The sequence below is a fragment of the Pelobates fuscus genome, chromosome 5 (genome assembly GCF_036172605.1).
Source record: "Pelobates fuscus isolate aPelFus1 chromosome 5, aPelFus1.pri, whole genome shotgun sequence".
Lineage (NCBI taxonomy): Eukaryota > Metazoa > Chordata > Amphibia > Anura > Pelobatidae > Pelobates > Pelobates fuscus.
Window position 1 is genome coordinate 375481542 of NC_086321.1, and position 72089 is coordinate 375553630.

Sequence of the window (72089 nt, forward strand, 5' to 3'; positions counted from 1 at the left end):
CCCCAGTCTAACGGGCTCTGTGAATGGTTTAACAGACTCTTAAACAGATGCTCCGCACGTTCATAGATACCCAGAAGAACTGGGAGCGGTTCTTACCTCACCTGCTTTTTGCATACCGGGAGGTACCTCAAGAATCTACTGGGTTCTCCCCTTTCGAATTACTATTCGGGAGGAGAGTGTGGGGCCCTCTAGACCTGATTAGTGAACACTGGGAGGGAACAGTAACCAGTAACGGTACCCCTATCGTTCCATATGTGCTGGAGTTTAGGAAACGCTTGGAGGCGCTAACCCAGACAGTACGCTCCAATCTCCAGGCGGCCCAACAACGTCAGCGCCGATGGCATCAGGGACCGCAGTTTTCAAATCGGACAGAAGGTACTGATCCTGAAACCTGTCCAGAACGACAAACTGCAGACCTTCTGGCAGGGCCCATAGAAGGTGGTGGAACAGATATGTGACACCACCTATGTGATCGGCCCGTGCACTGGAGCAGGCGGAAAACGCATGCTCCATGTGAATATGTTAAAACCGTATCACGAACGCGCAGAGGAGATAAATGCTATCTGTTCCTCTGCCGCAGAAGACCACGACAATTTGCCCCTTCCTGACCTACTAGAGAGAGGGGACCAGAATGAAGGTCTGGGAGAGGAACAACTGGGCAAGCGACTTATCCCCCAAGAGCGGGACCAGATATTAGAGTTAATCCAGGAAAAGGGGAACCCATTCTCTAATTTACCAGGATATACGTTGCTAGCAACCCACAGAGTAGAAACGCCAGAGCAACTACTCCTTCGTCAACCACCCTACCGCATACCAGAATCCATAAAGGAGAATATGCGGAAGGAAATTGATGAAATGTTACAATTGGGAGTGATAGAGCACTCCGACAGCCCCTGGGCTTCCCCGGTAGTTTTAGTACCGAAGCGGGACGGCACTTCCCGCTTCTGCGTGGAATTGTCAGGGACCAGGAACCAGACAGAGACGGAACTAGATGCAAACACACCTTTATTGATAAATAACAAATAAATAACAAAAGCAAAGTCCAGGAATCAAGCAGGGGTCAGTCACCAGAGCGGGTAGTCAGACAAGCCAGGGATCAGGAGCACGGAGAGCAGCGGAGTCAGGAACAAGGCCGGAGTCAGGAACCAGGAACAAACAGGAAACACAGGAACAAGGAGACTTCTGGGAAACAGGAAACCACGCAAGGGCAAGGAGGTTCTGGGCTTAGCTGCTTAAATAGGCAGAACTGATTAGCAGCAGGGTTGATTACTACTCACAGGTGAGTAAAGGTGGCAACAAGCAGAAGGAGCTCATAGTAATTGCAGCTGAAAACTCAATCACTGAAACAGAAAGGGTTGCTGTTTAAAACAGCAAAGAAACCCTGACAGTACCTCCGCCTCAACGACTCCCCCCATCTCTGCTGGTGGGTCCGGGCTTCATGGGGAAGCGGGCGTGATAGGAACGAAGGAGGGATGGTGCATGGACATCAGAGGCTGGAACCCAGGAGCGTTCCTCTGGACCGTATCCTTTCCAGTGCACCAAGTATTGGATCTGTCCTCTGAAGACCCGTTAGTCAATGATGCTGTGTATTTCATATTCCTCATGATTGTCAATCAGAACAGGACGTGGACGTGGCACTGAGGTGGTGTAGCGATTACAAACCAACGGTTTCAAGAGGGAAACATGGAAAACATTTGAGATGCGCATGTTAGCAGGAAGGTCAAGTGCGTAAGCTACAGGGTTAACCCTTCGAAGTATACGAAATGGCCCAACGTATCGGGGTGCCAGTTTTTGTGAGGGAACACGGAGGCGTAGGTTACGGGAAGACAGCCAGACCCTCTCTCCGACCTGATAGGTAGGTGCAGGAAGGCATCTGCGGTCGGCCTGGAGTTTGTAGTTCTGCATTGCGCGTTGCAAAGAATTCTGAACCTGCACCCAAGTGGAACGGAGTTCCCTGAGATGTTCCTCCAATGCCGGTATCCCCTGTGGCAAGAACGTATCAGGCAACATGGACGGTTGAAACCCATAGTTTGCCAAGAATGGGGATAGCCGGGAGGAGGCATTAATCGCACTATTGTGGGCAAACTCCGCCCAGGGTAGCAGATCAGACCAGTTGTTCTGGTGGTCAGAAATGTAGCAACGCAGAAACTGTTCCAGTGTTTGGTTAGCTCGTTCCGCTGCACCATTGGATTGCGGGTGGTAGGCCGAGGAGAAGGAAAGCTGAATTCCCATTTGCGTACAAAAAGCTCTCCAAAATCTGGACACGAACTGGCTACCCCTATCTGAGACTATCACTTTGGGTAACCCATGCAAACGAAAGACCTCCCGAGCAAAAATTGTTGCAAGTTCCTGGGAAGTTGGTAGTTTTTTCAAGGGAATGCAATGCGACATCTTCGAGAAACGGTCAACAACCATGAGAACGACTGTATTGCCACGGGAGACCGGAAGATCTACGATAAAATCCATGGACAAGTGGGTCCAGGGTCGTTCACCATTAGGTATGGTTTGCAGGAGACCCACTGGAGGGCGTCGTGGGGTTTTATTTTGAGCGCACACAGGACAGGCAGCTACAAAAGCGGTGACATCCGAACAGAGACTAGGCCACCAAAATTGCCGGGAGACGGACCATATTAACTGTTTTTTGCCTGGATGTCCAGCTGCTTTGGGGTCATGGTATGTACTCAATAGTTTCGTACGGAGGTTAATAGGTACAAAACAACGGCCATTAGGTTTCTCTGGAGGAGCATTACTTTGTGCAGCCAGAATCTCCTCGCCTAGGGGTGAGGTGAGGTTAGTACGGATGGTTGCCAGTATATGGTCCGGAGGAATTACAGGAGTAGGGATTATCTCCTCTCTAGATGGAGGGGAGAACTGTCGAGACAAGGCATCAGCCCGAATGTTTTTAGTATCGGGCAAGTAAGAAACCACATAATTGAATCTTGATAGGAAGAGATCCCATCTAGCTTGCCGGGGGGAAAGCCGCTTAGCTTCGGAAAGATATGTAAGATTCTTGTGGTCTGTGAGGATGAGGATTGGCACTGAAGTAGCCTCAAGAAGGTGCCTCCATTCTTTGAGAGCCAAAATTATGGCTAGAAGTTCTCTATCACCAATCTGGTAATTGCATTCCGCCGGGTTCAATTTCCTCGAGAAATACCCGCACGGATGCCTGGAGCTCTCAGAGTTAGGACGTTGAGACAGGAGGGCGCCTACTTCAGACGCATCGACTTCAAGAATGAATGGTAAGGCAGGGTTAGGGTGTGCCAGTAAAGGAGCAGCAGCAAAGGCGACTTTGAGAGACTCAAAGGCAGTAATGGCTTCTTGTGACCAATGCTGTGGATCAGCATCTCTCCTGGTCATGTCCGTGAGAGGCTTAACCAAGGAAGAAAAGTTGCGTATGAACTTCCGATAATAATTGGCGAAGCCCAGAAAACGTTGTATAGAGTGAAGACCCGTAGGTCGAGGCCATTTTAGTACAGCCGAAAGTTTCTCAGGATCCATAGAGAATCCAGCATCTGAGATAACATATCCCAAGAATGTGACCTGTTTGCAGTTAAACTCACATTTGCAGAACAGATTATTTTCTCTAAGTCTCTGTAGAACATGAGAAACGTCTGCGTGATGGTTCTCGAGAGATGTGGAATGGATAAGAATATCATCAAGATAAACCACCACACATTGCTGCAGCATATCTCGCAGGACGTCATTTATAAATTCCTGGAAAACCGCCGGAGCGTTGCAAAGACCAAAGGGCATTACTAGGTATTCATAATGGCAGCTCCTGGTGTTAAATGCGGTTTTCCATTCGTGGTCCTCTTTTATCCGGACGAGATTATATGCCCCTCTCAGATCAAGTTTGGTGAAGACCGTTGCTCCCTTGAGGCGGTCAAATAACTCCGTGATTAATGGAATGGGGTAGGCATTCTTAACAGTAATGCGATTGAGACCCCTATAGTCGATACAGGGTCTCAACTCGCCATCTTTTTTTTTACAAAGAAAAAGCCGGCCCCGGCAGGAGAAGATGACTTCCGAATAAAACCTTTAGACAGTGCATCGGTAACATACTCCTCCATGGCTCGATTCTCTGCTACAGACAGTGGGTAAATCCGGCCACGGGGAGGATTGGCACCAGGTTGGAGTTCGATACCACAGTCATACAGACGGTGTGGTGGCAGAACGCTGGCTTGACCTTTGTCGAATACATCTTGGAATTCTTGGTACTCAGCGGGTAAGGAAGAGGCAGAACATGCGCCCAAAACTTTGACCGGTTTCTGGAGACAGGAAAATGTGCATTGCTGGGACCATGATAATATCTCAGCTTTGTGCCAATCAATTGTGGGGATATGCTTATGTAACCAAGGGTATCCCAAAACAACCTGGTAATATAGAGAGGAAATGACCTGAAATTGGATCATCTCATGATGTAGAGCCCCTACAGCCAGAGATATGGGCACGGTTTCTTGGGTCACGTGGGTTGGCTGTTTTGGTCTGCCATCGATGGCTTCGAAGGCTAGTGGAAAGTTGCGAGACTGTAAGGGTATAGAGTGCTTTGATGCAAATGCACAATCTATAAACAAGCCTGCGGCCCCAGAATCAAGAAATGCCCGGGTTTTATTGGATGAATCAGGCCAGGAGAGGATAATAGGCACCAAGGGTTTGCGCACACATATCTCTGGGTCTGCAGAAAGACCACCCAAGATCTGCCCCTGACAGTATCTTGGGTGCGGGCCCTTTGCCGGACGAATCGGGCAAAACTTTAACACGTGACCGTGGTGTCCACAGTATAGGCACAGACCCTCCCTCCTCCTAAAGGCTCTCTCCTCGACCGAGAGGCGTGAGAAGCCTAACCGCCTTGGCTCCACACAGACAGAGGACTCAGGACCAGGAGGCATGGGAGGTGAGGGAGGTGAGGGTGGGCAAGAAAAGCTTGGTGCCAAATCTACAAGAGGCCTCCGCAGGCGCTCCCTGGATGAGGATCTCTCTCGGAGTCTGATGTCAATGAGGGTGACAAATGATATCAGTTCTTCGAGATCTTTAGGTAATTCTCTGGCAGCAATCTAATTTTTAAACACATTGGAGAGACCCTGTGCAAAGGCAGCCACGAGAGTCTCGTTGTTTCAGCCACCTTCTGCTGCCATGGTACGGAATTCACTGGCATACTCGACAATAGTTTTTGTGCCCTGAGCATTAGACATGAGTAGTTCGGCAGTAGGGGTGGAGCGAGCTGGAATATCAAAAACCCTTTTGAAGGATGCAACAAATTCAGGGTAATTGTAAATAATAGGCTTCTCTGCCTCCCAGAGAGGTTTTGCCCAGGCTAGGGCCTTTTCAGACAGCAAAGAAATCATGAAGTGAACTTTGTCACTGTCTGTAGGAAATGCCTGGGGCAGGATTTCAAGGTATCCTTTAACCTGATTTATAAATTCTCTGCACTGAGCTGGGTTGCCCCCAAAATACTGAGGGAGCGGGACAGACCCAGTCATTTCTATAGCCGCTACAGGTTTGGAGGCTACAACCGGTGCTAGAACAGGAAGTGAGGCAGAGGCGGCCGCAATCACAGGCTGGCCGGGTACTGGATCCAGATGGGCATACTGGTCCAAATGGTGGTTCTGCTGGTCCCACCGGGTAAATAGGTTAGGTTTAGGTGTCTTGCCTGTACCATCTGTATTCATGGCCCTTGCGTAATGTCAGGGACCAGGAACCAGACAGAGACGGAACTAGATGCAAACACACCTTTATTGATAAATAACAAATAAATAACAAAAGCAAAGTCCAGGAATCAAGCAGGGGTCAGTCACCAGAGCGGGTAGTCAGACAAGCCAGGGATCAGGAGCACGGAGAGCAGCGGAGTCAGGAACAAGGCCGGAGTCAGGAACCAGGAACAAACAGGAAACACAGGAACAAGGAGACTTCTGGGAAACAGGAAACCACGCAAGGGCAAGGAGGTTCTGGGCTTAGTTGCTTAAATAGGCAGAACTGATTAGCAGCAGGGTTGATTACTACTCACAGGTGAGTAACCGTGGCAACAAGCAGAAGGAGCTCATAGTAATTGCAGCTGAAAACTCAATCACTGAAACAGAAAGGGTTGCTGTTTAAAACAGCAAAGAAACCCTGACAGGACTACCAGAAACTTAATGATAAAACTGTCTCAGATGCCTACCCTATGCCCCGGATAGATGAGCTCCTAGATAAAATGGCCAGGGGCCAGTACCTCACCACCGTAGACCTGTGCAAAGGGTACTGGCAGATTCCACTAGCCAAGGACGCCATACCGAAGTCCGCGTTCGTCCCCCCGTTTGGCCTGTACCAGTTCAAGGTCATGCCATTTCCAAAGGATGGTGGATCGGCTACTGGATGGGTCCCAGGAGTATGCGTGCGCTTACTTAGACGACATAGCTATATTTAGCAACTCCAGGGACGAGCATTTAATCCACATAGGAGCTACTCTCGACCGCATTAGGGAGGCAGGGTTGACTTTGAAGCCCAGTAAGTGCCACATAGGGATGGGCACAGGGTAGGGAGCGGGCAACAAAAGCCCCAACCAGCCAAGATAGAGGCTGTCGCAAAATGGCCAACCCCCCGGACCAAAACACAAGTTTTAGCATTTCTAGGTACAGCCGGCTATTACTGGAAATTTGTGCCCAATTATAGCGCCTTAGCAAAGCCCCTCACCGACCTTACCCGTAAAAACCTTCCCAAAGTAGTCACCTGGAGCCCAGAGTGTGAACAGGCATTCCAAGAACTGAAAAACACGCTCATAAATGCACCTGTACTTGCTGCTCCTGATCCAACTAAACACTTTCTCGTCCATACAGACGCTTCTATGTTTGGATTGGGAGCAGTGCCGAGCCAAGTGGGAACTGATGGCGGCGAACACCCAGTAGCTTATTTAAGCCGAAAACTTTTGCCCAGGGAAGTAAACTATGCCGCCATCGAGAAGGAATGCCTGGCCGTGGTGTGGGCCCTCAAGAAACTGCAACCCTATTTATATGGGCAACAAATCTCACTGCTCACAGATCACAACCCATTGGTGTGGCTAAACAGAGTGTAGGGAGACAACGCAAGGCTGTTACGCTGGAGCTTGGTGCTGCAGCCTTTTGATTTCACCATCCAATACCGCCCTGGGAAGCAAAATGGCAACGCCGACGGGTTGTCTAGACAGACAAAACTCGAGAAATGATCTGTGAGCACTCCTCTGGACATCCCCAAGCCGATCTGTTGGGATCAGACTGTGTATGCCGGCTTGGTTCTGGGGGAGCATTGTGTAGAAGTAGCCACAAAAGACTGTAAAAAAAACTTTTTCCTATGTAAAAGAACGGTATTCGGGATTTTTACTATGAACGATTCGTTATTTTTGCTGTATGTGAACAAGGTAATCGGTTCTCGAACAGTAATCACCATTCTGTTTGAGAACCGATTGTACCTCCTTTGCATGGGAGAATGTCATAAAAGGAGCAATGTGGCAACCTAGCCACTTTAGGTCATATTGCAGAACATTTAAAAGTTGACAGTTGACAGTTAACTCCTAGAGCCGTGAATAAAAATAGTCAGTTGACTCCCAGGCTATGTGTCGTCTGGTCCTTGGGAATGGGAATTATGCTGTGTGTCCTGCCTTCTGTATGCTGAATCCTGATTACCAGCGGAGAGCCCTTGGATTAACCCCTGCCGCTCCGCTACACTCCTCCTCTCTATCCTGGAGATAATTAGCTTAAGTGGTTGAAGAGAACCTAGTTATCTCCAGGTAAAGAAAAACATGTCCTTTTTATATTTTAACAAACTGTATTAAAATCCATAACTTGTATTTCGCCAAATGTATTCTCTATGTTCCACATACCCCCAGATAGCTTGGATCTGAGCGCATAATATAGACGAATAGCGCTCAGATCCCACGAACACAATTCTCAATATCGTCGAGTAAAGTTTTTAATTCACCGGTGGTTCGGGAAATTGAATCCGAAAAGAGTTCCATAACTGCAGCTACCTGGGGTCAGTCAATCTGGTAGAGTAAGAAAGTCCCGAACGGTAAAGTGTTTAACGTGTTTGGGAGTTTTTAGCTGAATGAACGGGGATGTAGTATGCGTCAGCAGTGTGCGGCTGAATAAGTGTCCAAAAATAGTTCCAGGGGTTCGACGTCCATCTACCGCTGAGCGTTCAACGACTTTTAAAAAGGCGACCGCCACGTGTTCGGCAAACGAACGTGGACCACCAGACCTTTCATTAATTACCTTGCGGTTAACCGCAAGGTCTGGGTGGTAAATGAGCTGCACACGACCTCAGTGGGAGGTCGGGTGATTCGGTAGTTTGTTCGGTTCATTGAAACTGCACGAAATAGCTATACATACGAATAATTAGACAAAATGCTGTTTCTCTGAGTCTGTTCAAACAGGGATTTCGTTACAATTACAGTTATCATTACACTGATACGCAGATTAAACTGTATAAAAACCAGGACAAATATAAAAGATTAAATTTTCTCACTATTAGTTAATGTTAAAATTTTTAGTGATATTTTTAGGATACATTGGTTCTATCCATAAAGAATGATGCTGTTTGAAAGAGACTCTGTAATTAGAAAGCAGATGGTTTGTGCTGATTTGAAACCAAATACATTTGCATCTGTTCATTGTTTGGACAAACAAAGCTTGACTAAACTGTGTGAATTTGAACACTAAAGGATCTAGGATTTCATACAGGCAAATATATCACACACAATAAATGATATTATAAATCTAATGTTCATTTACCCAATAAAACACGCATTCAGTAACGTATACTTTATGGAGATCATTACGTGTCTTTCTAAATCATTTCTCTCAATGGGCAGCCAGTGGCAGACTCTGGGAACTGAGCAATATCAATATATTGAGGATATTATCACATATTGTCGCATAATACCACTGTAAAACACATTTTGCAGTGAGCTGGATAAATGAATAAATGCAGATTTTATAAAATCCCTAAAAATAAAAATGGAGACGTTTCTAGTAAACAAAGTAATCTAGAATCTCTAAAAGAGGTTTAGATTGTACAACCACAATAAAAGTCTAGAATCTTAGCAATGGAGGAGAGATTGCTGCAGGTCATGTCAGTACTACATGTATCCCAAGTACACTACGGATTCCAACTCCCAATATGAAGTTTTACCCATAGGCCTCCACAAAACACGCAGTATGGCAGACAGAATGGGAGCTGAAATGAGGGCTACACTGAGTACAGGATATTAATACACTGATAATTATTGTTGTATCATACAAATAAAGATCAAATAATAATATGTTTATAAACCAATTTAATGAACAGCACGTGTTATTAACCCCTTCAGGACCGGACTGTTTTTGCGATGTGTGTACGTTAAGGACCAGAGCTATTTTAACACTTTTGTGGTGTTTGTGTTTAGCTGTAATTTTCCGCTCTCTCATTTACTGTTACGATACAAATTATATATTGTTTTTTTCAGGACAAAAAGGGCTTTCTTTACATACTATTATTTTTATCATGTCATATAATTTCATTTTAAAAAAATAATAAAATATGGTGAAAAAAACAAAAAAACGTGTTTTTGGACTTCTACTTAAAAAATATTTTACTGATCTACAAAATCGAATGAAACAAACTGCTAAATAGATTAAAAAGTTTGTCCTTAGTTTAAAAACACCTACTGTTTACGTTTTTTTTTGCTTTTATTTGCAAGTTATAGGGCTATAAGTACAAGTAGGAAATTGCTGTTTCAAAATGTACATTTTTCAAATGTATCAATAGTGACATTGTAACACTGTTATGTCATAAATCTCCAAAAAACACCCCACATGTATATATTTTTCTTAAACTAGATAACCCAGGGTATTCATCTAAGAATATTTTGATACTTTCTATGCAGCCATTTTACCACAAACCTTTGTCAAACTTTGCATAGGTAGTTAATTTTTTTATTTTTTTCACATCAATTGCAATTCAGGTATACATTCACAGGTTCTGTTAGGTGTCACTACCAAACAACACTCCAATATGTGTTCAGCAACATCTCCCGAGTACAGGGATACCCCCCCTGCATAGGTGTATTGGGTTGTTTGGGGGCTAAAAGCCCACATTTTGCAGGTGCGCATATCAGTTTCCCAGCTTGGAATTTTTACATGTAGTCAACCTGCATGCATGTCCTATTTGGAACATTTTTGAAGCCGGCCAATGTATTTTGCCCCCATCAAACCATATATTTTTGAAAAGTAGACACGCTAGGGTATTTCACATGGTGGTATTTTTACACTTTCCATGCACTAATTCTACCACCAGGCTTAGTCAAACATTGAGTTAGTAAATTTTTTTCTGTTTTTTTCACACACATTGTACTTTAGGCATGAATTAACAGATCCTGTTATGTGTCACTGCCAAACAACACCCCAATATGTGTTCAGTAACATCTCCCGAGTACAGGGATACCCCCCATGTATAGGTGTGTTGGGTTGTTTGGGGGCTAAAAGGCCACATTTTGCAGGTGCGCTTATCAGTTTCCCAGCTTGGAATTTTGACATGTAGTCAACCTGCATGCATGTCCTATTTGGGACATTTTTGAAGCCGGCCAATGTATTTTACACCCATCAAACCATATATTTTTGAAAAGTAGACACCCTAGGGTATTTCACATGGTGGAATTTTTACACTTTCCATGCACTAATTCTACCACCAGGCTTTGTCAAACATTGAGTTAGTAATTTTTTTTCTGTTTTTTTTCCACACACATTGTACTTTAGGCATGAATTAACAGATCCTGTTATGTGTCACTGCCAAACAACACCCCAATATGTGTTCAGTAACATCTCCCGAGTACAGGGATACCCCCCATGTATAGGTGTGTTGGGTTGTTTGGGGGCTAAAAGGCCACATTTTGCAGGTGCGCTTATCAGTTTCCCAGCTTGGAATTTTGACATGTAGTCAACCTGCATGCATGTCCTATTTGGGACATTTTTGAAGCCGGCCAATGTATTTTACCCCCATCAAACCATATATTTTTGAAAAGTAGACACCCTAGGGTATTTCACATGGTGGAATTTTTACACTTTCCATGCACTAATTCTACCACCAGGCTTTGTCAAACATTGAGTTAGTAATTTTTTTTCTGTTTTTTTTCCACACACATTGTACTTTAGGCATGAATTAACAGATCCTGTTATGTGTCACTGCCAAACAACACCCCAATATGTGTTCAGTAACATCTCCCGAGTACAGGGATACCACCCATGTATAGGTGTTTTGGGTTGTTTGGGTGCTAAAAGGCCACATTTTGCAGGTGCGCATATCAGTTTCCCAGCTTGGAATTTTGACATGTAGTCAACCTGCATGCATGTCCTATTTGGGACATTTTTGAAGCCGGACAATGTATTTATTTATTTTTTTATTTTTTTTTTATTTTGTTTCAGACTATACCCGCCTCTTTATAGTTCATATATATCTTCATATATGGCCAGGTATCTTAGTCATCATGAACGTTTGCTGGCTCAACTCTACCTAATAAAAACGAACAATTAACTATATGACCCAGGTTGAGCTTTTGTTATTTCCTCTTTTCCTTTTCCTCTTTCCCCTCCCCTCCCCCCCTATCTTATCCTCCCTCTCCCTGCCCCCCTCTCTCCTTCCCTTCCTATTACTTGTCGTTGTTTATTAAAGGGACTTCTAACATAGAGAAGGGAGGGGAGACGGGAAGAGCCATAGGAAAAGTGAAAGAACGAAGAGGGAAAAACTGCCAAAAACAAAAGAAAAACAACATCCTAACCTCATTCATACTCCCATTCACACCATACGGTACTGCTACCTTTCTCTCCCCTTTTCTTTGCCCTTTTCTTTCTCTCCTTTCCTCTTCTCAGCTTTTCTTCTTTCTTATGCCCTTCTTTTTATTTATTTATCCTCTTTCCTTTCTTTTTTCTAACTTACTGCCGAGTCAATTCAATCTCTAGTTTCTCCAAATTTTTGAGCCAGTCTTCCCACTTATCAAGTTCTTTATATTGGTTTTTAATTTTATTCATCCCTATTTCCATTTGGATCTGGTATTTTAATTGCTGAATAAGCTGTATCTTTGTAAATATTTGTGTCTTTTTCCAGTTCCTAGCAATAATGATCTTTGCTGCTATTAAGGCATGTGTTGACAAAATTTGGTTCATTCTACTAAGAGCGGGCCACCTTATATGTAGTAACATCATATCTGGAGTGACTTTTATTCCTACTCCATTTAAACTGAGTAATAATGAGTTAATCATAAACCATATGGGAGTTACTTTTTTACACCTCCACCAAATGTGGAGATAATCTCCTTTCTCTTTTCCACATCTCCAGCAAAGATCATTATTATTATTAAACATTTTCGATATTTTTGAAGGGACCAGATACCAATTATTAATCACTTTAAAGTGAGTTTCCAACAGAGAGAGACAGTGTACATATTTGTTTGTTTTTGATATAGCATCGTACCATTCCTCTAATTCTATAGCGCATTTCAGAGTTTTTTCCCAGCTTTTTATTGCCGTTGGGCGGTTCTCTATTTGTATTGTATCGCATAATTTTGTACATTTAGCAAAAAGGTTTTTAGACTCTTTTTTAGAGAATATCACTTTTAAGACATTATATGTTTCTCCGCTGTTTAAAAAATGTTATGCTTCAAATAATTCCTAACTCTTAAATAAGAGAAAACCTCTCTATCTGGGAGGAGAAATGTCCTTGTCAATAGCTCGAAAGTCTTTAATTCACCATTCAGCATTAAGTCTTCAACCTTCCCAATATCTACTTCTCTCCATGCTTTTAAAGAGATATTACTTATATCTATTTCAAGGCTCTCTATATTTTGAAACCCCAAAATCTTATTATTAATATCTGCTTTCTTCTTTATTTTTTCCCATGTAGGAATAATTTGATTCAGCACAAATGGAAGTGAATAGTCGTATGCTTTGTTATTCCATATGATGTTAGATAAGTTTTTGGATTTACATAATTCTATTTCTATCCTCCCCCAAGCCTCCTTTAGGTATATCTCCCTTTGTAACATTGCAGTGTGGTAAATTATTCCGGCTTCATAGAATCTTTCCATATCTGGGAAACCTAGTCCCCCTTTGTCTGTGTTACAACTCATTGTTTTTAATTTGATTCTAGGTTTTTTTCCCCTCCACACAAAATTAGCAAAAGAAGATTTAATCATTTTTATCCAAGATTTAGGGATAGATAATGGTAGCATCCTAAATAGATAAATCCACTTAGGGAGCACATAATACCTCAGAGTATTAACTCTGCCCCACCATGATATCTCCACCTGACGCCATTCCTTTAAATCTTTATTAGTGTTTTTCAAAAGATGGATGAAATTAGATTCCATAATTCTTTCTAATTTTTTATTTATTCTTATCCCCAAGTAGATTAATTCTTCTGGTTGGGCAAAATTATATTTATTTTGTAGTTTGATTATCTTATCTGATGACAAGTTCCTATACATTGCGGTAGATTTAGAGAGGTTCAATTTATAATTAGATACTATGCTGTAATGTTCTATTTCTGTTATAACATGTGGGAGGGATTTTTCTGGGTCGGCGACATATAAAAGAGTGTCGTCCGCGTATAGAGAGATCTTTAAATCCCCTTTTGAGATTGGTAGACCCTTGATTAATATATTTTGTCTGATTTTTGAAGCAAAGATTTCTACTGTTATGACATACAAAATTGGCGACAAAGGGCACCCTTGCCTTGTGCCATTTTCCAGGCTGAACCAATTTGCACATATGTTTTGGCCTATGGATCTTGCCACTGGCTTCTTATACAGGGAACCTATCGCTTCCATGACCCATCCTTTTATATTAAAAGCCTTCAGAGCTTTAAACATGAATCCCCAACTGACCCTGTCAAACGCTTTTTCTGCGTCTAATGACAGGATCAGGAGGGGATTACATGTCTTATCAGACAGGTCCATTGAGTCTAATAGCCTTCTGATATTATTTCCTGAATTTCTACCAGGAACAAATCCAACCTGATCTGGATTAATAATTTCAGGCAAAACAGTTTTTAATCTTTTTGCAATAATTGAGGCAAAGATCTTGACATCCACATTTATCAATGAAATCGGTCTGTAACTTTTAACATCTGTTGCTATTTTGCCTGGTTTCAGAATTGGTAAGATGTTGGCTCTTAGCATCTCTTGTGGAAATGCTCCTTCTTTTACGGCCTCATTAAACGATCTTGTTAGTGGCTCAACAATTATATCTTTCATTAACTTAAAAAACGTATTACTAAAACCATCAGGTCCTGGAGTTTTATAGTTCGCTAAATTATTTATTGCCTCAATTACTTCTTCTTTTGAGATATCCTTGTTTATTGAGTCTAGCTGGTCTGGGGATATTTTTGGTAGTTCAAGATCTTTTATATAACTGTCTATGGATTCATCCGTAGATCTGTCTGGTAAATTATAGAGTGATCTATAAAATTGGTTAAAAATCTCTCCAATTTCGTTTGGGGCTCTATATATATTGCCTTCATGTACCATTTTATCTATGCGGTTATCTGCCAATCTCTTTTTCAGTTGATTTGATAGAATTTTATCTGCTTTATTTTGTCGATAATAATATCTGATTTTTAATTTAATCATTTTCTTTTCGATGTTTGCTGATATTTTTTTCTTAATAGTTTGTTTGAGATTAGTAATCTTTAATTGTCCTTCTTTATCTGGATTTAGTTTGTATTCTCTGAAGACTTTGTACAACTGAATATATAATTCTGATAAACCCGGTCCTTCTTTTTTCCTAACTCTACTCTTAATGTTTATACATTGTCCCCTAATAGAGGCTTTGTATGCACACCAATTATTTAATTCTGAAGTGTCCTCTGGTCTATTGTCTTCTAAGAAATGTTGTGACCATAATTTTAATGAATTCAGGTTTTCGATGCTATATAGTATTGAATCGTCTAATTTCCAAGTAGTTCTAGGATAGGGATGTATCCCGTCCTTTATATCCATTATAACGCTATTATGATCTGACCAAATCATTATATTTATACGTATATCTATTACTTTATCTATTATTTTTGGATCTCCTAGAAAAAAATCGATTCTTGAATGAGTATTATGCGGCCAAGAGTAGAATGTGAACTCTTTTGCGAGCGGGTTCCTGACCCTCCAAATATCGTAAAGATTATTTTTCTGAATTATATTCTGGAAGGAACTAGCGTTTCTCAAGGCATTTTTATCCTCACAAATCTTGTTAATATTAGATTTATCCAACTCGAAGTCAAAAACACAATTAAAATCTCCCCCTATTATCACACAGCCCATAGCTACTCTGTCTGCTCTTTCTAATATGTGAGAGAACAATCTCATCGGATTTACATTCGGTAAGTATACGTTAATCACTGTATATAGTTCCCCATTAATTTCACAGATCAATATTATATATCTACCCTCTATATCAATATCCTTATGTTTGATTTCTACTTGAAGTGATTTGGAAAAACCTATAGCCACACCAGCTTTTTTTTCCTCTTTCTTAGAGGTGGATACTATTAGAGGGAAATTATTGCCAAACCATCCAATACTGTCTCCTAACATCCAGTGCGTCTCTTGTATCAAGAATACTTGAATTTTCTCTGTCGTTAAATACTCTCTGAAGGCCACTCTCTTATGTGGGATATTTAAGCCCTGTATGTTAATTGTAGCAAATCTTACCATACTCTATTCTGGTTCGTTAGCTCTTAGTCTTTTCCTCCAAAAGATTCTATAAACCCGTAGCACTGCACCTTTCATACTCTTGGACCAGTCACACACAATCATGCTAACTTTTATACTGGAGTCTCTAATTATAAGGGACTGTCTTCTGCACATACTTGGTTGCCTTATCAAGGCAATCACTAAGTTCTACTTAGAACTTATGGGCGGGCTACGTTGGGCCACCGTGGTGGTGTGGGTAACTTAACTATAACTTAATAATTAATTCTATTTCATTTTTAATCAAGTGATAATCTTTCTTAACTTCTTGTAGTGCCTCTCTCCTTTTATTTAAGTGTGCCTTATTGGTTCAAATTACTCATACTTACTTTCCATATATTTAGGCTGATTCTATTTATTATTGGTGAGTGTAATAGTGTGATACCGCTCCTTACATCTCCATCACTCTCTGATTGTACTTACTAAATTACATAATTTATAGGTGTACCAATAGCTTAAAATTGCCCTTGCTTCTATGTGTTGGCTCAATAATCCTGATGTAGTGATATTAATTCTATATTATTCTATATACATGTGAATATCTATATACATGGGATATAAAAAAAAAAAAAAAGTTTGTAGCTAAATAGCAACTCTCATTTGTTATCCCTTCCCTCTATCTCCTCTCCCCCCTCTCCCACTCCCCCACCCTTCTTGCTTTATCCTATTCCGTCAGCTTCTTATCTTTTAACCAAATAACAGCTTTTTCTACTGAGTCTAGGACCACTAGCTGATCGTGTATGTATAATCTTATTGCAGTGGGGAACCCCCATGTATATTTGATCTTCTTAGCTCTCAAAGTTTCTGTAACATGGGCGAATGCTTTCCTTTGCATTCTGGTGAAATAAGATAAGTCTGAGAATACAATTATATCCTTATATTCTTCCCCTCGTGGCTTCCTGACTCTTGCTTTTAAAATTTCCTCTTTGAATTGGAATGATTGGAAACAGCAGATTATATCTCTTGGTTTTGTTTCTGGGATATTTTTGGCTCTGTACAGTCTATGACACCTTTCTAGAGAATGGGTGAATTTCTCTTTCTCTATCCCCCAGGCTTTCCATAAGTTATCCAGAAATTCTGGGATCTTATCCTGGGTGATTTTTTCTGGGATATTTCTTAGCCGCAGGTTATTTCGTCTAGAGCGATCCTCTAGATCTCCTACTTTTGTCTCCAAATTTTTAATTTTATTTTCCATATGGGTATGTTGATCTTTCAATGATTTCTCTTGAAATTCCAGACAGTTTATTTTTTCTTCAGCCATATTTATTTTCTCAGTTAGGAGTTTCACTTGGTTTAGAATCTCCTCTGAATTCTGATTTATTTGCTTCATTAGTGTTTCTGACTGAGAATTTAGACATCTCTCCAGAAATTCTGCAGAAATGTGGTTATTCGCACAGATTTCTGAACTGTTTAGTGTCTGGTCTGATCTTGAAGTTGTTAACACATCCTCTTCTGCTTTTTTTTTACTTTCTGGTGAGAAAAAATTAGTTACTTCTCTTCCTATTTTAAGATTTTTCTTATCCCTTTTTACAGTAACTTTCTCCTGTATTTTAGAGGCCATCTCTGCATTAGACTTCTATTTAGCTATTCCGCCAGAAAAGTGGGAAGGATATTTCAACAAAAAAAAAAGAACTTGCCAGCTTGTAGTAGAGGAGGGAGAATAATAGTTGAGGACTTTATACAGCTTATACAGGTTTAGGGGCCGGTCCACTCGTTACTACTATAATAGGTCTATTTGGCTACTACCTACAGCTTAGTGACTTCCAGGAGTGTTATTCAGAGTGTTATTAGTGCTATTATAGTGCTATTATAACTCCTTCTATACACCCTTTACAATGTTATTTCACTTATCTGCTGAAGTAGTGCCGCAGTTTTCCGCTTGTCCTCCCCCTTTCCTCTGTAGTTTCCTCCGTGATATATCGCCGAGTGCCGGGCGCCCTCTCACCATTAACTGCTCGACGTTGCTGGGTACTGTTCACCGCGTAGGTCCTCTCCGAACTTCCCGCCACTTCCCACCACGCTCACCCGCTGTAGCCCATCATAGCTCAGCCCTGTCGAGCGCCCGTACGTAGCGTGCCTACGTCATCATCGCGCGCCCCCTCCGCCTCGGACAATGTATTTTACCCCCATCAAACCATATATTTTTGAAAAGTAGACACCCTAGGGTATTTCACATGGTGGAATTTTTACACTTTCCATGCACTAATTCTACCACCAGGCTTTGTCAAACACTGAGTTAGTAAAAGTGTTTCAGTTTTTTTCACACACCTTGTACTTTAGGCATGAATTATCAGATCCTGTTATGTGTCACTGCCAAACAACACCCCAATGTGTGTTCAGCAAGATCTCCTGAATACAGTGATACCACCCATGCATAGGCTTGTTGGGTTCTTTGGGGGCTAAAAGGCCACGTTTGGCAGGTGCGCTTATCAGTTTCCCAACTTGGAATTTTGACATGTAATCAACCTGCGCCCATGTCCCATTTGAGCCAATGTATTTTAGCCCCCATCAAACCATATATTTTTGAAAAGTAGACAACCCAGGGTATTTTAAATGGTGGTATTTTAACACTTTTCATGCACTGAATTCTACCACCAGCCTTTGTCAAACTTTTGGATAGTAATCTTTTTTTGTTTCTTTGTCACACACATTGTACTTTAGGCATGAATTAACAGATCCTGTTATGTGTCACTGCCAAACACTGCCCAATATGTTCAGCAACATCTCTCGAGTACAGTGATACCCCCCATGTATATGGTTGCCGGGTTGTTTGGGGGCCAAAAGGCAACAATCAGAACTTGTACATGTCAGTTTTTCAACTTGATATATAGGTATGCTTGGTCTATCTTCAGTTTGACATTTTTTGTAGCCCCCAGTTAATGTTACCATCATGACAATATGTATTGTATATATTTTTATAAAGTAGACATCGACGGTTATAAAGGATGGGGTGTTTTGACTTCTTTCCCCCAACCATTTTGCCCCCCAAAGAAAGTGTAGTGGTATTTTTTTTATTCTGGTTTTTATGCACACGTCATCTGGTTTTGGCCAGCTGGTTATGTGTTACTGCCAGAAAACTTGTTAGGCCAAATGTGCAGGTAGCAAATGTACATTTAGCAGCAATCTTTAAACTGACTCCTGCAAATAGAATCTAACTGGAGATTTGGGGGAAGGAAACTGACTAACAAAAAAATGGCTGCTTTCCAAAGAAACAGAAAATAAAATAAAAATTCAGGAACACTTCTTACAACTCTTCTGTGTGGTACAGCTTGAAACATGTTCCTACACAGTGCAAAAAGGAGAGAGAACTGTCCTAAAGAATGAAGCCCAATGCTCAATATTAGTATCAGAAAAAGACGTTTCTAACCTGGAGTGTCAGTCGTCAGAGTGTAGTATACTCTAGAAATACAACGTTTTAAAACCAATACTTTAATGGGTCACAAAAAACGTTCCTAAGGTACACTGTCCCTAGTCCTTAGATCTAGTATGTCCTGGCTAACTATCGGCTAGTAGCCAGAGTAGCTGACATAAGGACTAAGAGGCGTATACTCAGGGGGTAAGGAAGGGAGAAAACAGGAGGGGGAGGGGGTAAAGAGACAAAAGATATAAAATAACCAAAATTGTATTGCCAAAATTGGTAAAATAAATCACTGAAATAATCAGTTCCAGTGAATAAACGAGGAGACAAGGGGGTCTAGTCATTCACTGAATATATCAATAGCAGTGAAGTTATTCTGGACAGTCCGGGGTGAGGCTGTTCCTCAAACAAGTCCGCGGGGTCCTGACACTATACCCAATCTATTTGCCAATATCCTGAACTCAGTGAAAAAGCCACTTTGAGAGTCTGTGGCCTAGTGAGTTTAATATTCGTACAGATCTGGAGGACAAAGAGTATAATTGTGTTATAAGTTATTAGTTAAAGTATAATTGTAATAGTAGCTATTGAACAGTATCACTTATACGCTCAATGTTACAATATACATGATCCTAGTAACGGATACAATAGTCTCAGTAGTCTCACCAAATGACGGGGTCGGCAGCACAGTTATTATCCCTAGGAGTAGTCAGTTTAAAGAATATCGGCTGACTCAAACCTGGATATTAGTACGAGGCTGCCCAGTGGATTGTCATAGGAGAGCACATTGAGAAGTAATATAACAGAAAGCACAATGTCCTATAAGAACGCGGTGTGAAGTTCACCCGCCGACTACTGCCAGATACTGTACGTTGGCACTAACCGCCAATGCTATATCTGGTACGTTTAGAGTATACCTAATGCCTAAATCCAAGGCTTCCTACTAGACCCCGAGCTTGTGAAATCTATATATTAGTTGGCTAGAACGTAAGTGTGCCAGATATGTAGTAGCACACATAGTAGCACAGAGAACCTTATAGGAATGTTAGTGTCAGCGTTCGATGCAACAAAGCAGGAAAAATGCCTTCATGGGCACTAGTTATAGGAAAGAGAGGATTTGAAGGAGTTGCCGGTGCAAAGAATAGATGCTGGCAACATTAACTGGTGTAATAGATAGGTTTGTAGTAGCACCTCGGTCGGTATGGCACTCAAACTGCTCGTCACTTAGGCTGCATTCTCGGTGCCTCGGTTAGTCATGCAAGCAAGTTTTAGTTGCTTTCGTTCCGAAGAAGCAGTCATACGGTAAGTAAACTGACAGGAGTGCAGGAGTGCAAAAAACTTGTCAAGGTATGTGGCAAAAGCCCGACACGCGTTTCGCCCTGTTTAGGGGCTCGTCTTCCCCCTGACGAGATTCATCTATGGATACATTTTGTTGGGGGGTATAACCATCCGAAAATTTGTCCTGAAAATGGTCTAGCAGTGGGCGTATTTTATAAAGCCTATCATATTGGGGGCGATCTCTAGGGTGACAGAGGGTATTGTCACTGAAATGTAAAAATCTCAGCAGTAACTCGTATCTGGCTCTAGGCATGGTTTGGGAGAATACTGGACTCGACATTATTGGGTTGGTGCTCCAGTATGAGCGAATCGATGGCTTTTTTATAATCCCCATGAGCATTGTAAGAGCCCAGAATTTTTTAAGCTCTGGGACATCTGTGGGATGCCAGTCATGCTCCCTGGCTGTATAGCTACTTGGATTGTTATCAATAAATTGGGTAGCATACAAGTTAGTCTGGGAAGCAATTTCCTCCCAGATGGTATCCCCTAAAAATAGTTCTACCTACTGCATTGGGGAGAAGCCATCCACATTAACATTAATGCCTGCGTTGGCACTAAAAGGGGGGACGTTGGGCTCGGCTAACTGTGGAGGTACCCAGTCCTCCTCCACATTTGGCATAGCAGAGGAAGCACAGCTTCTTTCTTCAGCCGGCTCACACACAGATGACATGTCGTCTTGACAAGACATGTCAGAAAACTGACCTGGGTCAAAATCTGACGCAGTGTCAGTGGCATCAGAGTCTGACACCTAGAAGGCATATGCCTCCTGCAAGTTATACACACGCTGCATGTTTTACACACGACTAAAACAAATTACAAACACACACATTTTTTTTTATACTTTTTTTTTTTTTTTTACAAAAACAGACTAAACAGCAATCCCTAAACTAACTCCTGTCACAAAAATCTAATGGAGATTTGGGGGAAGGAAACTGACTGACTAAGACAGACCAAGACAGACCAAGACAGACCAAGACAGACCAATACAGACCAAGACACAGATTTTTTAAAACAAATTTAACCCTTTAAGGGCAAAAAAAATGCACTGCTGTAACAGATCTGGCAGGGAAGGGGTTAAAATTTATTTTTAATTCACTTTAGATACTCTGGAACACTTCTGCTGCAACAAACTATCACGATCTCTGTCTCTCTCGCCTCACAAAACGCTACAGAGGAGAGAGGGGCAGAGATCACTGTCAAAGTGAGTGTTTGTAACACCCACTTTGACAGCAGCCAATTGTGAGCGATCGCGGATCGCTCACACACCGTAATTGGCTGTTACTATCTGCCTGGGATGTCTGGCAGATAGTTACAGCATTAAACTGGCTGGAGCGATCTTTGATCGCTTCCTGCAGCCCGTTTTTCGCTATGACGGTTCAGGACCGTCAGCGGTCCAAACGCACGTTTTACCGCTGACGGTCCTGAACCGTCAGCGGTCCTGAAAGGGTTAAGACTGAATCACCTTTATTGCACTTTATGTTTTTGGTATGGAAAATATTCCACCACTATAAAACATACATTATATAAATCATAATAATATTATAGTAATCTCTGCGCACTTTAGTAGGTTGAGGCATTAACCCGAATTTAGATAGATTTGTGCAAGTTAGATTGTAATTGGTTTAATTTCTTGCTACATCTCTCAGATTCACTGAGTTATTTACTAAAGTGATTTGAAAACCAAACAGCAAACTTTATGACAAACTAGCTGATTTGGAAACGTTCTACAACCCGGCCATTGTCACAGCCTGACTGTTTGTGTCTGTGTGTACAAACATGTAATAGTGCCATTTAGGTGGCAGACCCCCCTCTTCCTGCAGTAAAAAAGTGTTAAACTCACATTATTTCCAGAACCGCACCAGATCATCTTGATGAGGAGGCTATTGAGCAAAATGCTGAGCTGTGCAAATCAACATCTCCTTGTAGAGACGCATTAAATGAATGCATCTCTATTACCAACATTCAGCACCTCCATGCACAGTGTGAAGATGCTGAACACATTGTGTAGCACTGACCCAGGAAGCACCTTTAGTAGCCGTCTGAGTTACTGCCACTGGAGGTGTTCCTAGGCAGCAAAGTAAACACTGCCTATTCTCTGGCAGTTTTACTTTAAAAAGCCTGCAGGGACAGGCTTTAGACACCAGAACCACTACATTAAAGGAACACTATAGTCACCTAAATTACTTTAGCTAAATAAAGCAGTTTTAGTTTATAGATCATTCCCCTGCAATTTCACTGCTCAATTCACTGTCATTTAGGAGTTAAATCACTTTGTTTCTGTTTATGCAGCCCTAGCCACACCTCCCCTGGCTATGATTGACAGAGCCTGCATGAAAAAAAAACTGGTTTCACTTTCAAACATGTAATTTACCATAAATAATTGTATCTCATTCTCTAAATTGAACTTTAATCACATACAGGAGGCTCTTGCAGGGTCTAGCAAGCTATTAACATAGCAGGGGATAAGACAATCTTAATTAAACAGAACTTGCAATAAAGAAAGCCTAAATAGGGCTCTCGTTACAGGAAGTGTTTATGGAAGGCTGTGCAAGTCACATGCAGGGAGGTGTGACAAGGGTTCATAAACAAAGGGATTTAACTCCTAAATGGCAGAGGATTGAGCAGTGAGGCTGCAGGGGCATGTTCTATACACCAAAACTGCTTCATTAAGCTAAAGTTGTTCAGGTGGCTATAGTGTCCCTTTAAGCTGTATACTGTACGTCAAGCTGTATACCGTACGTTAAGCTGTAGTTGTACTTACCCTTTAAACAGAATTAAAAGTAGTAAAAGTATTGCAATTAGAATGAAAATAGCTGACTTTTTTCTAATATTATTTTACTAATTCTACTATTATTACATCCAATTTTAAATTCATTCTGATTTCACTAGGAATTCTCAGGAATTCACAATTTAATGAACAAAGGCTTTATTAGGTAAACACCAAATTGCAGTGAATTCTAATCAGAATTGAAAATATTGAGGTTAAAATACTCATGTTATAACTTTAGATGAATGTCTCCAGATCAGCAATTTCTGGCTGCATTTTGTAAATCAGGTTTCAGAATTCAGATACAATTCAGTGTTTAGTGAGTAAACCCTGGGAGACTACAATAACAATAATAAAATACTCAGATACATTATAACAAATGTATTGAAATTCAGCGAGAGATGACAAGGTTTGTAATAAAACAATCTTACAGCTTAATGTAAAATGTGTCAACACTCCCAAACACACGGGATATACGGCAGTTCAGTGCCCTATACCTTAAATAAATCGTATATTACTCGGAGCAGGATATTGTGTTAAACTCAATATTTTATTATTTTTACCTGGGCATTCTTAAATATAGAGAAAACTCAGCACATTCTTCCAGATAATACACCTTCTAAATAAATAAGTAAAATTACCTACCAAAATATAGTTTTGAAATATGGTTAAAGTATATGGAAAAGGGAGCCAAATATCCTTTGCTTATTTTTTAGAACTCAAAATAATCAGAAATAAGATAATGCTATATGCTGGAACTCCATCAAAATCCAATATCTGAAATAATGCTAAGAATGTCTGTGAGTCTAGTTTATATTTTATGTTGTTTATACCAGGGGAGTTTAGTGCACGGTCCCTAAAGTGTGGATTTAGTGTGAAATTATTTCATCATCACTAAGAAAAATAAATTAAATGTTAAAGTTACATCCTGGCCTAATTCAACTATTAATGCAAATATGTAATATTTGGTCTAAATATTTAGCTAAATTGATTGCATATTTATTTTACAGCATTTTTGTGGGGGGTGGAGGGCGGGAATTGTAGCATTTTAGTCCGCCATTTTAGAATATTTTGTTTTTGCTGATTTTGTCAGTTACAGCACCTTAATGAAAAACACTTTGGTTACTGATCAAGCTGTGGAAGCAGGAGAAAAGTGTATTTTATAAATAATTTTATCTATAATAAATAAGTGGGAAAATTAATATAGATTTTTAGATTGTATTTACAGACTGAAAATTATCCCAAAGATAAAAAATAATATACACTGTCTTAATATAAAACAAACAAGAGGTAGGAAAAGAGCTAAACAACTAAACAAAAGAGCGAAAGGAGAACTAGACAAGTAAATAAAAGGAACAGGTAGCACCAAAAATGCAATAAATATATATTACAAGATATGGAGTCCAAAATTATCAGTAGATATAATAACAAAGAACCTATGAAAAAGTCCAAAAAATACCAATTTCTTTCAGTGGCAGCATATGAAAAAAAAAAAAAAACAGAGACCAATAGTGAAATATTGATAAAAGTAAAGTGGGTGTTTCTAAAAACTATAAAAATGCCACCTCACATTTGATAGAGCAAAAGAACCAGCTCTAGGGGAAACGGCATGCAGTGGTATTGTATCCTCACTTGCAGGATATTTTCAAGTAGTAGTTGGTAGCAGGAAGATGAAATGGTGGAATATAAAAAAGAAAGAAAGGCCAATAGTGCACTCAATTGAGGTAGGTATACACGCAGTAAAATTGAAGTGTACTTACTCTTGGTGGAGCAGACTAACCGCTCTTTGAGTTAGGCGTGGATGGTATAATCCCCACCAAGGATTCTTTGTATGGTTCAGAGAAGTAAGGTGCCAGGTAACAAAATAAAATATATATTTTTAAAAGTTAAAGAAGTATATGACTTTCTGCAAACGGTGAGGTAGCCAAAAATACTTTAGTAAACAAAAGATTATATAAACCACAATGCTTTTTGCCTTTTGGGTGCTTTTTCAAGTAGATAGGAAACATACCTGGCAACATAACGCTTGTATGGGGTTATGAGTAACACAAATTAGAATTTTGGCGCCAAAATGACATTATGATCGTTTGACCACATGTGTGGTCCCAAAGCTATAATAAGTTAACATAATAATAGACATATAACATAGAAATAAGATAAAACATATTGGAATATAAAAATATATGTATTAAATCAAAACTTTTAGAGAAAAATAAAATAAAAACAGAATAAAGGAGTGTGGCTTAATGGCCATGGTGTGTCTGCCGCAAAGCACAAAGGAAAATGTAGTATGTGTGTTGCACTTGGAGAATACTGTTGCGACCTTATTATAAGCAACCTCACCTTGGAAAAATCTTAACCGCTACAGAAACACCAAAAAGAGAAACAGAGACTAATTTCTGGAAGACAGAGAACCTCCGACAATTTGGAGACGCATGACAATGGGTGGTGAAAGCCGAAAAGATGTCACCGAGCCAATTACCCTTCCCAAGCAACAACAAAGGGCACTAATTGGATGGGAGGCGCATGACCCCAGAATCATCTCAGCATCATTCAGAACCAAACAAAAGAAGGTTGAGTTCAACGTCATCCAGAGTTGCGCTCCAACCAATGATTCCGTTGAAGACAAGGACGAGTTTTACAATAGACTGCAGAAAATCATAGAGACATCACGAGCCAAAGACACTGTCATCCTTATGGGAGACTTCAACGCCAACATTGGACCCGACAACACAGGATATGAACAAGTCATGGGGATACACAGCTGGGAGTGAAGAAGAGAAATAGGAAGGACAAGAAAGACTACATATATGGACTGGCAGCTGAAGCAGAACAGGCAGCATAAAACGGCAACATGAAACAGCTGTATGACACGATTAAGAAACTGTCTGGTAAGAACAGCAAGTCAGACCAACCCGTCTAGGACAAGGAGGCAAAGGTCATCACAGGAATAGCACAAAAGATGAATAGATGGTCTATTCATGAACACTTTGAGGAGCTCCTGAACAGACCAGCACCATCAAACCCACCAGACATCAACCCAAGATCTCCCCATCAACTGGGGCTAGCTGACTAGAAAAGAGATCAAGTGGCCATTACCCTGATGAAGAACGGGAAGGCAGCTGGACTCTCATGACATACCAGCAGAGGCCCTGAAAGCATAACACAGACCTGAAATCATCAGTGGAGATGCTGTACCTAATCTACAAGAAGAACTGGGAGGAAGAAGAGATACCAAATGACTGTAAGGAGGGTTATCTAATCAAGCTTCAAAAGAAAAGTGACCTCAGCAACTGTAACAACTATAGAGGTATCACACTCCTGTCAGTGCAAAGCAAGGTCTTAAACCGTATCCTCCTAAAGCGGATGAAGGATGTCATTGATCCACAACTACGTGATAATCAAGCAGGGTTCCGGCAGAATCGATAATGTAGATTGCAATGCTGCGCATGATAGTCGAGCAGTCCTTGGAGTGGAACTTATCACTGTACATTAACTTCATCGACTATGAGAAGGCGTTTGACAGTGTGGATCGAGAGGTCGTATGGAAGCTCCTCCGGCATTACGGCATTCTAGCCAAGGTGGTCAACCTGACCAAGAACTCATATGAGGGAATGACCTGCAGAGTGATTCGTCAGTACTGCTGTACAGGGCTGAAACCTGGAGGACAACCAAAACCACCAACAGAAGAATCCAGACATTCATCAACAGCTGTCTCAGAAGGATTTTCCACATTCGCTGGCCAGACACCATAAGTAACACCAGCCTATGAGAAAGAACCTGCCAACTTTCACCAAAGGCATAAATCTGGAAGAGAAGATGGGGTTGGATAGGGCATACTCTACACAAAGAGCAAGCCAACATCACCAGGCAGGCTCTCGCTGTCCTCCACCTCCCTGGACCCAGGTCAGGGATCCAGCTTCTAGTGGATGGACCTCTCCTCCTCCAGAGAGTATAGCAGAACATCTCTTACAAGAGCTAGTGATGATAAACGCAGGGAGTATAGTGTTATAGCAATCCCCAGATCGAATACAGCTGTTTCCTCCACACATGAGATGAGGCTCTATGTTGAGGGTGAAGTGGAACTGATTTATTGGTAGCCACAACTGGCCTTATATGCAAGTCCCCATGCAAGGGGTTTTCCGTGACATATTCAAGTCAGAATTAGCCGAGGTCAAGGGATACAGAAAGAGACACAATGATAAGGAATAGTCAGGGGTCAAGGATGCCAGAAAACAGGGAAGTCAATATCAATGCTGTGGCGGAACCAACCTCGCCACTGGGCATTGGAGAAGCCTGTTTGCCCACCTCCTGCCTGCTGACTATGGCCCCTGGGAGATTTGACCCTTTAAATACAGGATTTGGGCATGTTGTATTGTATTATGCTGCTACTGGCTCTTTAAGAACCATCTGAGGACATACTGTGGAGTTACTGGGTGGCCACCATTTCATGTATCAGAGGCACATGGTGAGAACAATGGATGAAGCACATGGTGAGAACAATGGATGGCGGCCATTTTAACTCACAGACACTGTTGTGACTTTTCTACACGGTGCCATCTCGCCGGTATTTGGTGTACAAAGACATTGTGCAGTAGTTTTAAACTATACAACAGGGGACACATTATACAGTGATTATTTTTCATATAGCCTGTATATGTTCTGCGGAATCTGCATTAAACTGTATATTCCAAACCACTGAACGGATCTGGGTGAATTTTGGATATGTGGTTCACCCAGATCCCCCGGTTCCAATTATATATTTAATGTTTTTTTGTGTGCATGTTTTGGGGTCCCTGTGATATGTTTTATAAAACTGTATTTCTCTGCCTGTGATAATTAGATTACCCATTGTGTTCAGTAATCATATCACAGGCAGAGGGGAGGATTTTGTGTGGGAGTGTCTGTGTGTATTGTACAGATTGATTGGTTGTATTTAAAAACCCTGTGGGCAGTACTATGTTTGTGGATTGTGAATAAAAGAGGCTGTATGTGCCAGAACAGTCAGTTCTGCTTTGACCTCAAAACGAAGTGTCGTCTCGTTATTGGGGGAATTGGATTGTATGCTGATTGCCAGGAGTGTAAGCTGATTGAATGCTTTTCCTGTTCAGCTGTTTACAGCATTCTGCTGCAGTGTTTGGAGTCCTCAGAAAGCGCTAGGAGCATCCTTCAACGAAGGTACCCAGTCGGGGTGCCCGTCGATCCGTTACAAATGCCAACGTCAAATAACCAGAAAAAACAGAATCAATCTGTATTTTTTGGCAGTTGTAGATGCATAACAGATTTGGGGGGGGCCAAGTTAGAAAAAGTGATTTTTTTTTACAATTTTCCCTATCATATTTTATAAAGATTTTTATAGTAAATGATATAATATGATGGAAATAATGGTATCTTTAGAAAGACAATTTAATGGCGAGCAAAACGGTATATAATATGTGTGGGTACAGTAAATGAGTAAGAGGAAAATTACAGCTAAACACAAACCGCAGACATTTAAAAAAGATCCTTAACGGTAAGAAAATTGAAAAATGGTCTGGTCACTAAGGGGTTAAAAGTGTTGAAAAAGTGGGTGAAACGCGTTCGTGTTTTTATGTTATTGGTTTTATTATCTTTGTTTTAAATAAAACAAATTTTTAACCTTACCGGGACCTTCCTGATTTTATCCCTGAAGATTTTATCCAGAGGAGCCACACTTTCTACCTCCTTGGTGGAGAGGAAACCACCTACTCTACACAGGATTGGGCAAAAAACTAATTTTTTTGCTCTCCTTTTGTGCGTGTGCCTCCTTTTATTTTGCTTTTATAACAAAACAGAACACTATTTTTATTCCCATTTTATGTATTTGATGAATATCTGTTACACAGTAGAGAAATTAGCTGAATGTTTCTTGGTTCCCCATCTTCGTTTAAATACCGTTCCAAATCAACTAATGTGCTGCCGGTGTGTGTGTACCGCACACGTCGTTACCATCCACAGGTAAGACGTGTGCGGTCCATGCCTCATTATCATGCCGTGATCAGAGGTAGCTGAACGGATTCTCTCACTCGGAGTTCCGTCAGCTGCCTTTGCCTCCACAAAATCAATTAACATAACTCCTATGTAGAATTTGTTGCTGTGATTTAAATCCATATGTAGTCCTCTAAAATAGTAACGAATTCAGTTGGGTATTCCAATCTTCCACCATCTCTTATGAATGGGGGAGTCCACGTGGATTGCATTAACTCATAAAGTGCCAAAGTCCATAAAAACAGGGGTACATAAAAGGAGAAGATGGAGAATAGTATATCGTATCAAAATCAAATGGATACATCTTTCACATCATATTAACCTCTTCTTAAATAAAACCTAATTCAGATACATAAAAGTACACTATATAATTTCATTTCCAATGTTCGTTATATTATTACAAAGCTTATATTCTATATTGAAAGATTACTTCGGACACTTGAAATTTGTTCTAAATGCAAACTAAATACCAAATACACTGGATTGCACTTTAGTCACATGTGACGTATCTGCACTTTATAGTAGTATACCTAATTCCTATGGATGTAGAGCAATAGAACACTTTTTAACTCAGTCTACAGATTTTTTACCATCACAGATCAAATATATTTTGGAAGGAATAAAACTTATATTAATGAATTTTTTTTTTTTTTTGGTATAATGATAACTTCTTCCTACAAATTAATGGGACGGCCATGGGGACCAAGTTCGCCCCCAGTTATGCTAATTTATTTATGGCATTTTGGGAAGACTCGTTTGTCTTCAGTGAACATGACTGGAGGGAGAGCTTGGGCTTCTATGGCCTTACATAGACGATATTTTATTCATATGGAAAGGTGAAGAAAGCAGCTTGGCCCAATTTTTGGAATGTTTAAATAATAATACTTGGGGCATAAAGTTGACTAGTACATGGAGCAAGGAGGAGGTGTTTTGTTGTAGATCTTGATATCTATATCGAAGAGGGGAAAATAAAGACTAGGAATCATTTTAAATCAGTAGACTGCAATAGTTTTATTGAAAGCATAAGTTGTCACCATTCCCCTTGGTTGGAAAATGCCCCCAAAGGACAATTCCTTAGAATTCGTCGAAACTGTAGTGATGTGATTAGTTATGAGGATCAATCATTAAGAATTAAAACTGATTTTATGAAAAAAGGATATGATCCGTTAAAATTGGAGAAATCAAGATTGGAAATTAAACATAGGGAAAGAAAAGACCTATTAATTTATAAATCAAGAACTAATTCAGATTTACAAGCTCTTCCTTTTATTTGCAATTTTCAAATTTGTTCTTTATTGGTTTTCATCGCATAGTTCAGGGGGTACAGAAAGAAGAAAGGTATGGGGAATCATGTTATGTCACGGCAGTTGACAACATTCTCAGCATTCCATGGCAGTAGTGGTATTCACTACACCATAACATAAGTAGTACAATAATAATACAACACGATATGGACAATAATGGCATCAACATCAACCACTAGGTTATTTGTCTATTGGGTAGTCATTTAGTACATTCTTGAGTTGGCAAGCTATTGACGAATAATCTGCTCTCTGCCGAGATACATTGGGAATGATCATTTACATTGTCGCGTATCTTATCTGTTGTGCCTCGTGTATCTGTTCAAAAAGGACTATGCATTCGGGGTAGTAGTCTATTAACTGTGGTGAAACAGGGGTTATACAAGGGAGGGGGAGCGAGTGTATTTAAGGTAGATGTTTGGTTGATTTGTATTACTATGTGGAGGTATATGTCCTTAGTAGTGTTTCTCCGGATTCCTATCTATGTCTTGTTGTTTACCATACAGTCGTTCTGTCTTCCAAATTCTTTGTCCCATATCTTCCAAGCCTCCTCGAATGGAGGTAATGTGTTTGCTAGGTTAATGGACAGCTTTTCATATGTATAGAATTGGTGGGTTTTATCTCTCAGTTGGGGCATGGAGGGGCATTCGGTGGTCTTCCACATTTGCGCTAAGAGATTCCTGGCAGCCAGGAATATTAGTGCCGTAATTTGCTTTTCGCCTGGGTTTAATTGGGTAGGTAGTAGGAGCATCAGACATGTAGTTGCGGTCATCGGAAAAGTTGGGATTGTTAATGTGTCTAGAATAGAGCGTATTGTGTTCCACAGTGGTTGGATAGCCTTGCATGACCACCACACGTGTAGTAGTGAGCCTACCTCTGATCCGCAGCTCCAACAGGTAGGTGATGCATTGGGAAATATGTGCTGGAGTCTCTGGGGGGTCATATACCACTGGTACATAAGTTTCCTGTGGCATTCTATGTGGGAAAAACAACGTGTCCATTTGGATAGACCATTTAGTGCTTGTAACCATTCCCTATCAGTTAGCCTTACGCCACAGTCTATTTCCCAGTGTGCCTTGTGTGGCTGTGATGTAAGTGGTGTGGCCTCCTTCCATGCTTTATAGCACAATGTTAATGCTTTTGGCTTGGTCGGTGTTGACCAACATCTGTCTATAACCAGGCGAGAGTTGATATAGTCTTGTGTTTGAGCGCCATGTGTGGGCAGTGCGTGGGCTGTAATGATGCTTTTAAGTTGTAGATAGGAATATATGGCCCGATTCGGTAAAGGCCATTTGGCTTGCAAGTCGGGAAACAGGATTATCTCTTTGTCGTTTGTCAGGTGGGATATATGCGTTAGACCTGCCGTTAGCCAATCTGTTAGCGGTATGTCCCTGGAGACAGCTTTTAGCGCCGACAGGGGAGCTCTGGAATGGAATGCGTGATCGTGGCCTAGGGTGAGGAAAAAATGATCCCACACCTCCACCATGTACTGGGTAGTCGGGAAGAGGGTGAGTCTTTGTTTTCTGAGTCATTTAGGTGTCCACATATAGTCAATAAGAGTTACGTCTGAGCTTTGTGCTCTTTCCATGTCCGTCCATTGCACAAGGTTGGGTTGGGCATGTAACAGGATACCCGCCGCCAGGACTGTGGCTCTGTGGTAGTGCCAGATGTTGGGCAGTCCCACGCCGCCAAGTGTGGTTGCAGTCTGGAGAAGGGCTAGTGAGACTCTGGGTTTTTTACCCTCCCATATAAAGGAGCCGCAGAGTTTTTGTAGGTCTTTACAGAATAGTTTTGATATCCTCAGTGGGAGAAACCTAAATACATTAAGGATGCGTGGGAGTAGCATCATTTTATAGGCATTTATTTTTCCTAGCCATGATAGTAGTACGTGTTTCCACTTGTTCATCTCTTGTTTACATTGTGTTATTAGAGGGTTGTAATTCAGTTGTATTGTGGTCGGTATCACCGTAGCTATTTTAACCCCCAGGTATGTATGGGAGGCCGTCCTCCAGTCAAATTGGTATGAATTATGTAATGTGTGTATTAATGTCTTAAGGTTCATTGGTAGTGCCTGGGTCTTGTCCCGGTTCAGTCTATAATGGGAGATTTCGCCAAATCCCTCTACCAGTTTCATTAAAGGGGGTAAGGAATGGCTGGGGTTGGAGAGAGCAACAAATAAGTCGTCTGCGAAAAGTGCTAGGCAGTAAGATTTGTTATGTATTGTAATGCCGTGTATATTTGGATGTGTTTGTATCTTATGAGCCAGGGGTTCCAGTGATAAAATATACAGGAGAGGTGAGAGTGGGCAACCCCTGCCAGGTCCCGTTGGTAATTTGAAATGGTGCAGAGACAAATCCGCCATGAGATACTTTTGCCATAGGGGCACTGTAGAGGGCCATAATGGTTCTTATAACAGCGTCTGGGAAGTGGTACTTCTCCAACACCTTAGTCATGTATGCCCAGTTTAGCCTATCGAAGGCCTTTTCCGCGTCCAGCGCAAGAAAAAGGCCTTCTTGACCACTCTTCTCTAGCGTGGATACAATATTTAGGATTTTCCTGGTATTGTCGGAGCCCTGTCGTCCCCTCACAAATCCTGATTGGTCATTATGTATCAGTTTATGGAGAATAGGTGCAAGCCTGTTGCTAATGAGTTTTGCATATATTTTGGCATCACCATTCAACAGTGAGATGGGTCTGAAGTTTTTACACTGAGTTGGGGCTTTGCCTGGCTTGGGAAGGGTAGAAATATGTGCTACGAACATCTCTTTTGGGAGAGCACCGTTCACGGCACTGTGATTGAGGGTTTTAAGTAGGTATGGGGATATGATGGTAGAGAAGGTTTGATAATATGCGTTAGAAAGGCCATCAGGGCCTGGGGATTTATGGGCTGGGAGGTGCGAAATAACCTCAGAGAGTTCTTCTGGGCAGAAGGGTCGTGTTAGGCCATGCTGGTCCTCCGCTGTCAACTTGGGTAGCTTTACGTCACTCAAGAATTTGTCAATTGTCTCAGACGTAGGGATATTTGGTTTAGAATCATCTTTAAGATTATACAACTCCTCGTAATATTTTGCAAACTGTGTGACAATTTCTTGCGGATCCAAAATACGTTTCCCTTTCCCATCATCTAGGTGGGCAATCTGTTTTGTGTTTGAGTTGGGTAGCCAGTTTGGCGCCCGCTCTTTTGCCATTGGCAAAAAAGTTATATTTGGCTTTTCTCAGCATAAACTTATTTTTTTTTTTTTATTCCACGTCTCTAAGACGTGATTGTAGTTTTAACAGGTGTTCGCGTGTGGAGGTGGTTGGGTCTCTTTTATTAGAGTGTGTCCATTGTGCAAACTCAGCCATGAGTGCGCTGTATTCAGCTCTTCTTAATTTTTTCGCATGGCTAGCATGTTTTATGAAACTCCCTCGAATACAGGCTTTATGGGCTAACCAGATCTAGTCGGTGGAGGAGTCGTCAGTGACCTTCTCCTTGAAATATTTTTTTTAATCGGTAGAGATTTGATCCACCACGTTAGGGTTCGCTAACAAGGTGTTGTTTAGCCTCCATGTGCCTGTGCCTTTGTTGGGGAAAGGTTCTTTAACCGTCAACGTGATGGGAGCATGATCCGACCACGAGATAAGTCCTATAGTGGATTCCTCTATATTGGGTAAATATGTGGCAGGAACTAAGAAGCGATCTATCCGCGAGTAGCTGTTATGTGCCATTGTATGGCATGTATAATCAATTTATGTCGGGTACTGTATGCGCCATGGATCCACTAAGTGGTGGGAAGTAAAGGTGGCACAGATGCGCGCTGATAAAGCCACCCTCTGTTTCCGCGAGGTCGCAGAAATGGTTGCCATAGCGGAAGAGTCAGCAGTGCTATCTAGTAAAAAAATTGGTGTCGCCCCCAATGATTACCTCCCCAAATTTATGCATTTCTGACAATGCTAACATCCTGACTAGAAATTCATGTTGGTTATCGTTGGGGGTATAGAGATTAATTAATGTGTAGGGATTGTTATTGATTAAGCATTGAATTATTAAGAAGCGGCCTTTTTTATCTCCAATCTTGCGTATTAAGGAAAACGCAACATCTCCACTGATCAGAGTGAAGACACCTCTCTTTTTCGTTGTGAAACAAATATGGAAGTCATGGGGATATTCTTTGGAGTTAAACCTGGTTCTGCCCTGCTAAGTGAAGTGTGTCTCCTGGAAAAACGCCACCTGTGCCTTGTGCCTTTTGGCCTCAGTGATAGCTAGTCGTCTTTTAATAGGGGAGTTAAGCCCTTTAGCGTTCAAGGATAGAAGTTTTAAGGGCATGGAGTTGGATTAGTGTATGCTCAGTTGAGCGCAGACTCATGGTCCCTTTGGACCATGGAGGTAGCCTTAGGCGATGTCTTATTGTCTGTCTGGACAGCACTATTGCTTGTTTTAGTTTCAACCAGTATTGTGAAATCTTATAGTAGGTAAATAGTACACTCGTAAGGATGGGGTTAACTGGGGATAAACTATATACATGTTTCCGTTCATCACCTGGTGTAACGTAAGACCGCTTATGGCAACGGATAGGTTCGGCCAGAAGATGGCCTTGGGGCTGTTCCATAAGCGTGGTGAGCTTAGAATAGTAAAACTTGCGGGGTGGGGGGAAGACGAGCCGGAGCTCATCCGCATGCGGCATGTTATGGTGTCAATTAAATTGGCTGCTGTATAAATGAGCGTAGCACATAGTTATACAGAGAATAACCAATGTTATAACCGATGTTTCAATTCATCTTGTTTATGAGGGTTGGTCAGGTCGTAGAGATGCTAGGGTCCGTAGATCTGTTAGCGGCTTTACGGTTTTGTGCCCAGTCTTTAGCCAGGGATTTCAGAGCCATGGTGTCTGCCACATGCTTCAACTCACTTTGTAGAAGTGGTATTTGCCAGTCCTGAAATAGTTTCTTGCCTTCTGTGAGATCATGTATCGGCCTGTCCACTCCGTTCCTCTTAACAAGCAATTTGGTGGGGAAGCCCCACTTGTAGGGAATGTTGGCATTCCTCAAAGCTTCTGTGAGAGGGGCGAAGGTTCGGCGTTTTGTTAGTGTAGCGGAGGAAAGGTCCGTGAAGATTTTGAGGTGGTGATACGGTTCAGGCCATTGTTTCATGGTCCTGGAGGTCTGCATGATTCTGTCTTTTATGTGATAGAAGTGGACCCTGGTGATTACATCCCTCGTTGTATCTTTCGGTAAATGCTTGGGTTTGGGGAGTCTATGTGTTCTGTCCAGGGTTAAGTCCAGGTTATTCAGAGATGGTATGAGTTTTTTGAAAAAGTCTAGTACATACCGGGTGAGGTCTGCATTTGTCACCGACTCAGCAATGCCCCTTATGCGGACATTATTCCGCCGGTTTCTGTCCTCATGGTCTGCGACCCTCTCTTCCAAGGAGTGCAGTTTTTGTTTTAGCGCGGTGTAGGCCTTAGCTACTGAGTTGTGCGCATCGATCAGCTCGTCCATGCGGTCTTCTAGGCGTGCTGTTCTTTCTCCAATATTCTGTATGTCGGCTTTGATTTCCGCCATCATTTGTAGGAGATCGGCCTTAAATGAGGTTTTAAGTTCCAGCATTATGTTTCTCACCAAGAGTTCGATAGACTGTCTCCTTCGGCAAAGTTCCCTCCTGTGTCAGAGCCTTGTGTTGGGGATTGCGACCTGTCGGCACCATCTTGTTCTCCCAAGTCCGAGGTCTGTTGTTTCTCCAAGTGTGAGTGCAGGGTTTTTTGTTTAAATTTTTTGATGGATTTTGTCGCCATTACGTTAGGTAGCCGTTCCGCTCGATAAACAGGGTGATTTTCTTAGTTTTCACCGATTATTACACGCTGTAATAGCCGCCACGCGGGAGAGTCTCTGTCCTACACGTCTGCTCCCATTCGCTGTTAGGACACGCCCCCTTATTTGCAATTTTTTTTTTTTTTAAATTCTTTATTTTTGTGGTGCAAACAATTGACACAAGCTCTTGCGCTGCCCCAACAGCAAGTACAAGATTGACACATACATAGATGAGCAAATTTAGGGCATAGTAGGTCACTGCACACATTTTTCTTTTTTTAGTAGCAACTAGGTTACATAATCTTTAAATATGTCTAAGGTGTATAGCATAACGTAAGACGTGGTTAAAGTGGGTTGTCTAGACACGAGTGGGTATGCAAGTGTGTGGCTTAAAACTTACTGATGCGACATGTACGTTTACACTAAACAATTAATAAACAAGTAGGTCGTTTGGCTAGCTAGCTGATATGTCGTTATGAGATTAGTGAGTAGCGAGCTATCTGAGCTGTGGCCTAGTGGGTGCTGTACCTGCTAGTCAGCAAAATACAAGGAGGGAAAACTAAATTAAACACATTTAGGATAAGGACAAGCTGAGAAATAAAGTAAAGGTAAACAAGGTATTACACTGGCATATCGAATTAGCAATAATAACAAAACACTGTCCCCACTCTAAAAAACTGGCAGAGCATGTATAAGACTGCCGCAATGGGGCAGTGGTTAGCCAAACAGAGCTCTGTGGGACAACAAAGCAGGGCATGCAAAACTGAAGTAACAAATAATTAAGAACCGTGCTCAGCCGCGGTAAAGAGAGTCTTTATAGCTGCAGTCCCAGGATCCACTAACAACCGCACTCTGACACAGACCGTGTGAAGGAATTTGGCAGTGTCTCTGCATTTGGGCTTGCAGGGACACAGTCTATGTCTGAGTCGGTCCGTCTCAGTCAGCAAACGCTAATCAATATGTGTAATATGGGCACTTTGTTAGGTGACATGCTAAACTATAGAGGCATAGAGCAATGCTTTGATGAGGGAGAGAGCGTTCATAGCTAAAAATACCACAGAGGGGAGAGATGATGGTAGTTCAATGGTTAGTACAATACGTTCGGCATGTATGCGGGGAGCAGTTCTTGTGTATAGAGGCATGGTGGGGGAGTCCCGCTTTGACAGGGTGTGCCTGGTGGACCCTGAGCCCTTGCCTGGGCTCATCCGATCCCTTCTGGGAGCCGCTCGCTGACCTTGGGAGGCCTAGGCGTCTGGGGCGTCCGAAGCTTGATTATGACTGATTGCCAGGCATCCGGCGTGTGATGGTGTTTCCCGCGGTTCAGCGGGTCAGCGAGATGTTCCGGGCCTCTGTGATTCGGACTTGGCATGGGGGACCGGAAAGGCCCACGGATTATGGTTGAGGAGGGTGTCGGAGTTCTGCGGCGATGGGTACCGATAAATCTTGTTTGTCGGATGCTTTGCTTCTGCTTTAGCCTGTTCTGGGGTGATGTGCGGGGCCCAGTGCGCTTCCTCTGTGTGAGGTTCTCGGGAGCCGCCTGTAGTTTCTGTGAGCGGGATACCTGCATTGGGTCTCCATAATAGCGTCTGCGGGTTACCGGTCGAACCCACCCGGCCACTGCCCGCACTGCGTGAAAGTAGGGTATACCCCTGCTGCATAGTAATTTATGGAAGGCTGAGCACAGCAAGTCCAGGGCCTCCAAGGAGGAAGGCAGCGTATGAGTGCTCGTGGGTCTCCTCCGTGAGCTGTCACTGGCGGCCATTTTGGGCGCGCCCTGCCTGACTCGTGTGTCTGCCAATTTAGCATGTTTGATTGCCGTCGCTTGTCCGCTTGCCTTGCTGGGACCGGGATGACCCCCACCGGTCCATGGGGGGGGGGTTCAGCGGCTAGTTGTGGTTGCTGGGGTGTCCGGTTCCGGAGAGAGCGGCCGCCTCTCCCCGGCTCCATCTCCCGCAGGCCTCGGGTAGATTATTGGGCTGTATGCCCCGTTTGGCTTCAGGAGGGTATCCCCCGGTTCCTTTGTGTGCCCCCGACGTGGGTAGCACACTTTGGGGGGTCTATGGGCTATACAGCCGTCGGTTTTGCCCGTTATATCGATTGCCCGTCAGGAGCCCCTGCCGTGCACGTCTGTTCGCCTCGGCGGTCAGACTCCGCCCCCTTATTTGCAATTTTAATACACATAATCAACAAATACGAAGAATCATTAACAAGTATTGGCCGATTTTATTACAGGATCCTGCCCTGAAACCAATTCTTCCTCATAAACCTAGAATAATTTATAGAGGTGTGAGAAACCTTAAAAGTACTTTAGTACGAAGTTCCCTGAGAGAGAAAAAAGATCTCCCATCCATATTTAAAAATGAAAGGGTTTTTTATGGCTTTGGCTCATGTCAATCTTGCAAAAAGGACATAACCCTAAACGGTAATGTAAAAATACCTATTAGACAGTTCATGACGTGTTATACGAAGAATCTTATCTACCTTCTAACTTGCCCTTGTGGGTTAAGATATGTGGGCCGGACAACTAGACCCCTACACATGAGGATCAGAGAACACATATATAAAATTCAGAAAGAGTTCGAACAACACAGTGTTTCTAGCCATTTCAAAAGGTTTCATGACCAAAAACCTGAAGGTTTATCATTTATGGGGTTAAAAAAATAGATAGAAATTGGAGAGGGGGAGATTGTATTAAAGAATTGGGAAAATCAGAGATGGAATGGATTTATAAATTAAATACATTAATTCCCTATGGGCTCAACTCTGATTTTGAGTAAAATAATTATTAATTGTTTATTTGGCTAAAGGGATTTTATCCACTATTACAGAGTGAGATGAATTATAGTTGAGCAAGTATTTACAGTGTATTTGGTATTTAGTTTGCATTAAGAACAAATTTCAAGTGTCCAAAGTAATCTTTCAATATAGAATATAAGCTTTGTAATAATATAACGAACATTGGAAATTAAATTACTTTTACTTTTATGTATCTGAATTAGGTTTTATTTAAGAAGAGGTTAATATGATGTGAAAGATGTATCCATTTGATTTGATACGATATACATGTAAATATTAACGACTGATACATGTGAATATTAAGGACTGATACTATTCTCCATCTTCTCCTTTTATGTACCCCTGATTTTATGGACTTTGGCACTTTATGAGTTAATGCAATCCACGTGGACTCCCCGTTCATAAGAGATGGTGGAAGATTGGAATACCCAACTGAATTCATTACTATTTTAGAGGACTACATATGGATTTAAATCACAGCAACAAATTCTACATAGGAGTTCTGTTAATTGATTTTGTGGAGGCGAAGGCAGCTGACGGAACTCCGAGTGAGAGAATCCGTTCAGCAACCTCTGATCACGGCATGATAATGAGGCATGGACCGCACACGTCTTACCTGTGGGTGGTAACGACGTGTGCGGTACACACACACCGGCAGCACATTAGTTGATTTGGAACGGTATTTAAACAAAGATGGGGAACCAGGAAACATTCAGCTCATTGATCCGGTTGAAGAAGCCACGTCCCAGTGGTGAAACGCTTTCCGGTTTTATTTTGACATTGTTCTTTTTTTAATTTATAGATTATATTAATACATTTGTTTTATTCTTCATTATTCTTCATCCTGGTTCTCCATTCATCATTCTACATTTGGGAGTGCAGTCCCTAATCTGCATACCGCTCAAAAATTGAGTCAATTTAGACTCCCTGTTTGTAAGTACCCATTTGGGAACGGCATTTTTATGTTATACTAATACAAACTGTGCTGCGTAATCTTTGGTGTATCTATTCCCCTTTAGGACAAGATATATTCATAGTAGGGGTGGGTCGCCTATACGGACCCCGAAAAGATTCAAACCAGAATTGGGTCCATAGCTCTCCATTTGTGAGTGTGTAATAATCATATATAAATATAACCTTATGGCTATGTACCATCTACACTATGTTTGATTATCTTTTGTAGATATCCACTTATTTTAGACTTAAATGAGAATTTATCTCCCTACAGAACAAAAAAGGTGATAATTTATTTGTCTACTTCATAAGCGTTACATTCTTTTCCTTTCTTTTTCTTTTCTGCTGAAGTAGTTGATGACATTGAAGGAGTCACAAGAATGTTTAGCTGCTCATTTGTATAATATCACTGTATATACGCTGGTACAATATATTGTGAGAAAAATTTAGAGAAATGCCTGTGAACACTAACCTACAAGGAACCAAGCTGAGCGACACATCCACAGGCGGGGATCATCAGGCAGCTGAACATAAGCTCCAGAAAATTGTAAGTGCAATTTTTCTTATTTTACCTCAATATATTCAGTTTCTATCCTCATATTTTCCATACTGACTCACCACCATGTGCTGCTTCCCTGTACCCTTTCCTGACATTCTCATTCTAGCTCAGTTTGTTTAACTCATACAGACTCACCTTTCTTCTATAAAATCTTGCCTCACTTGTAGTCACAGTTCTCACCGTGCCATACAGATGGCCAGACGTGGCCATCCTACAAGTGCCAAACAGGGGATTTGAACTTGGGTTTGCCTTTGAGCCACAGCAGTTCTGATTCTTTTGAGCTGCTCTAGCCCTATTATTCCTGACAATGTCTGCAGCTCTGATACCTCATTCGGACTGTGAAGCATGGAGGATATTTTGAGAGTGGCCGATTGGTCTTCAGAGTCTAAATTTTGAGATTTCTACTTTTGACCTATTCTACACTTTGCCGGAAACCTGATTTCCCACCTTTAACCTAGCATATTAGGAGCCTCAGTGTCTTCATAAAATTCCCAGATTTTACTATTAACATGACGTAAATTCATGATTTTATTAATGACACAGAGGCGAGTATTATCCCTCCCTCATGCCCCTGGATGATGGTCCTCATTGAGTAACTTGTATTTATGGTAAGTCTTCATTTTGCTTGATGGGTCCATATCCTTTAATATGATTTACATGACCATACATCTTGCCTACACTTTCCGTGTTTGACATTTTATGTCTGATAATTTTAATACTTTGCAATTCTTATGCATAACTTCAGTTTATGTTTGGATATTAACTTATCATCCTCTCTCTTCCAGCTTGACTTTGAGATCCATTTTAATGTTCACGCACGTCCATTTCTTTGGAGTTCCTTTCCTGTTGGATTATTTTGTTGTACACATACTCCGGGGTCACAAGAAAGAGGAAGTGGTTTACTTGATACTACCTTTTATGTTGAGGAGAGTATGCTGATTGCATGTTCCAGTGGCTACGAAGATATACCTCGTAGCAGGCCACCACCACTACACTAGGTGCCATGCCCACAGAATATTCATATGTTTTGCCCTTGTATTTTGTGTTCCCAATGTTTATTCTCATGATTTTCCGTTATACTCTGTGTTTCCCCATGTATATATGTAATTGGGATGTATTTGTGTGTTTTACCTGCTCCCCATTCGGTAGAGGTCATATGAACGTGTTCTGTTGGGCCCCCGAAAGGGGACCACACCGAGACCTCATTTAGAATGTCTATTTAGAACACCTCGTAATGAAGTGTGAAGACCGCAGATTGCAAAGGAAACAAGCGGTGCGTAGCGGCAGCATTCGTATCCTGTACTGGTATGTGCACACAGTCTCAGATCCCTGTGTCTGGGATCGTCCTACCCGCTCCCAGCCGAGCTATAGTCACTGTTTTCCCCTTATAGCTACCCAGGAAAGTTCCAGGGGCCCAGGTGACCAATCAGATAAGGAGTGCTCTTTCAAACGGGGTTTCGTGCCCTTTCTCTGGATTGGACGGTGAAACCCCTCTCCTCCCCGAGCAAAGTTTATTCTTATTGCACCAATAAATCATTACAATATTTTACCCCCAGGAATGGACATTTTGCTTTTAAAAGATCAACCTCTAGGTCTTAAACATTGCAAACTTTATTACCATTAATGCTGATATCTACAAGAAGTCCATATAATGTGTCCAATCATTCCCATCATCGTAATCTGGAATTTGATGCTGGTTACACGGCTCTCACTCATTAATAAATACTTTATAGGACATGACAGTAGTTTCTTCATACCATGATGACCACATTATATCACCAAAGTCAGACTGTCCACCTGAGTGCCCACTCCATCTACACAGCAGGTGACCCTTTTTGCTTGTGAGTAGATATCAGACAGTATGTTGAACCATTGGCCCATTCTTAATTTGTAAGTGAAGTTTATTCATTTGAACAATTAAAATATCCTTAGAATTTACACTATTTCCCCTTTTTACAATTCACTGAGTTATTTTCTGATGCAGAATTAATAGAAGTGCATCTCGTTAAACTCCAGACAAGACTTCAGTAAGTGGAAATTGGACTCTATTTTACAGAAAAGAGACTTTAGCTCAATTTACATATAATTATTAATAATTATTATTAGTAGCAGTATTATCTATAAAACACATTTCATTCAAGACACAAGACATACAAAAAAGTTCAACTCAAGTTGAATGAGGTACCTGCTCAAATAGCATATCATCTAAATATTGCAGATGTACTTGATTGTTGACAATTAGAACATGACAGAAATGTATTATAAAGTCCTTTCTATTGATGGCAGGCACAGTATCAATAGTTTATTACTTAGTTTGTTTTTCGGTGATTTAGAGCAAAGCAGTGAAGGTTGACAGATGATGATTTAGAGACATTTTTTGAGATTATAATGTGTATGTACAGAAAGTGTCTCTAACGTTTAGAAATCTTTCTTAGTGCTGCCCTGATGTCTTGGTTTCTTAGACTGTATACAAAAGGGTTAAATAGTGGGGTAAACACAGTATGCAGCAATGATATAATCTTATTCAAAAGCAATGAATGACCTACGGATGGTATCATATACTTGGTTATTAAAGTCACAAAAAATGCACCCACCACAAGAAGGTGGGAACTGCAGGTTGAAAAGGCTTTCTGTCTTCCAGTTGTAGAAGGGATCCTAAGTATCATAAGGAAGATATGAACATAAGTCACTATGATAAAAACACAAGGACAAATAAATAAAGGAGCAGAAAATAAAGAGACTAGAAACTCCACCAGCGACGTGTCTGAACATGAAAGTTTTTGGAGAGGGGAAATATCACAAAATATATGGTCAATAATGTTTCCTTCACAGAACTGAAAGTTGGATATAGGTATGATACCTATCAGGTTTAGGGTAAATCCTAACACCCAGGGAAAGACAGACAGACAGGTGCTTAATGTAATGTCCATGATAGTGATGTAACGCAACGGGACACATATAGCCAGGTATCGATCATAGGACATCACTGAAAGCAGGAAGCTTTCTACAAAAATGACACCACTAAAAAAGTAACATTGAGTTATACAGCCAACAATGGTCATTCTTTTCCCACCATTTAAGGTTGCTCCCAGCAGGTTGGGGAGAATATTCATTGTGAGCACAATATCAGACATTGATAAATGACAAAGGAAGAAGTACATGGGAGAATGAAGGTGATGACTGATTGAAACTAACACAATGATCAGAAGATTTCCAGTTAATGTGAATAGGAAAATTTTAAGGAATATGATGAAAACTAAAATGTTGAAGCCATAAAGATTTCCAAAGCCTAGAAGTATGATTTCTGTGACTCTCGATTCATTATTTCCAGTCATAGTCCAATCAACGTGCCTCAATACATTTTATAAAATTATAAAAAATCGTATATTAGTTTTTTTAAATTCTTTATTTTTGCCACAGGCGGGTTCATGAGAATCATAACATGTGATACAAAAGTCGAGACATGACATAGTGGATAGTGACATACATGTAGCCTCAATGTTCACTTTACTGACTTCATTTTTTTTTTTTTAAACTAGAATAATTATATCTTAGAACAACCATGCCAAACTTAGTGTAGTTGTTATAAGCAGTAGGTTGAGTATAAGGGCACGACATTGATCAGCATGACCTTAAAAATAGGGGAAGTGGTGCGATCAATGAAGGTAGCTCCGCATGTTGGAGTAAAGTGAGAAATTGTGTGTGTGGAGCAAAGGGGATCGGTGGTAACAGGAGAGCTAGCATCACTGGGTTATCCCAGGGCATGACTCATGAAGGCTACAGGCAGTGACGAGCCGTCAAGGTCGCAGGGGTCACAGCTGCGACCAGGCCCTTCACTCCACGGGGCCTGGCCGCAGCTGCACTGAACGTGGTCCAGTTGGGGGTAAAGCCACTTCGCCTGTAAGGGACCTAAGCCACCTGAGGGCCCCGCGAGTCCAGGCTCCTTTCAAGCACACAGACCCAGCCAGGGAGATCCCTCCCAGACTTTGCGTAGCAGGAAGGGGAGGAGGCTCTCTTCCTTCACCTCCGTGCTGAGTCCCGGCTTTCCGAGCATTGCCGCTTTAACCCTGGCAGAGGTGAAGGCAGAGCGCTTGATCTAGGTGGTACCAGCCTTTAGATGTGCTTATCTTGCTTTTCAGGGTCAATTTTAATTTTGTTTCCTTTTTCACACCTGGTTCATCCTCCTTCCTTATAAATCTTACTGTTAGATCTTCTTATCAGCTCACCTCTTCTAGTGGAAATAATACCCTACATAAGCCAGGTACAGATCTTTCCTGGACTCAGGACTACTGTGCATCGGGTTAGCACATCTGGGAACACCAATATGTAATCCTTCCACTGATCATGATCAATTTTTGACAATATTAGAAGACACTGGCCAATGGACACTCAGTGACTGATGAGTCTGACATCTTGGTGATGTGGGGAATCTCACAGGAACCCCTTTTAAATTAATTAAAAATATAATAACAGTTATCATTGCACTGATACACAGATTAAACTGTATAAAAACCAGGTAAATGATTATCTCCTTATTAAACAAATCACCTACAAGGATGGAAACAAGAGGTATGAGAGGTATAAATTAAGGAGCTATGGTCAGGAGGTGGTGCCAGTCCCACCTAGGGCTTGTACCCAAATAAGCTAATGAAGTGAAAAATGAAAAAAAGAAGAAAAAAATCTCCCTTAGAAGATTTAAAACTGGCAAAAAGAAATATGGACAATATGGATACATTTGTCTATAAATCCTAATTGGTATGGAGTGTATATAAGAGCAAGGGATCACTAGGCAAGCTCCCCCAATAAGGCTAGTAATGGTAAAAAAGTTACCGTGAATGCCAAGGGCGGAGAAAGAAAATCCCCTCTAGATATATGAATCTAGGCAGAAAATAAGAAGGTAAAAAGTAGAGCTGTGATACAATGTAACGGTCTAGATCAGTGTTCCCCAACCCCCGGGCCGTGGACCGGTACCGGTCCGTGGATCAAACGGTACCGGGATGCCCAGGGGTGTGCGAGCCTGCCGGCTAATGCAGGGCTGGCATTGCCCAAGTGCCAGCCCTGCAATGTGCCTGCGGACCGGAGGGGAGAACAGAGATCTCCCTCCCCGGTCCGCAGGCACATTGCTGACAGCCGGCAGCGGAGGGAATGAGAGAGGACCCGGGAGCTCTTACCTGCAGCTCCTCCGGGTCCTCCTCTCGCGAGATTTGGAGCGTTGCCGCGGTAACCACGGCAACGCTCCAAATCTCGCGAGAGTGAACTCTAGCCCTGTAACTGGGCTAGAGTTCATCTCACCACCACCGGACCACCAGGGATTCCCCACCGGACCACCAGGGACTAAGAAATGTCCCCCCTCCTCCCAGTAAAGGTAAGAGGGGGGAGAGGAGGGAGGGAATATATTAAGTTCAATTAAATAAATAAAAAAGCCTCCCTACCCTCCTTACCCCCACTTACCTTTACTGGGAGGAGGGGGGACATTTCTTAGTCCCTGGTGGTCCGGTGGGGAATACACACACTGCCCCACAAACACTGCCCCATACACACACTACACACACTGCCCCACAAAAACTGCCCCATACACACACTACACACACTGCCCCACAAACACTGCCCCATACACACACTACACACATTGCCCCATACACACACTACACACACTGCCCCACAAACACTGTCCCCATACACACACTACACACACTGCACCGCAAACACTGCCCCCATAGACACACTGCACACACTGCCCCACAGACACTGCCCCATACACACACTACACACACTGCCCCACAAACACTGCCCCCATACACACACCGCCCCAAACACACACACACTGCAACTCTCACACACACTGCCACCCTCACATACACACTGCACCGCTCACACACACATACACACAATTTTGAGTCTATGTCTTTATGTGACTGTGTTTGTGATTTTCTGACTATGTATGTGTCTGCGTGTTTTTTTAATATATGTGACTGTTTTTTTTTTTTTGTCTTATTAAATCAAAACAAGCGGGCCACGGAAAAATTATCAAACGTTTACCGGTCCGCGGCGATAAAAAGGTTGGGGAGCACTGGTCTAGATGACCTAAAGTAAAATGTAACAGAATAATGTTATCACAAGCAACTACCCCTTCTAGTAGCTTGTATACAGGAGTGCTGGACTAATAAATAATAAATCTGGTAAACTCTTAACGATTAATAAAGAAGAGAAAACTTCTAAACTAGTCCCTGATCTCCTGTAAAACCTTCGACACAGAATGCAAGAATGCACAGAATGCAAGCATCTATTTAGACCATATCGTGAAACCTCTAGTTACTCAACTTCCATCATACTTGAGGGATACGAAACAAACTCTGACAGAATTGGCAAAAATTCAGATGCCTCCACACTCTATGCTTTGTAGTTTGGATGTGGAATCCCTGTATAGCCTTCATAGTGTGTGTATGGGGCAGTGTTTGTGGGGCAGTGTGTGTATGGGGGGTAAGGAGGGTAGGGAGGCTTTTTTATTTATTTAATTGAACTTAATATATTCCCTCCCTCCTCTCCCCCCTCTTACCTTTACTGGGAGGAGGGGGGGCATTTCTTAGTCCCTGGTGGTCCGGTGGGGAATCCCTGGTGGTCCGGTGGTGGTGAGATGAACTCTAGCCCAGTTACAGGGCTAGAGTTCACTCTCGCGAGATTTGGAGCGTTGCCGTGGTTACCGCGGCAACGCTCCAAATCTCGCGAGAGGAGGACCCGGAGGAGCTGCAGGTAAGAGCTCCCGGGTCCTCTCTCATTCCCTCCGCTGCCGGCTGTCAGCACAGTGCCTGCGGACCGGGGAGGGAGATCTCTGATCTCCCCTCCGGTCCGCAGGCACATTGCAGGGCTGGCACTTGGGCAATGCCAGCCCTGCATTAGCCGGCAGGCTCACACACCCCTGGGCATCCCGGTACCATTTGATCCACGGACCGGTACCGGTCCACGGCCCGGGGGTTGGGGAACACTGATCTAGACCGTTACATTGTATCACAGCTCTACTTTTTACCTTCTTATTTTCTGCCTAGATTCATATATCTAGAGGGGATTTTCTTTCCCCGCCCTTGGCATTCACGGTAACTTTTTTACCATTACTAGCCTTATTGGGGGAGCTTGCCTAGTGATCCCTTGCTCTGATATACACTCCATACCAATTAGGATTTATAGACAAATTTATCCATATTGTCCATATTTCTTTTTGCCAGTTTTAAATCTTCTAAGGGAGATTTGTTTCTTCTTTTTTTCATTTTTGTATAAAAACCAGGACACATATAAAATATTAACTTTTCTCACTATTAGTTAATGTTAAAATTTTTAGTGATATTTTTAGGAAACATCGGTTCTATCCATAAAGAATGTTACCCATTTCTGAATTTACCTATGATGCTGTTTGAAAGAGACTCTGTAATTAGAAAGCAGATGGTTTGTGCTGATTTGAAACCAAATGCATTTGCATCTGTTCATTGTTTGGACAAACAAAGCTTGACTAAACTGTGTGAATTTGAACATTAAAGGATCTAGGATTTCATACAGGCAAATATATCACAATAAATGATATTATATATCTAATGTTCATTTACCCAATAAAACACGCATTCAGTAACGTAGGATATTAATACAGTGATAATTATTGTCATATCACATAAATAAAGATCAAATAATATGCTTGTAAAATAATGTAATGAACAGCACATGTTATTAAGACTGAATCACATTTTATAGCATTTTACATTTCTGGTAAAGAAAATATTCCACTACTATAAAACATACAATATATAAATCATGATAATATTATAGTAATCTCTGTGCACTTTAATAGGTTGTGGCATTAGCCAAGATTCTGAGAGATTTTTGCAATTTAGATTGCAATTTTCTATAGTTTTTAATTTCTTGATATATCTCTCAGATTCACAGAGTTATTTACTAAAGTGTAAATTGTAGTGAATTGAAAACCAAACAGCAAACTTTATGACAAACTAGCTGATTTGGAAACGTTCTCCAACCCGGCCATTGTCACAGCCTGACTGTTTGTGTCTGTGTTTTACTGTTTGTGTCTGTGCTTTACAATTCTGTTTCCAATTTACCGTCGCCTGCAATTTAGTGAATAAATCCCTGAAACTCAGTCACAGGATATTCATACAAAAAAAGGGAATTGAAGGCACAACTGGAATATTCTCTTAGTATTGGATCTGCCGTAAAGACGGATTTATATACAAAGTACAGATTAGGGAACAGAGCACATTAAAATAAATACAGTTTAGATTTTACCTGGCTACTTAAAATCACCTTTCTCAGCAAACACCTATGGGGATTCAGTTACACCTTATGGCCATATTGGGGTGAAGCCCACCACTACATCACAGTACCCCAATATCAGTGAATCCTACACTAATTTTAACATGGGAGATAAACATGCTAACTGCAATACTTACTGCTTAACTGCTTCCAGAGACTCTCCTCACCGTAAAGCAGTTTAAAAGAACACTATAGTGTAAGGAATACAAACATGTAATAGTGCCATTTAGGTGGAGTAAAAAAGTGTTAAACTCACATTATTTCCAGCACCGCACCATTCTTGTTGCCTTCGACTCCGCCTCCTTGGCTGAGATCTTCTTGATGATCTCAGCCAATAAAATGCTTTCAGGAAAGCACCGGGAGGCTATTGAGCAAAATGCTGACCTGTGCCAATCAACATCGCCTTGTAGAGACGCATTGAATGAATGCATCTCTATTAACAACATTCAGCACCTCCATGCACAGTGTGAAGATGCCGAACATCAGTGCTGCACATTGTGCAGCACTGACCCAGGAAGCACCTTTAGTAGCCGTCTGAGTTACTGCCACTGGAGGTGTTCCTAGGCAGCAAAGTAAACACTGCATATTCTCTGGCAGTGTTTACTTGAAAAGGCCTGCAGGGAAAGGCTTTAGACACCAGAACCACTACATTAAGCTGTATACTGTACATTAAGCTGTATACTGTACATTAAGCTGTATGCTATACGTTAAGCTGTATACTATATATTAAGCTGTATACCGTACATTAAGCTGTATGCTATACGTTAAGCTGTATACTGTACATTAAGCTGTATACTATATATTAAGCTATATAATGCACATTAAGCTGTATACTGTATGTTAATCTGTACACTGTACGTTATGCTGTATACTGGACGTTAAGCTGTACACTGTATGTTAAGCTGTATACCCTACATTAAGCTGTATACTATACGTTAAGCTGTATACTATACATTAAGCTGCATACTGTACGTTAAGCTGTAGTTGTACTTACCCTTTAAACAGTAAGTATTACAGTAAGTATTGCAGTTAGAATGAAAATAGCTGGCTTTTTTCTAATATTATTTTACAAATTCTACTATTATTACATCCAATTTTAAATTCATTCTGATTTCACTAGGAATTCTCAGGAATTCACAATTTAACCCCTTAAGGACGGAGGACGGTTCAGGACCGTCATCGGCATTTTTGCGTTGCCGACCGGTGACGGTCCTGAACCGTCCTAACCGTCCAATGTACTTACCCGATCGCCGTCGTTCCCCCGGCGGCGATCGGCGGTGCTCCCGTTGTGGGGAGACTGCCTGCAGCCCAGACAGTCTCCCCATGGCGGTTTAGGACCCCTGTGGCCATGTGATCGCCCAACAGGGCGACCACATGGTCACAATAGGTGTCCAAGTATCTGCCTGCAGGGGGACTGTCTGTGCTGACAGGCAGTCTCCCTGACAGTGTAAAATCAGAAAAAAAATTAAAGTTATAGTTAATAAAAAAAATTAATATAATATATGTGTATATATATATGATATATAGACATATATTATACCTATATAATATATGTCTATATATCATATATATAATGTCATGCTAAGTGTATTTTCATATTAATATGTACATATATTAATATAAAAATACACTTATAATTAAATTACACACGTATATATATAATATATATAATAACTATATATATTGTATATATATATATATTATTATAAAATATGAATAATAAGTAATTTAAATTAAATTAAAAAAATTAAAAATAATAATAAAAATTAAAAAAAAATGATATATCTATACGAAATGTTATTCTAACTGTATTTTGATATTAATATATATATATTTATATCAAAATACACTTAGAGTGAAATTGTATATATATCTATGTATAAATAAATAAATAAAAAGAATGTGAACTATTCATATGTCCATATACAAAATTACATAAATAATTATATAAATATACACGTAGACTTCAAATATATAAATATGCATATATATTTAAATTCTACGTGCATATTTATGTAATATTTTTACATAATTAAGTTATTTTATTGATTGCAATTTAAGGGACCTGCCTGCCAACCCAGGCCGAAAGTCCAGAGAATTTAATTTGCTATCACTGTATTTGACCCTGTAACGTTCTACGACACCCTAAAACCTGTACATGGGGGGTACTGTTTTACTCGGGAGACTTCGCTGAACACAAATATTAGTGATTCAAAACAGTAAAACATATCACAGCGATGATATTGTCAGTGAAAGTGACTTTTTTTGCATTTTTCACACACAAACAGCACTTTTATTGATGATATAATTGTTGTGATACATTTTCCAGTTTTGAAACACTAATATTTGTGTTCAGCAAAGTCTCCTGAGTAGAACAGGACCCCCCATGTACAGGTTTTATAGCGTTTTTGAAAGTTACATGGTCAAATATATGGGTCAAATATTTTTACATTGAAAACGGCCAGGTTGGTTACGTTGCCTTTGAGAGCGTATGGTAGCCCAGGAATGAGAATTACCCCCATGATGGCATACCATTTGCAAAAGAAGACAACCCAAGGTATTGCAAATGGGGTATGTCCAGTCTTTTTTAGTAACCACTTAGTCACAAACACTGGCCAAAATTAGCGTTCAATTTAGTTTTTTACTTTTTTCACACACAAACAAATATGAACGCTAACTTTGGCCAGTGTTTTCGACTAAGTGGCTACTAAAAAAGTCTGGACATACCCCATATTGAATACCCTGGGTTGTCTACTTTTAAAAAAATATGTACATGTGGGGTGTTATTTAGCGATTTATGACAGATAATAGTGTTACAATGTCACTATTGATACATTTTAAAAATGTATGTTTTGAAACCGCAATATCCTACTTGTACTTATAGCCCTATAACATGCAAAAAATAGCAAAAAGCATGTAAACACTGGGTATTTTTAAACTCAGGACAAAATTTTGAATCTATTTAGCAGTTTTTTTTAATTCGCTTTTGTAGATGAGTAAAAGATTTTTCACATAAAAGTCAAAAAACTTGTGTTTTTTTCAATTTTTCATCATATTTTTTCATTTTTTTAAAATTATATTACATGAGATTATATAAATAATGGTATGTAAAGAAAGCCCCTTTTGTCCTGAAAAAAACAATATATAATTTGTATGGGAACAGTAAATGAGAGAGCGGAAAATTACAGCTAAACACAAACACCACAAAAGTGTAAAAAGATGCCTGGTCGCAAATGCACAACATCGCAAAAACAGTCCGGTCCTTAAGGGGTTAATGAACAAAAGCTTTATTAGGTAAACACCAAATTGCAGTGAATTCTAATCAGAATTGCAATATTGAGGTTAAAATAATCATGTTATAACTTTAGATGAATTTCTCCAGATCAGCAATTTCTGGCTGCATTTTGTAAATCAGGTTTCAGAATTCAGATACAATTCAGTGTTTAGTGAATAAACCCTGGGAGACTGCAATAACAATAATAAAATACTCAGATACATTATAACAGATTTATAGAAATGCAGAGAGAGATGACAAGGTTTGTAATAAAACAATCTCACAGCTTAATGGAAAATGTGTCAACACCCCCAAACACACGGAATATACACCAGTTCAGTGACCTTAAATAAATCATAGATTACATGGAGCAGGATATTGTGTTAAAATAAACATTTTATTATTTTTACCTGGGCATTCTTAAATATAGAGAAAACTCAGCACATTCTTCCAGATAATACACCTTCTGAAAAAATAACTAAAATTACTTACCAAAATATAGTTTTGAAATATGGTTAAAGTATATGGAAAAGGGAGCCAAATATCCTTTGCTTATGTTTTAGAACGCAAAATAATCAGAAATAAGATAATGCTTAATGCTGGAACTCCATCAAAGTCAAATATCTGAAATAATGCTAAGACCTTCTGTGAGTCTAGTTTATATTTTACGTTGTTTATACCAGGGGAGTTTTTAGTGCAAGGTCCCTAAAGTGCTGGATTTAGTGTAAAATTATTTCATCATACAGAAAAATAAAAATAAAGAGTTGCTACAACTTTAAAAGTTAGTTACATCCAGGCCTTGTTTAAGGGGCCCATGCTAGCCTCTGAGTTTGAGTTGCTTGTTATATAGTCTTAATATTATTGAAATCCAATATAAATTTATACTCAGAAGGTATCTTGTACCCAAACCTTTTCCCCCAGCCAAACTTTCACAATTAAGGTTGCATAAATTACTTCTAAAAGGCAGATGAAGAATAATCCATATTTTAACGGCAGCTAGGATGATTATTGACAGAATGAGATACCGACTTAGGGAGCCTTATGCCTCGTTTCCACTGAGCGGATCGGTTCAGGTCGGTTCGGTACGGTACGCTATTTTGAGTGTTTCCATTATGAAAGTGGCCCATACAACCGAACCAAACCGCACCATTCATGGTCCCCCTTTAGATGTAGGGCCATAGGAAATGGTACGGTACGGTTAGGGCGGAGCTACTGGCGTCACACAATACATTCCACTGATTGGCGGATAGAAAAACGTCAATGCTCACGTCAAAGGCAAGCGCGAAATAAACACCACGTCGCCGTTTAGTCCAGATAATAGGAGAAGGATGCCTGCAAACAACAGCAAGCTCTGGTCGGCTCAGGAACTATCCACTTTCCTAACTATAATTGGCGATAGCGTTATTCAGAGTGAGCTTGATGGATCAGTGAGAAATGAAAAGGTGTATAAAGATATTTCTCAGCGGATGGCTGCTGAGGGATTTGAACGGACATCGGGTCAGTGTAGGGCAAAGCTTAAAAAGCTGAAAGGCCAATATAAAAAAATTAAGGATGCCAACAGCCGTAGTGGAAACAGTCGAAGTAGTTGGAAGTGGTACGACGCCATGGACGCCATTTACGGTCATAGGCCGGCAAACCAAGGCAGGGAGGGCGGTCTGGACTCTGCATCTACACTTCTCGAATCCATGATAGAACCCATTGGTAAGATTTATTTTTTTCTTAATTTGCATTGGCTTTCGCTCTGCTAACCATTTATAGATTCACTGAACAAAACCATTAACTATTTGCACCAAAAAACACATTTTATTTGTACAGTGTACTGAACTATTGATCTGTGCATTTTCAGATACAGTTGAAGGACTCTCCAATGATACCTCAAGCTTTTCATATGTTTCTGACGATGGTCCATCAACGTCGTTCAGCAGCACCAGTACGATTACGTCAACACCGACCCAACCACAGACCCAACCGCAGAGTATGCCCAATGCACCCCGGCACACTGGTAAGACATGCTGTTCAGAGTGAACATTGTAATTGTGCATTTTCCTAACTTTTAATTTACAGCAAACTGTGAACTCACTCAAAATGCTTCTATATGTAGTTTGTTTGCATAATTAAATCCATAATCATAATTTTATAACAAGACACGGAGGCTCCTATTGCATAACCCTTTCTTTACTGTCCACCAATAGCAGCAAAGAATACAAATATGTTGAAAAAATGAAGAACATACATTAACATAGGCCCCTCCCCGCTCAGGTCCCGGTATATTAGGCAGCACTTCCCTTCCATAACCCTCTTTCTTTGCTGCTCCGATCAAAGATAAGTACATGTCACTTCTTTCAATACTATTTTACAGTTATTGATATATTTATATTATCAGTATTAGTTGTTTTTTCTTTATAACCGTTAGCTATCGTTATGGTTATTATTGTTATTAGTATTTTATAGGTATTTTATATATTTTATTAATAATTTATTAATATTTTGTATTATCCTTTTTCTATCCTGATTACCTTATTGATTCTTACTTTTATGGTATTTCACCTCTACTACTCTTGGTAGTTGTGTTTTGTACCCAGGGTCCAGACCTCTCTGTCTTCTCTTACTCCCCGTTTTCTTCGCTTCCTTCATTGCTTTCCCGCATCGGCGCCATCTTGCGCACATTTTTTCTCTAAACTGTCTTTCATAGTGCACTCTCATCGCTATCACCGTTCGGCAGTTTAGGCCATTCGACTGTTTTACCGCGTTCGCCTGTTTCTTGCAAACGGCCCATTCGGCAGTTTTGCATTTTGTCCTATACTCTCCATTATATTCACTTATTCACCTCTTTTAACCGAATGTTTGGGTTTTTCTTTTATTCACCTTACTTCTTTTTACCGCGAATCTCGCGAGATTCTCGGCGGCCATTTTCTAACCTCCTGTCTCCTTCCCTATTCCCTGTCAGAGTGTGCACTGGTCTGGGCCCTGGTGAGATCGCTTTTTTGTTTGCTCGTTCGTTCTTTGGGTGACTAACCCAACAAACTGTTCCTTGTCAGTTTTCTCTTTAGACTTATTGATTCACTCTATTTAAAATGCCTAAACCCAGACTAAACTCTGGTTCACCTCCCTCTGGGGAGTCTGATACTCCACTCGACAGGGGAGAAGGCCCTGTCACCTCAGGTAATTCACCTACTCACTCCGATAGAACTACCCACTCAGATGGGACTCAGTTCTTAGCGCTACAGCGCTCAGTGACAGACGCCATTATGGCAGCCATGGGGTCCATGTCCTCTACTCTCTCCCACACCATTTCCCAGGCCCTCCAGCCACGTCCTTTGGACGAGCGCTACTCGGGCTCCACGACGCCTCAACCGCGTCCTCCTGTGGACCCACCGGGAGATTTACCCAGAAAAGCTACCCACAAATCTAAAGGTCCCTCTGCCTCCAGAAACACCATGACTGGCGTACCTTCGGTCGCCCCTGAAAGCGTGTCACAACCACGCAAGAGAGCCTTTCCGCGCCAGGCAGAACGGGCGCGGCTATGGAAATGTGCCAGAGCACAGGTAGAGAGCGACTCCGACTCAGAAATCGGGTCAAGTGAGGAGGCTAAGATTGAGTCTGATAGCGACTCCGAAGCGGATACCGCTCATTCAGGTTTTGACCTCCTTCCCTCTGCCCAGGCAGAGATGTCCGGAGGCGAACCAGGGACTAGGCACTCCGCGACCGCGGAGTCCGCCCTTGTGGACCCGTCGGGCGTTCCACTCTTCGACCCGGATGATTTACACCATCCGAGATCGGCAGAGTGGCTACCGGCTGACCACGTTGCCACATATTTAGAGAAGTGGGTGCGACACCCACTTAGTAAAGCGGCACGCAACAAAATGAGGGCAGAGTGTCCAAGGCCTGTTGTGCCTAACAAAGTTTGCGACACTCCAGAGGTAGACCCCAAGATGACCCAATTCCTTACCAAGCTAGGCTGGAACCCCCGTAAAGGGCTTGAATCCGCCTTGAAATCCTGCCAGGATAAGCACTTGGACATATTTGGCCCTTTGGCTAAACTTTTTGATCTGGCGGAAGACGCCAGAGCGGAAAACCGCATGGTTGACCCTGAAGACCTACGTGGTTGGGTCCAGAGAGCAATCTGTATTGCAGGGAATGTTAACACCTCTTTATCTATTGAGAGACGTAAGGCTATCTTATTTAAGATAGAGCCCAAATTGGCGAACCTCGCCCTAACAGAAGCCGGTAAGGACGCCCAAGGCCTCCTCTTCGGCGATTCCTTTATAAAAGACTTGGGGCGTTTTGTTGGGGCATTTACTGCCCTGGATAAGGCTCAATCCTCTATGAGGCGAGTTTTCCAGGGACGGGTCTCTACCAGGGCCGGCAGATCCAGGAGCCGTCTGTCCGGCCGGAACTATGTCCAATCCCGTGGCACGGGACGAGGCTCTTTTCACCAACGCTCCCACTACCAGGAGGCTAACACCCGCCCCTCCTTCTTCCCATCTCGTGGACGTCCGTGGCGATCTAGAGGCTTCCGAGGACAACCTGGTTCGAGACGACCCTACGGTGAGTTACCTCAAGCCTCATGTTTTTTCTCATGTTTGTGTAGGGGGCAGACTCCGACATTTTTTGCCAGCTTGGTCACAAATTACCTCAGACCCCTGGGTACTGACTACCATTCGAGGGTTTCACATAGAACTGATAGACAACATCGTACACATTCCCCCTCCTCGACCGATCTGCTTTTCACTCCAGGATCGCAGACGGATCGACATGGAGCTTTCCACCCTTCTTACCAAAAGGGCTATAGAAAAAGCTCCTCCCGAACCCACAGGGGTCATAAGCAATATTTTCCTTGTGGAAAAGAAAGGCGGACAATTGAGACCTGTCATAAATCTACGCCCCCTCAATGCCATAGTCCGATACCGCCATTTCAAGATGGAAGGTATTCACCTATTACGGGACCTTCTCCTTCACGGAGACTGGCTAGCAAAACTAGACCTCAAGGATGCATACTTGACGGTGCCTATTGCCCCGGACTCCCGAGACCTCCTACGCTTCCAATGGCAACGAGAGACTTGGCGGTTTACATGCCTACCCTTCGGCCTCTCCTCGGCACCGTGGTGCTTCACAAAGCTACTACGTCCTGTCATGGCATGGCTACGCAGCCGGGGAGTTCGTCTAATCGTATACCTAGACGACATACTCCTTATGGCCCAAGATCGCTCCACTCTCCTTGCCCACCTACGGCTGGCCATAGACCTCCTCTCCCGCTTGGGCTTCGTTATCAATTGGGAAAAGTCATGCCTAACCCCCGCCACGCAAATGGAATTCCTAGGATTCCTCGTGGACTCAAAGGAGGCGACTCTGAGCCTGCCAAGGTCCAAGATTCTCACCATACGCAAGGAGTTACGCAGAGCTCTAGTTCGGCCCCAACTCACCCTGCGACAGCTGGCACGGCTCATTGGCCTACTGGCCTCATCTATACAGGCAGTGTTCCCGGGCCCACTCCACTACCGGGCACTGCAGCGCCTGAAGATCGCACATCTGAGAACCGGTGCGTCTTACGCAGACCTAGTGTCCCTGGACACCGAAACGAAAGACGAATTGCGTTGGTGGATTCTCAACCTCTCTGCATGGAACGGCAAGGCGATCTTCGGCCCGCAACCGGAATTCACAATCGATTCCGATGCAAGCCTCCACGGATGGGGGGCCCATTGCGACGGGATATCTACAGGGGGTCGTTGGTCGGCAGCCGAGTCACGGCTACACATCAACGCGCTGGAACTTCTGGCAGGCTCCTTCGCCATCCGCAGCTTCGCGAGGGACAGAGCCCTAACCTGCATCCGTCTACGAATGGACAACGTCTCGGCGGTGAGATATGTCAACCATCTGGGGGGTACACAATCAGCAGTGTTGGCCACCCTGGCGAAGGACTTTTGGGAATTCTGCCTGGAACGGAACCTGATGGTTCACGCGGAGTATCTACCTGGTCTGCACAACGTCCAAGCAGACTGGGGGTCACGTTATCTCTCAGACTCCAGCGACTGGAAGTTGGACACGGAGGTGTTCTCCAGTTTATCATCTCTCTGGGGTCCCTTTTCTATCGACCTCTTCGCTTCCCGACTCAACACCCAGCTATCTCGATTCTTCAGCTGGAGGCCAGACCCGATGGCGGAGGCAGTAGACGCCTTCCTGCAAGACTGGAGCAGGGACCTCCTATACGCCTTTCCGCCGTTTTCTATGATTCCACGCTCCCTCCTTCAGACCCGCAGACACCGGGCAGAACTAGTCATGGTAACCCCATTCTGGGACACCCAATCTTGGTTCCCCCAGATTCTCGAGATGACGTTGGACTACCCACGGTTGCTACCGCCACACCACAATCTGCTGCTAGACCCGACGGGACAGTGTCACCCGCTCCGCTTGGACGGCTCCCTCCCACTCCTGGCATGGCGGATCTCCGGGGACCCTGGGAAATCCAAGGGGTTTCGGACACAACTAGACGCCTGTTGGCGGAAGCATGGGCCCCAGGAACTAGACGAGCCTATGGGTCAGCTTGGCGAGCTTGGACTGGCTGGTGCATGGCTAGGGACGTGGATCCCGTTTCGGCCCCTGTAACCACGGTTCTGCAATTTTTGACGTCCCTCTTCGAGGCGGGGAAGGCTTACAGGACTATCAACCTTTACAGGTCAGCCATCTCGGCAATTCATCAAGGTTTCGATGGATGCCCGGCGGGTCAACACCACTTGGTGTGCCGGCTCCTTCGGGGCTCACGCTTCTCCAGACCACCCAGACCTCGCTACTCCACGTCATGGGATGTGTCCATAGTCCTATCCTTTATCTCGTCGTGGCCCGCTAACTCAGCGCTCTCCCTGAAGCAACTTTCTGCCAAATTGGTCGGCCTGCTCTGTCTCGTATCCTGCAAGAGAGTTTCGGACGTTAGAGCCCTGGACTTCGATGCCAAGTCGTACACCCCGGACGGGGTCACGTTCAACATTAGTCGCCGGACAAAAACCTCTATCAAGTCAGTGTCCTACCCCGCTTTTCCTACCTCTCCAGCGTTATGTCCAGTGGCTTGCCTTCGCGAATACGAAGATCGTACCAGATGTCATCGTTCACAGGTATCCCCACAGCTGTTCCTATCCTTTCGGCCACCTTTCCGTCCGGTCTCTAGCACCACACTGTCACGATGGGTGCGATGGTTATTGGATCAGGCAGGCATCGATACCACGATCTTCGGCGCCCATTCGGTCCGGGGAGCCTCAGCATCCTCGATGATGACTGCAGGGGCTCGTCTGGAAGATATTATGAGGACAGCCGACTGGTCTAGGGAATCTACCTTCCGTGAATTTTACTTTCGCCCGGCCCCACATTCTTTTACGGCCGTAGTTAATCAGCTTTAAACTTGCAATAGGAGCCTCCGTGTCTTGTTATAAAATTGCATGATTTTGCTATTACATGACGAAAAGTCATGATTTTATTAAAGACACGGAGGCGAGTATTGTCCCACCCGAGTTTATTATTCATGTCTTCCCACCCCTTATTTCGTAGGTTGCAACGAGTCACATGGAAGATTTGGTTACGGTAAGTGGGGCCATGTCTCAAGGATAAGCTTATGTTTTGATAGGCTTACTAATCACACTAAGATGTGGGTTTGTATTTATTTGGAATTTTTCTCCTCAGTTGGTACCTGACAATAGTTACAATTATCGATCTTAACCTCTCGGCTCCTGTCTCTTTATGTTTTCACAGCCTAATCCAACAAGATGGCATGCTGTTCTCCAAGTTGAATGGACTCTTCCCGCTGCAAATCTCTGGTCCTACTGCTCATCTAGTCGTGCTTCCCTGTTATGAGAATCTCTTATTTGGACTGCTGGACTATGTTTTTCGTTCTTGTTCGGACATTGTTACTAAGTCGCATCTTCAGAAAGAGGGTTATGGAAGGGAAGTGCTGCCTAATATACCGGGACCTGAGCGGGGAGGGGCCTATGTTAATGTATGTTCTTCATTTTTTCAACATATTTGTATTCTTTGCTGCTATTGGTGGACAGTAAAGAAAGGGTTATGCAATACTCGCCTCCGTGTCTTTAATAAAATCATGACTTTTCGTCATGTAATAGCAAAATCATGCAATTGTACATTGTCTGTATATACTGCTATTTAAATTCCATTGTATTTTGAGCTTATCTTAAGTATATTGTGTTTAGGGTGTTTATTGTACTTTGTGCTTATACTGTTCTTATGTGTTACATATTTTCCTTATTTACATTATGTTAAATGATAAATATCCACCTGTTTTTTGTACCAATTGCTAAAAAAAAAAAAAGCACTATTATGGTCTTTTGTTTATTCCAGGTGATAGGAGACGGTTTCAGCTGGATTTGCACACAGTCATGGAGGATATGCGGGCAGCAGAGGAAAGGCAGCAGGAAAGGATGGAGAACCTTTCTGAGCGGCGCTTTCAGGCACTGCGTCAAGATGCCCAGGAAGCGAGGCGCCAGGAGGCAGAAATCGCCCGGCAGCAGATGGAGCAGTTGGCTAACTTCAACCAGGCCTTCCTTGGTGTCCTTGGGCAGCTTGTTCAAGTGCTGGGAGGCAGTCGTGATCCCAGGTCACCGCCCAGGCAGTAGTTCGTTTCCACTAGCACATGACCTGTACACTTCTTTATTTTATTTTTTTGATAATTACATTTATTTTTGCTTTTTGTAAATAATGTTTATTTGTAAATATATTTTTTTACTCTGTACTTGTGAGTATATTTTGAAAGATCATTTTTTTATTAGAATAAAAAACAGGAGAGACTTTTTGTGTGTGTCTGATTAAATTTAAAACTTTATTAAAAATTTCTAAAATGTAATAAAACTGTAATAAAACGTTAATAAAACCAGGGTAAGAAATTAAAGGTTGAGGTGCCGCATGAGAGCCTGACGTATTTCACTGCACTCTTCTTCGCTATCCAGTGTAATTACCCGTCCTGGCTCTTCTGCAGACGTATTCCAATCCTGGTGGAAGTCTTCTCCATGTCTTTCACAAAGATTGTGAAGAGCACAGCAAGTAAGCACCATGGATTTGACAAGTGCAATGTCACTGTCATTCCTCTTCATAAGACAACGCCACCTACCCTTAAGTCTTCCGAATGCATTTTCAACTACTACACGAGCCCTGGATGTTTTCTTGTTGTAGGTTTGTTGTTCTAGTGTCAGGCGGCCATTGTCAGGAAATGGTTTCAGGAGCCAATTTTGTAAAGGGTAGGCAGAGTCCCCGAGCACATAATAGCCAACATTCACCCCCCCAATGTTCTTAGTGCAAACAGGATACAGGCCTCCCTGGCCAACCCAATCCCAAAATGTGGACAGTCGTAGAACCCGAGCATCGTGCAAGCTCCCAGGCTTTCCTACGTTCACACTCCAGAATAGTCCTTTTCCATCCACTACTCCTTGGAGGATGATGGAATGCCACCCTTTTCTGTTGAAGTAGTCAGTGTGGTATTCTTGTGGTGCTATTATTGGTATGTGTGACCCATCAATAGCACCAACACACTGTGGAAGGCCCCACCTGTTCTCAAAGTAGTCAGCCATGTCTTTAAGCTTTTGCCAGTCCGGAAAATGAATAATTTCAGGAGCTAGCAATGTGCATACAGCTTTACAAAAGTCCTGCACACACCGGCACACTGATGATTTACTGACACCAAAAAGATGACCTATACTTCTGTATTCACTGTTGGTAGCCAGCTTCCACAGTGCAATGGCAACTCTTTTCCTCACAGGCACACAAGCTCTGAAGTTGGTGGTTTGCTTCTCCATCGCTGGACCTAGCTTTGCACAAAGGTATAAAAATGTTTCCTCCGACATTCTGAAATTGTGCACCCACTGTGTGTGTGTGAATCCAGGGACGGTCACATCCCACCACTCATTGGCGCGGCGGAGAGCCCAAATGACTGGTCGGCGGCGCTGTTTTGACAAAAGGAGAAGCGTCTAAAAAAATAAACAAACAAAAAAGGACAGATGTTACTATATCACTATTAATAGCATCATGTATAAAAGCGATCAACAAAAATAACATAAGGAGTATTTATGTATAAGGTGTAATTCTTGATTTTTACAAATGTGTGCAACATGATGTTGTTAAATACATAATGTATTTCCTTCCCATCTTGTATTCGATTTTTAACATATTCAGTATTATTTTTAATTTTTAATACGTGTAGAACTACATGACAAATGGCATAAAGTTGCTTACCCTATAGCGCTGCCGTCTTTGTCTTTGCCGCACAAAGGTGTACTTCTCCTCCCGGCTCAAGACCCAAGCCATAAGTTTTCTTCTCTTTTCTGCTGTGTTTCTCTTCGCCGCTCGCAACCTTCTCTCATAAAGTGCGGCATGTACTTTGATTTCAAAGAACCAAAAGCCAAATAGAGCAAAGACGAGCTGCTGGATGACCTCCATTATTGTTATTTGTAGCGTCACGTATGTTGTCGACCAAGTGTGTCGTCACACGCATTTGGCGTAAACCACGCAAGCCTCCAGGCGTTCCAACTTGCAGTGGAAACGCTCGCTGGAATAGGCCGGACCATTCAAAACCTTCCAAAATGTACCGACCCGAACCGATCCGCTCAGTGGAAACGAGGCATTAAAGAATCTCATATCAACTTGCGATGGAGAAGGATTTTTTCCATGTATCCCAAGATGGCTGTGTGGTATGGAAAAAATTATATTGCTAGAGATTGAAAAGTAAACAGACCACCCTCAATAAACAATGTCAACTCTGCTTATCCATTTCCGTATTTATAAAAGATAATAACCCCTGAATAGAATGTTTGAATCTTTCAAAACCAACTTAAGTAGATATGTGGTCCCAAGTATGGCTTCCCTCTCTGCCTGTCCCTACTCTGCAGATTCTGATGATTTAGGATATTATTTTTATGGATAAAAGTCTATGTCTTTGACATGTCTTTCATGTCCCATAGATTTTGAAGTATTATTTTATTACTTTTATATGGACATATGTCGATGTCTTTTGTACATCTTTATGTAACTTTTATGGAGTTTATTATTGTTATATACATGATGATACAATTTTTTCATAGATTGAAAATAGATAGATAGATAGATAGATAGATAAATAAATAGATATATAGAAATACATGTTTAATAAATAAATATATGACAAAAACAAAATGTGTAGCATAGACATATAGACCAACTGCATACAGGTATATCTTGGAGCTTGATTGACAGTAATGAGCTGGTGAACACTCCTGCAGTTGGTTCTTCTGCTGTCCAACAGCCAGGGCATAAGAACCTATATGATATGCAAGCCACTGAGTTTCTCTGAATTTTTGCCCATTTTCTGAGTTCTCATATTCTATGTGTTTGTTTAAATCAGGGATCTCAAACTATAGCCCTCAAGATATTGATGGCCTACAACTCCCAAAATATTTTGAATGTAATAAATGGCCAGAGAATTGTGGGATAAAAATATTACAGAGAGAAAATCACTTACTCTCTTAAAGGAATAAGACAAATAGGAATGATCTACTAAATATCTATCTAAACTAAATGGTTAAAAGAGTCACTAAACATAATCTTGAAGATAAAAATCTAAATAAATTCTAAGTAAAAATGCTGTAAAAAAACAGTAGCAGATATCTAGGTAAATATAAATAAAAATAATAATAAAAAAAACAATAGTAAGAAGGTGATAAATGAAGGTGCTCAATCACCTGTGTGAATCACTCTAAAAACACACTTAAAGGGACACTCCAGGCACCCAGACCACTCCTCCCCATTGGAGTGGTCTGGGTGCCAACTCCCACTACCCTTAACCCTGCAAGTGTAATTATTACAGTTTTTCATAAACTGCAATATTTACATTGCAGGGTTAACTCCACCTCTAGTGGCTGTCTATTAGACAGCCACTAGAGGTCACTTCCTGGGTTCTAGCACAGGTTTCCTGTGCTAGAGCGTCGCTGGACGTCCTCACGCTGTGTGAGGACCTCCAGCGTCGCTCAAAACCCCATAGGAAAGCATTGAAATGATTTTTCAATGCTTTCCTATGGGGAGACGTAATGCGCATGCGCGGAATTTCCGCGCATGCGCATTAGGTCTCCTCGGCCGGTGAGCGAGATTAGTCTCGCCCACCGGCCGACGTAAACACTAGGAGGAGCGTCGCGGAGGCGGAGACAGCGGCGAGGGACATCGCCGCTGTCCCAGGTAAGTCACTGAAGGGGTTTTCACCCCTTCAGTAACCGGGGATTGGTGGGTGGGAGGGAGAGGGACCCTCCAGTGCCAGAAAAACGGATCGTTTTTCTGGCACTGGAGTTTCCCTTTAACAGTGAAATAAATGTAAAATACAAAAGTGAGAGCACACAATATTGCATAAATAACACAGGTATATGTTGAATGCGGAATCTGAAAAATGCAAATATAAAAAGACCGTAGAGTAATATAGTATACACAGTAACAACTAATATATACTTTAACTGGTCCAACTCACATGGTCCGGAGCCACCTAAAAAAGCTGGCTCAGACTAGTAGCTTGTAAAGTAGAATACAGTAGATAGTAGTTGTAGTGGGTCAGAGTTTTCTTCTTACCAGCCTCATTGGAGTTGATCATACACCATAAATATTTCAGGATGCAGGAAATAGGTGATTAAAAACAATACATGTATTAGGTAAAAATAAATAACCTCACATATAACAAGTAAGTCCACTGTCCACTTGACGCATTTCGGCTAACAACTTTCTCAAAAGTAGGTTGCTACCGTCCTCCTGCATGATCTCCTCTTTTAAACCTATTAGACTTGGTGCCTTTTTCGGACATCTGTTGATGATTCCGATCAGCACTTCCGCTTTCCTCATTGATGTGCATCTAGGCATCTCCATTCTCCATCACAAGGACGTCCCAACGTCATCCCGTAATGACGTCATTCCGCGGGTGTCAGTTTCAAAGCTATAGAGTCTTTATACAGTCTTTATACAGAATATTACACTCTAAAGGCAAACCGACGCCATTTTATTGGAGTCTATTAGAGGTAGAGCTTGCTACAAACGAGTATATTAACTCCTAAGGCAATCTAATGCCATTTTGTTGGAGATCATCATTTGTATATAAAATGACATTGTAAAGTTATAAATGCATAATGAGTTATAAAAACGAATTATTAGACATATTATGTTAAAATCTATTATATTTAAATCTATTATATTTAAGATATAGTCAGCATTAGAGATTTCTAATAAATGTTAATACAAATATATAAAAAATCATCCTATAGGGGGCGTGGCTTGGACTCCGAGAGTGATGGCAGCCTAACTCCGGAGCTCCCAACTAGAGGCTCAGTAACACGCCTCGTAATCAGTGCAATCTCTGAAAGATCAGTCCCCCAAAACCAACGCTAACACCAGTAGAACATTGGGGTTATACCCTCATAATTTCGCAACGGAAAGCAGCGGCTAAAAAACATAGAGGTGACAATCCCTCCATTGTGGACATGCTGGCCGCCATTAAGCCTGCACCACGTGGAGCACACAGAGCGGAGAGCCCGACGGGCGGGTCATCCATGGGCTCACCGGCCACACCGGCCTCTCTCTGCGGACAAGCAGAGGACCCCCAAAACGCCATACTACACTCACTAGAAGAGGTAAAGGGGTATCTAGCGGGAGAAATAGAGAGATCAGCCAGGGAGGTGAAGGCTGAGATACAGGCCATCGGTATTAGAACAGAGGCCCTGGAGGGCAGGTTGGAAGATGTGGTAGCAGCACACAATGATACCACCATGACCACCAATTCACTCCTAACCAGGGTAGCTGAACTGGAAATGGAGCTGGAAGACATCTCCAACAGAACAAGGTGCAACAACATGCACGTCCGAGGCCTGCCAGAAGAGGTCAGAGATGGAGATTTAGAGCAAGTAATGGCGGAGTGTTTCAGAGCCAGCCTGCCACAGATCCCAGAACATCTATGGCACGTCGACAGGATTCAAAGAGCACTGCGAGCCAAGGGCCCACAAAACAGCCCACCCAGGGATGTCATCATCAGATGGCATTTCTATTCAACAAAGGAAGCAATTCTCAAGCAGAGCAGAGTCCAACAATACACATAAAAAGGAGCGGCACTCCATTTCTACCAGGACATCGCTCCAACAACCCTAGCAAGAAGGAGGAAATGGAAACCCATTGCAGACCTCATCAGAGCAAAGGGCCTACAATTCGCCTGGGGTTTCCTCTTTAAGATGCTCATCGTCAACGGCCCGAGACCTGCAGTGCTGTTGCAATCCATGGATCCCAGGAGGGCCCTCCGCGACCTGGGCATTGAAGTACCAGATGACCTCGTTTTGCCAACAAGGGGTCCCAGAGCACTGAGTCTGCTCCCCAGGGACTGGTCGGAGCACAGGGCAAGGCCTATATAAGCAATGGTGGAGGCGATCCGCATCAGATGGATGAGTTGCACGGACACAGGGACACGCAAGTTGACTCAATACACACCACGAAGTTGGGACACTAAGTTAGCGTTAAAGTTATATTGTTACAGGGGGCAAAGAAGACATGGGGTACACAGTAAAGTGGGGAGGGGGGACGGGGGGACAGGAAGGAGGACAGCCACGAAACGGTGTATATTGATGGGACATATATTTAAAAAAAAAAGAGGTAATAACATTAATGTTCATACACCTTTTTCTGGACATATAATAATACCCCTCCTCTAGATATGAGCAAGGTACCCCTGCGGTAAGCAGGTGAGAAAACCACCAACAGGCTAATCCCAGACCGAACAACTGGTCCTAGAGTTTCTAATGGATGGAATGTGCCACAGGACACCACTGATCTTAAATCCTCAAAAAGGAAGTGCAATCTCTGAAGTGCTAAGGGACCTAGGCAGGAGAAACTGTAGTAGGGAGAATGGACCAGACACGGGAGGGCGGGATGCTGCTGTCAGTGCAAAGGCATTGAGTAGTGCAAGAGGGGAAGGAACGAGGAGACCCTCGGGCACGCGTATGACACTGACATGATGGGCACCCGCACCCCCCTGGGACGTGGAGAGGGGGACACCACATCACTAAGGACGAAGCACAAATACTAATAGCCCGCCCCCCGCCCGTAGAGAAGAGCAAAAGGAACAACTACAGCACCCAGACAACACAACATAACTAGCAATCACACAACATGGGGAAAATATTGAAAATAAAAAAAAAACGGCACAATCCATTAAAAAAAAGGCCAAATTAGAGGTGGAGGAAAAGCAACTAATGCCCCAACAAGGAAATTAAGACAAAAGCACGATACAACCCCCTACCAGAGGCAAATGCAAATCCAAATATACTCAGAGGATTGGCTCGAAGGAGCCTGAGACCGGGAATACCCTATGTCTGTCAGGATCAAGACAGGGATCCAACACGCAGTGTACTAAAACTATAAAGACGTATACCGGACCTTAGAGAGGCCGGACTAATGTCAAGCAAACAAGGAATGGTCAGGGACAAGCTGAGGTCAAGGGAACGAGAAGACAGGTAAGCGTAAGCCGGGTATAAGGATAGGAGAGGGAAGCAAAGTCAAGAAACAAGCCAAGACAAAACCGTAGAACACTAAGAGAATATAAATGCACTGAAGGGGCAGGCAAGCTGAAACCACGACAGGGCAATGACTCACAGTAAGTGAGTACCTTTTATACCCTGTCTCTTTAATTAAAATCCACACCCCCAGAACATCCTGGTTTGAGATTTCCCGCGGGTCATGACGTTATTGACGTCATGACGTCGGCGGAGTTGCGCCGCGTCATAAAAGGGGGCGGGGCTATCGCGCCCTGCGTCCAAAGTGCCGAAATTGCTGGAGAAGAAGGAGGTGTGAGTGGCAGGTACCATGACAATGTCAAGGACACACAGAGCAGATAGAAGGTTGTTAAGAGCCTTGCCAAGGTGCTCGATGGCTGTACACCTGCCCCGCCTGAGACCACCTCTCGACGCAGCAGGTGACCACCCCCGATCGACCTGGCAGGAGATAAGACCGGGAAGTTTGATCCAAAAGGAATGAGGATCAAGGAGGTAAAACCTCAACCATTCTTAGTCTATGGTTATAAATGTTATGTTTTCATGTTACTAATGAATGTATTCTTACCCTATTTTGTTTCTTTTCCCATCCCCACCAACATCCCCCACAAGACAAGGTTCACCCAGCAACAACTCCAGGGGGCCACCGGGAAGAACACCACGTAACGGAGGACAATCAGCACTATGTGTCAGCCGCAAACCGACGCATGAGGTACAACAGCGCACCACACACATTACCACATGGAGCTTAAACTTACATCACTAAACGTCAACGGCCGCAATGTCCCGAACAAACGCAGACTGTTACTCAGGGAGCTGCACAGACAAAAGGCAGATATTGCGTTCATACAGGAGACCCAAATACTTAATACTTCTAAGATACAACTCACAGACCACATATACACGAGAGCATACGCGGCCCGAACGCTTCGCAAAACAAGGGGAGTAGAAATCGTCATACACAAAAGATGCCCACTGGTGATACAAGCCACACACAGGAACACGGACGGCATGTACATAATACTTACAGGAACAATCAACACCACCAAATATAACTTCATCAATGTATATGCCCTTAACACTCCAGATGCTACAACCTTACTTGACAACCTTACTGACTGGGGGCATAAAGATCCTGGGTGGGGACCTAAACGCAGTGCCGTGCCGCGGCCGATCATAGCGGCGGGGGTGGGGCCCAGATCACAGGGTATGGGGGGACAAGACCGTCTCCTTAACAAATTCCTACAGAACACAGGGCTACTAGACCCCTGGAGATTACAACACCCGGGCACAATAGATTATACCCATAACTGCGCAATACACTCCACATACTCCAGGATAGACCTATTCCTCACAAACCAGCAAGGCATGAGATGGGTCAAGTCAACAGTAATAAACCCAATATCGTGGTCAGACCATGCTGACATAGTAATAACCCTGAAAACACCAGGGCCACATGCCCCCTGGAGATGGAGACTTAAAAACTCCCTCCTTAAGAACCCGGAGATCCTAGAGCAGCCTAAAACAGAAATAAATAACAACTTTCAGCTTAATACCACTGAGGAACTATCCTCGACCACAACCTGGGCGGCCCACAAAGCCGTTCTGAGGGGAACCATAATAAAAATAGCGAAACCACAACAAAAAACAAAAACTAGAAAAACTTACAGAACTACAGAAGGCGTTACGTACAAAAGAAATGCAACATAAACAGAACCCAACACAGAACAGACTGGCCGAAATACAGAATATTAGACATACACTGAGGGACCTCCTCCTAGACGAGGTGAGCAGAGACATCCCCTGCTCGAGAAGATTTTACTACGAAAAGTCCAACAAGATGGACACATTATTAGCAAGGGTCCTTAGACCCAAACAAAGACACAAACACATCACGTCCATCACTAACAACCAGGGCCAAACCCTCACAACCCCTCAAGACATAGCCAAGAAATTCACCAATTTCTTACAAAAACTATACAATCACTCCCCCGGGAAAGACGAGACGAACAGGGAACATGTTGAGGCAGTCGCAAAATTCCTGGAAGGGGTAAATCTCCCCAGGCCCACCAGGGAAGACCTCACTGACCTGGAGGCACCAATCACAATAGAAGAAGTGGAAAGAGCCATAGGGGCGATAGAGGGCAATAAGGCACCAGGCCCAGACGGGTTCGACGGAGCCTATTATAAAGCACTGCGAGAAGAATTAGTCCCACACATGACAGTTATGTATCAGGAGTGGATGAAGGGAGGAAGTACCAATACAGAGCAGGCCATGGCTAACGTGATACTAATCCCGAAGCTGGGACGAGACAAAATTAAAGTTACCAATTACCGCACCATTTCCCTAATCAACGTTGACTCCAAGATCTACGCTAAGATCCTTGCCACCAGGCTGGGGCACATTCTACCCAGGCTGGTCCATGCGGACCAGGTGGGCTTCGTACCAAACAGGCAGCTGTACGAGAATACTAGACGTGCAGTGGATCTGATCTGGTGGGCCGGAAGACCCGAACGCCTTCTCTCGTCCTTTCACTGGACGCAGAGAAGGCCTTGGACAGAATCCAGTGGTATTACATGTTTGCCCTGCTGCGCCATATAGGCTTACCAGAAAATTACATCACAGCAGTTAGAGCACTGTACACGAATCCACAGGCCCAAATAGCTATACCAGGGGCGATCCCGAAACCATTTAACCTAAGTAACGGCACAAGGCAGGGCTGCCCACTCTCGCCGCTTCTCTTAATACTGGCCCTAGAGCCCCTCCTACACAAGATCAGGGAACATCCAAAAATAACAGGACTGACAATAGCAACAGATCAATACACAGTATCTGCATACGCAGATGACATCCTGCTGACAATCACAGATTTGGAAAACTCCCTCCCGAATCTGATCCAACTACAGGGGGAATTCACTCAGGTCTCAGGCTACAAAAAAAATACGGACAAATCAGAGGCCATGCCGCTGGGGTTGACGGCCACGGACATGGTGATGATAGGGAAGACAGCACATATAAAATTAAACCAACAACACATAAAATACCTAGGAGTCAGAATAACGACAGATGTCACGCGGCTATATACGGAAAACTACACGCCAATGATAAAAACACTAATAAAAGACCTAGAGAAATGGCACGAAAAACCGATCTCATGGATCAGTCGACTACATGCTATCAAAATGAATGTGCTGCCGAGGATGCTGTTCCTGTTTCAGGCATTGCCCATAAAAGTTATGAAAGGGGACCTCCAATTCCTACAGACCACAATAGATAAGTTCATATGGGCACATAAACGACATAGAATAGCCTGACATACACTTTACCGACCAAAGGGCTTAGGGGGACTGGGACTGCCCAACCTGCACCTATACTATCTCTCGGCACACTTGGCACATATAATAGAGTGGCATTCACCCCTAGAAGTACACAGATGGGTAGACCTGGAATCCTTTATAATGGGAACGAACCTCCCCAATACTGGATCTGGGTACCTAAAACCGACAGACCCGCCCTACACTCAGGCTGCCCAGCAATAACCAACTCAATAAGAATATGGGATGCCACTGCACACAAATATGCACTGACAAGAATGCCCTCACCCTTTACCCCATATCTGAGAAACAGAGCATTCCCACTGGGCATGAGGGCACGAGACTTTAAAGGACTAGAATATGCAGGCCTACTAAGGTACTACCATCTATATAACAGAGACTCATTCAAGACATTTGAAGAGTTAAAATACACGGCACCACTACAAACAAGGGACCTCTTTAGATACATTCAATTAAGGGATTTCGCTAAACACCCCAGCATAAAAGAGGCAGCCAGGGCCCCATTGACTAGCTATGAGAAGTTATGCATGACTGAATCACTGTAAGGGCCTGATCACCGTACTATACACACAACTTAGCGCCCCAGACAGGGAAGCCGAGCCCCTCACTGATATCACCCACTTGGAAAGGGACCTACAATAAACACTGGAAGGGCAGGACTGGAGGGACATTTTGGAAGCAGCAGCCAAGGTGTCCATATGTGTAACACTTCAGGAACAGGCATATAAGACCCTCCTGCGGTGGTACACTACCCCGGCCAAACTCTATAGAATAGGGAAAACCACCTCAGATACATGCTGGAGGGGATGCCGTGAGAGAGGTTCGTACATCCATATGTGGTGGACGTGCCACAAAGTTGCAAGGTATTGGTCAGACATAGAGATATTAATGACATCAGTACTGGAGCGACCAATAAACAAAGATCCCTGGACATATCTGCTAGCCAAACCACAAGACGACCTGACGATAAGGGAGCAGAAACTAGTTAACAAACTGACCTTAGTGGCCAGAAGAGCACTGACCCAACAATGGCTCAGCCCTGACACCCCCTATGCACA

The 72089-nt window shown here is 42.5% G+C and overlaps 2 protein-coding genes and 1 pseudogene across 2 annotated transcripts; 1 reads left to right on the plus strand and 2 right to left on the minus strand.

Moving 5' to 3' along the window:
- Positions 1-25622: 25622 nt before the first annotated feature.
- Positions 25623-26936, plus strand: LOC134612306 (uncharacterized; annotated as a pseudogene).
- Positions 26937-42995: 16059 nt separating this feature from the next.
- On the minus strand, positions 42996-43919 carry LOC134612307 (olfactory receptor 1500-like). The gene has a single exon (XM_063456646.1). It carries the CDS (start codon positions 43917-43919, stop codon positions 42996-42998), a length of 924 nt encoding a protein of 307 aa, XP_063312716.1.
- Positions 43920-61050: 17131 nt separating this feature from the next.
- On the minus strand, positions 61051-62004 carry LOC134612308 (uncharacterized). The gene has a single exon (XM_063456647.1). It carries the CDS (start codon positions 62002-62004, stop codon positions 61051-61053), a length of 954 nt encoding a protein of 317 aa, XP_063312717.1.
- Positions 62005-72089: the final 10085 nt, after the last annotated feature.

Coding starts and splice junctions, on each gene's coding strand:
- LOC134612307 (XM_063456646.1), bottom strand. CDS start 43,919: ATGACTGGAAATAATGAATCGAGAGTCACAGAAATCATACTTCTAGGC.
- LOC134612308 (XM_063456647.1), bottom strand. CDS start 62,004: ATGTCGGAGGAAACATTTTTATACCTTTGTGCAAAGCTAGGTCCAGCG.